The following is a 71,130-nucleotide window of genomic DNA, read 5'->3' as shown; positions in this document are numbered from 1 at the left end:
CACTTGCTCCGTTTTGCTCCTCTTATTTATTTATTTATCGTGTTATTTGTTTATTTATTATTTATTCATCACTCTTATTATTCATTGTTTGTGCCTTGTTTTTATTTTGTGTTGTTTGCTTGTGTGTATGTCGTGTACTATGTCTTGTCACCGTGGGATAGTGGTAACGTAATTTAGATTTCTTTGCGTGTCTTGGCATGTGAAGAGGTTGACAATAAAGCAGACTTTGACTTTGACTTTGATCTGATACCAGTTCCGGTGATCAAGATTCAAGAGTTTTTTATTCCCCATGTTTGAGCGTGCCAAACAAGGAATTTGACTTCGGTAAATCACAGCCTCTGTTCAACATTTAGGTGACCAACAACACTCAGGACATGTGAAAAATGGCACATATTCTCAAACATCCCCTGATCTTAAACTCCCAAGAGGGCAAGGAAAAACTCAAAACTCCAGCTAGGGGAAATGAGAAACCTTGAGAAGAGACCACAGATGGGAGGGTCCCTCTTCCAGGATGACCAGGCTGCAATGGATGCAGAGAGGACACATAGTACAAACAGTGTAGACAATTCAAAAAAGGTGTGGAGAGCAGGATGTTATTGCACAGTAATGACTCTGAGACTCTAAGAGTGGTGTGAGTTCATCAGAGCAACAGCCTGGGGGAAGAAGCTGTCTCTGTGTCTGCTGGTTTTGGCGTACAGAGCTCTCTAACGCCGTTTGGAGGGGAGTAGTTCAAACAGACTGCAACCTGGGTGAGAAGGGTCTGTAGAGATGTTCCTTGCACGTTTCCTGATCCTGGACAGGTACAAGTCTTGGATAGATGGGAGGTTGATTCCAATTATCTTTTCTGCAGTCCTGATTGTCCGTTGCAGTCTGTGCTTGTCTTGTTTGGAGGCCTCTGCTGGGCCTTCTTCCGGACAGAGTCTATGTGGCCGGTCCATTTCAGGTCCCGCGAGATTGTGGTTCCCAGGAACTTGAAGGTGTCTGTGGAGAGAATAGTATTACTGCGGATAGTGAGGGGTAAAAGTGGTGAAGGGTCTTGCCTGAAGTCTTGAGCGGGTGCAGCTCCAGGTGGTTTTGGCTGCACCAGTGGACCAGCCGCTCCACCTCCTGTCTGTACGCAGTCTCATCACTGTCCTGGATCAGTCCGATGAGAGTGGTGTCGTCTGCATACTTCAGGAGCTTCACAGGAAAGTCACCTGGGGAGAAATCGTTGGTGTAGAGAGAGAAGAGCAGTGGGGAGAGGACGCACCCCTGAGGAGCTCCAGTATTGGTGGTCCGGGTGTCAGATGTGATGCCCCCCAGCCTCACGCGCTGTCTCCTGTTGGTCAGGAAGCTGGTGATCCACTGACAGGTGGAGGCAGGCACCGCAAGCTGGATGAGCTTCTGTTTGAGGGTGTCAGGAGCGATGGTGTTGAATGCTGTGATAAAGTTTGTTGTTCCGATAACTATAGACCAGCAACCCTTGCCGGTGTACTGTCTAAGGTTTTTGAAAGCGACAGAGTTGTGGAGACTATTTCCTCTACTGATAATCATTTTGGCCTCAAAGCTGAGCATGCCACAGACTTGTCCGTATATTCTGTAAAGAAAATTGTCAACCTGTAAAGAGATATTAATTGCTCTGTTTTAATCAGTTTAATTCAGGGGTCGGGAACCTTTTTTGGCGGACAGAGCCATAAATGCCCATTTGTTAAAAATAATTTCCCGTGAGAGCCATACCATTAAAAAAAAACGATAGGTTAAATATTTATTAATTAAATGCATGAATTTTAATTAAGACCAATGATTTTTTGAGTGTACTAATGTATTCTTTTTAATAACGTTTTTAACGTCGCCAAAAGAGCCATATCTGGCTCGCGAGCCATAGGTTCCCGACCCCTGGTTTAATTGGTGCCTCAAAGATTTAAACCAGGTTTATTATTTTAATTCTAAACAACTTAATGAGTGTACCTAAATGTATTGTGAGAATTCTGTCCTACTGGTATGCCAACTAGTAAATGCAAGATGAATAGGGTCACTGCGTCTCTGCCCCATTTGGGGTCAGGAATAGGGCCAGACAAGTTGGAACCCTCTCCCCATTTATTTTCAATCTGTATATTGATGACCGTTCTATCAGCCTCAACACCGGTAATGCTGGATGTATGATTGGCAATACTTTGGTGAATCATATTACATATGCGGATGACCTTGCGGTCTTCAGTCCCTGAAGTGCTGGTCCCCAGCAGCTTCTCAATGTCTACTCTGAGTATGGTCTTGTCCATGACATGAAATTCAATACTAATAAGGGATCTGTAGAAAAAAAGAGGACAAATGTCTGTTTCCTACATTCGTTTTACAAGAAATGACTTGAGATTTGTGTGTTAGGGTTAGGGTTAAAAGTAAATGCAGTCACTTTGACCCACTAGCATTTTGGGTGTACCTAAAAGACAAACCCCATAGGGGGGTTAATGATTCTGTCCCCCAAATGAAGCAGAAGTTGAGCGTTTCTTGAAGTTGTTTACTGCTGTCGCTGCGGTTTGCCTCTTTCAGGCCGTGAGACGCATATGAGGAAGACGGTCCACTAGGTTAGGTCCTTTTCATAGCACCGGGATGGGAACAACGCTGTCTGTGGAAGATGAGCTGGAGCAAACGCCAGAGGTGCTGTCAACAGTCAGTGGTAGGAAACCTCATTGCTTCATTGCATAGCAAATGTCTGATGAGATAACTTCTACGAGGTGTCTCTAACATCCAGCTAACTTTTTTGTTTAAGCTTGCACATTTCTTTTCTACATTGCGGGCTGGTAAGATCCATTCCATTAGTTGACATTCGTTATCAAGGCACATGATTTCTTTTAAAGTGTGGGGAAAAAAAGTGTCTCCTTCAATATCGCATCTATGACATGCTTTTGTCAAACCAACCGAATCTGGAATATCATCACATTTTATTCATCCTCTTACCTATTAAGCTGTTTTAGGGGCAGTCTGATGTAAGTAATCTTATCTCACTCACCCTATGCTCTGCCGGGTCAATGGTGAGCGCAGGTTTCACTCGAATGACCAGTTGACTGAATCTTGCTGGCATGCTGCTGCCTTCCTTAGGCGACGAGTGGTGGCTTGGCAGGGTGTGGGGAAAAAAACCAAGTGTGCCACATGTCTGCCAAACACAAATCCCCTTGCATCCCCATCCGTCTGTCTACAACTTAGCCAAGCAAGTGTGTCTTGGTTATCAGAAGCTAATGCTGCTGCGACTGTTAGCTAAATATAATCTGTACTAAGATCTATTTACCGTAATTTTCGGACTATAAGTCGCACCGGAGTATAAGTCGCACCAGCCATAAAATGCCCAAAAAAGTGAAAAAAAACCATATATATGTATATAAATCGCTCCTGAGTATAAGTCGCCCCCCCACCCAAACTATGAAAAAAACCGCGACTTATAGTCCGAAAATTACGGTACCTTTTGCCATGCTTCTCTTTTGCTCGGTGACTACGGCCAGCCGGTGTGCAAGTAGTTATGCCACATCGTTTTTTTAGGGTCACCAGATTTGGGTTTCTGAGTGAAATGGAACGGAGTGGCAATTCTATTGACAAAGGACTGTACATGTATTATGTTTGAGGCAGTCCAACAAAATCCCAAACGATTTTAAAATTCCCCCCGGACATTTTATTAGGGCTCAAAAGTAAGATATGTCCGAAAAAAAGAGGACGTCTAGTCACCCTATTGTTTCAGCTGTTCAGTGGAAGTGCTGAAAGGGTGGCTTGGGCAAATTTTAGGAAATAGGCTGGTAAATAAAGAATGTTGTAATAATTGATGGGTGGGCAGACGCACAATCCTCAAAACAAGTTTTCTTTTGTTCTTTCTTTTGCTTTTATTTCTTTCCTGCTTACTGTCTTATTTTATTTCTCTTTCTTTGTGTCTTTGTTTCTTTCTTTTTTGATGCTTTCTTTTTTGTTTCATTCTTGTTTTCGTTCTTTCGTTTCTTTCTTTCTTTCTTTCTTTCTTTCTTTCTTTCTTTCTTTCTTTCTTTCTTTCTTTGCAGGTAAGTTTAATTTGACTTTCTTTAAACTTTTGAATGGACTTTTTAGACTCTTTCAGTGCTTCAGTATTTTTTTGCAAAACTGGCAGTTCACAAACAAGGTGCTGAACAACCAAATTCACAGCATGCGTTTGATACATACCTGGTGCAGTTACAGTTGGCATTAAAATCTCGTCTTCATCATGCTGTTTGCATTTTGACCTCACAAGACCAAGACAACTTCTGACAATTGACCAACATTACGAAACAGGATCTTCTCAGAGGGAAGTGGCTACTGGGGTCAGACTGTCACATTGTCATCAGCTGTTGCAAAAAAGAGACTAGAATGAATAAATACAAATGAAGGTTCAAAGACCTCAACTACTCTGTGTGTGTGTGTGTGTGTGTGTGTGTGTGTGTGTGTGTGTGTGTGTGTGTGTGTGTGTGTGTGTGTGTGTGTGTGTGTGTGTGTGTGTGTGTGTGTGTGTGTGTGTGTGTGTGTGTGTGTGTGTGTGTGTGTGTGTGTGTGTGTGTGTGTGTGTGTGTGTGTGTGTGTGTGTGTGTGTGTGTGTTTGTGTTATTTTGTTTTTCACAAATTTGTACAATTGGTCAGTTCACACGTCGGTCTGTTATTTTTACAAATTATTAACCAAATATTGAAGATGGCTTGCTGTGTTCGACAAACCAATCAGTCTTAAAGGCTCAAGAATCATGCGGCTTTTTTGTCTTGAAAAGTGATGGTTTGGTAGATGTCAGGACTCTGCCCGACACCGGTGATATGAAACCAAACTACGCAATGAATTGACTTTTACACTTCACTTACATATGTGTATACTGTAAATATACATAATTAAGCTAGCGTCGCTTATTCAGTTTGCTTTTGCGTGTATTTGCATCTCACTGGGTGAAAAACATGGGAACAAATGTCTTGCCAACCACTTCTGACAGTTGAGGAACAACGAGGTGCTCGACTCCTCAAACATGCCACCTTTAATGATTTCCTTTCATAAAAACAATGCTATTCATTGACGATTATACAAGGCCTTTCCACTGATTGGTCAGTAGACTGGGAAAGCGGATAGTAGCAGCAAAACAAAACATACCTGCTGAGAATTTTTAAAGGCAGAAATCAGTGAGTGGAATCTGAATGTTGAATTGTTGGTTCAGTAAAGTCTATTTCTCAAACTAAATTGCTGCTGTTATGAAGCTGCTTAAAAATTAAGATTTAAGCGTTAAACCTCCTACACTGACTGACATGCTGGCCACTCTTCTTCCTTTCTCATCGTGGAGTGTTTTGTGCTTCACTTGGTTGCTCAATTATGAGCATCTGAAGTCAATCTATTGCTCAGACATGCGCTCATGTTTGTAAAAGACAATATAAGAAGTCATACGCTTTTGATTTAACAAAATAAATTATAGTAATGATAATTCTAATGATAATCACATTATTAATACTTCCATGATAGAGTTAGTATGTTTTATTACCTTGGCGAACACAAGTAGTGTCAGTAAACATACACACAGGAATCGAGTGGAACTAGGCGGTAATTTGCCTTTTTTTGAAGGCGCCAGTTAATTTTGAGTCAAACCCAGAAGGGCGTGTTGTAAATAAGTGGACACTCAAGCTTGCTTTGCAAATTCATTCAGCACATTAAGTTGAAAGGAGAGGGGGATGTCAGAGGACAACCTCCTCCCCTCTCTTCCTCTGATAAAGCAGCCCAGACATTAAGAAAAATAAACATGCGCAAACAGCAAGCGGTGGGGTCGTATTGGGCCGGCTGAGTCGTATTCATACAACATCAGTCGGCTCGGATCATGTCTCTGGTGGACTTGATTCAAGAAGTTCAAACTTTGTTGAGTCAACTGTTTCATCATTTGTCTTTTGGCACCCCCCCTCGATGTGCATCAAATATCAGTGGCGGCCATCGTCCCACCTCAGGTCAGTGTTGTCTTTAGCATGTACTGTTCATACTGTACAGTAATATACATAAATGAACACCTACAAATTAGGCTTCTTACAGTATGTAATACTTTCTTACTGACTGCAGTAGTAGTACGTGGCAGCTTGACCCTAGTAACTGATTAGCTTTTGCATGTGGGTAACTTCTAACAGACTTTATGCCTCCATACGCCCGCGTGCAGATTTGTGGCTCCACTGACTTGCCACCACAGGTTGAGCAATGAACTGACTAAGAGAAGAACAAGGTCAGCAAATTATCAATCCAGCCGCACGAGCAAGTGTGTTTGTACTTTGTCATGGCTGCCTGTCTTTGCTGTCGAGGAGTAGGTAAAAAAAAGAACCTTAAGTATTCACAGATAGACAACACAGGTGAGCGTTGACTTACATTTGTTTTTGGTAGTTTATGACTTCAACAGAAGCAGAATTGTGTTTACGTCGGAACGTTTATCACACCTAATCCATTTTCACTCAAAAAACATGAAAGGTCAGAGGACTTGCCTTGTTTTGTGAACATTTTGTATTTGAGCATTTCTAAGCAAACTGTGTGAGCCCCTTGGGGCACTGGTATGTGTGTTTTGAAGGCGCAGACGGCTGATTCTGTACCAGTAGTATTAGTTAGAGAGCCAACTTTGTGGAGCTATGCTAATACTAATACTTAACATTTGCTTGACAGTGGTCCCTGAAAGATTGTTCAATTTCTGTGAGTTGAGTGCAGGATTACATGGAAATAATGAATGCTTGTCATTGGCTGTGCAACGAGCAATTCAGATTGTGTGTCTGTGGTGTGTGTGTGTCTGTGTGTGTCTTTGTCAGACCGATACCTATCTGCAGAGCAGCAGAAGGGAGGGGCAGAAAAAGGAGGAGTGATCATGTGAGTTGACAGGTGTACTTGTGTATGGAGAGGGAGAGACATCCAGATGAATCAAATAAAATGAGAAGTGCAGGATAAGGTTGGTGGTACTTGTTTCTTTACCTGTGGAGATGGAGAATAAACAGGAGAAGGGTTGGAAGGAGCATGAAGGTGAGCGCTTTGTCTGCATCTCACTGCCAGAGATGGAGCGCTACTACAGATACACCCAGTGCTGTCAACAGCTGCATTGTAAGTGTGTGTGTTTACCTTTTGTCTTATTTCGCCTACTTCATCTGTTACCTTAATGTGCTTGGCATGCATGCAAGCATAGAAGAAGCATTGACTAAGTGAACAATATTGGCGAAGTTATGAGCTACTTTCTTGGAATTACTGACATAATCCGTCACCCGGTGGTTTGAGAAGCTTTACTTGTCCGGTTTTAAAGGTATTTAGGATGTGCTTATTGAATTTGAAAAAGAATTGCCAAAGTGCGGGCACCCTTCAAAACTCTGTCGGCCCTTTTGAGTGCTACTCCTCAATGGGAGACATTGCTGTGGCCTTTAAAGTGAACAATTTTGTTTTGTGAAGGTGTTGCTTCTGTGCCACAGATTACTTTACATAATTTTACAGCCAGGGAGGAGAACAGCTGGTTCGGCGAAAGTTCCATATCCTTATTTATTCAAGGTGGTTCGCAATGACATTTGCATAAATAGCGTGCGTGTGTGCACGCACGTGACGATTGATGAGTATATTTTTGGAACTTATTGCCTGCTACGGCTACTCTGATCCATTTTCTTTGGTCTTTATTTAGAGCCAATCCGTTTATTTTTAGTAGCTGAAAGGAAAAGAAGAAGACTACGGCAGTAGTGCTACTCTACTACTGTTGCCTTTCAGACAGTTGTCATTACATATCTCCCTCTTACTGATTATTGCATTTACCCTAATTAGTTTGGTATTAATTTGAATTGAAGCAACATGTAGTAAATCAACCTAAAGATAACGGCTTCTGACTCATTTTAGTGGTGCACTGGCATCTCTGTTGCTGCTATACTGTATAGTGCGCTGGCTGGCCAGAGCAATGCAGGCTTAAATGCCGAATTCCAATTTAGTCCGTCCGTCCGACTGTCCATCCATCCATTTTCTGAACCGTTTATTTTCATGGGGGTGTGGGTGTGCTGGAGCCTATCTCAGCGGTCTCTGGGTGGTAGGCAGGGGAGACCCTGAACTGGTTGCCAGCCAATCACAGGGCATACAGAGACAAATAACCGTCCGCACTCACAATCACACTTAGGGACAATTTTCAATTTTTACGATCACAAAATCTCATTATGTTCACCACTCTTCTTTGCTTAATCCTCAGTGTGTGCCAATAAACAACAAAAACAATTTGAAAAACAATGTTGCTTTATTAAACGTGCTCGACCTCAGGGGAGAAACAAGGAGGAGCTCGGGCACCGGGGAGCAGCAAACTTAAGCGATTACAAAACAGTGCCGAACTCAATGCCAATGAATTAACAGCAACGTGTTTCCATGGCAGTGTTTACTGTATCCAATTCCCACCTAGATTAAAAATGATTGATTCTGTCAAAACATGGAAAACATGTTATGGAGCAGCCAGACTGAAAAGGTGAGAGGAAAACGGGTGGTATACTTTTCTTTCCCTAGTACAGTGGTTCTTAACCTTGGCACTGAACCCCACCAGTTTCATATGCGCATTCACCCTTTTTAGTGAAAAATAAAAAAAATTTTTTTTCAAATTCAAGACGTTGATGTTTTTTTAACTACTGCACAAAATGAGCCGTGCATGAACATTACCTTGTTCAAAGAACAACAGTGCATGAACTCACGACAAATTACATTCAGTGGAGCCTCGGTTTCCGAACACAAGAAGGCTGTTCGAGAAGTGAATCGTTCGAATTCCGAATCATATTTTCCTAATACAAATAATGAAAAAAAAAAAAATCCGTTCCAAGCAAAAAAAAAAAAAAGAGCCTTTTTTAAGCATTTTTTCATTTGCGCATTTTTGTCCAATCGCGCAACTACAGCGCACCGCCGAACGCGCAACCGTAGCAACTGCACTGCGCTGGTCGCGTTATTGTGAAAGAGCCGTCGCTGAAATTTAGAAAATATTTTTAAAGTCCTAATGTACTTTCCAAAATTTAAATGGACCTCAGTGCGCAGGGAGCTTAATTTGGTCCGATCGCGCAACCGCAGCGCGCCGGGCCACTGTCGCATTGCTTTAGGAGCGTCTTTGAGTTTTAGGATGGCTTTACTGCTCCCACTTGCTTCCTTTGGAGGCATGATTAGAGTTGATGCAATCCTCAGAGTAACGAGAACGTAATAACGAACGGAGTCAGTTGGCATGCGGGTCCTCTCGGCTCATCCCGCGAGGTTCGACAACCGAATTTCGTCCGACATCCGAAGCAAAAAAATCTCGAATTTTTTGTTCGAATACCGATTTGTTCGAGAACCGGGACGTTCGAAAACCGAGGCTACACTGTACCTGCAAATCAGTGTAACTTATGCTGTTGCCTTTGTGAGAGTTCAGACATAAGTCATCACAAATTTACACGACAAATCAGGTGTGTTTGGCCCTCCGCAGTGGAGGCTCTACCGAACGCTTGAGCCCGACCCACCGAACCCCTAGGGTTCGATCAAACCCAGGTTAAGAACCACTGCCCTAGTATAAGTGCAAAATGTGAAGACAGAGCTTGTCACTTAAAGAACAACTGTTTTTGTGGTGTCTCTGTAAGTGTCAAAAGGGATGTTAATTTTCATTAGTAAACACATGGTTGAACTCTAAAAATAAATCAAATGCCAAGGAGTTGGATTCAAGACCGAGGCAATAACAACAAAAGACGTGTCAAATCCGGACTTAATGTACTACAACCCTGGTTAGAACTTAGAACATTAAATGATATGTGTTCAACATTTTATTGCCCATGTGTTAAACCTTTCTCTTTCTTTGCCTCTTTGTATTTGCCACAATGGCTTGAAAGTCAATAACATTTCTTATACACATGCCGTTGAAGAAAAATCAATTGTCCTTATTCTTTAAATCTCAAATAGTACAAACTAATTCTTTTACACATGCAGTCACCTGGTTAAATTAAAATTGCAACAGGATATTTTAATTGCTTGGGATTTGCACAAACAAAACGTGTTGATCAGCTGCTCATAACAAATCAGCATGTGTTCATTTCTAGTGTGTGTGTGTGTGCGTGTGTGGGGGGGATACTTCCTCTTTAATCGAAAAGAAAATCACAAGATTTATCACACTGTTAGTCATTATTTCAGTTATCTAATCTGATGTGGTTTTATTATGTTCCGTAAGGTGCAAAAGGCTTTGACGATCTTCAAGTGCTTAGTTTTAATTATTTCCCCCCCCCTACATTAGACATTTTGAAATAACAGTCAACACTAATATCAAGCGAGCGCCTCTGTAAGGTTTCTCCCTTTACCACACCACACCATTCCAAAATGTTTTGTGTGTCAGTTTGGCAGGTGATTAAGGGAAAACACAGCAGCAAACCAAGGAACGCAAAACTTAACCTGCTCTGTCCGGTTCTGCACTTGGCAGATGTAAAAAGCAAGTGAGTGATGAATGTGCCATGAGTGTATATCCTACTGTCACTTCTTTCTTCCTGAGTCGCCTCTCAATTGGCGTCTTCCTGTTTACTCTCCATCTACCAGCAACGGAAAGAGTCGATAGTGCAACAAATAAATACATTTTGTCTCGTCTGCTACCCACCCAACACACACATATGCACATACGCACACGTACACGCAGACGTCTCATTTACATCCTGTGGATGCATATGTGTGTGCACCTGCCTACTTTTGTTTAAGCAATGATTGCACACTTTCTGTAAATCCTATAAACTTCATTTCACTTCTCAAATATCACTGTGTTTGTCTGCTATATGGTATACTTAACTGAAAGTGCTGATCCGAACAACCAAGGATTTATAAAGAAAAATCTTGAAAATGATCAAGGGTGCCCAAACTTTTGCATACGACTATGTGTATATATGTATATATGTGTGTATACGTATATGTATAGAAAATGGATGGACGTATATATGCATGTGTATATATACATATGTGTGTCTATATGTACTATATATGTATGTATGTATATACGTATGTGTATATATGTATATACGTGTGTGTGTGTGTGTGTGTGTGTGTGTCTAGGTGGGTAGGTAGGTATATATATATGTATGTATATATGTATATATATATGTATATATCTATATGTGTGTGTGTGTGTGTGTGTGTGTGTGTGTGGTGTGTGTGTGTGTGTGTGTGTGTGTGTGTGTGTGTGTGTGTGTGTGTGTGTGTGTGTGTGTGTGTGTGTGTGTGTGTGTGTGTGTGTGTGTGTATGTATATGTATGTATCTATATATGTATGTATATATGTACATGTATGTGTGTGTGTGTGTGTGTGTGTGTGTGTGTGTGTGTGTGTGTGTGTGTTTTTGTGTATATGTGTGTGTGTGTTTTTGTGTATACGTGTGTATATGTATGTGTGTGTATATGTATGTGTGTGTATATGTATATAAATGTGTATACGTGTATATATATATATATATATATACTATATACGTATATATATATATATATATATATATATATATATATATATATACACATGTATATATTTCCTGAAGGATCATATAAATTGGTTCAAAGAAAGTTATTTTGAGCATTGTTACATAATTCAAGCAATGATAATCACTTTAATTAATTGATGTCTTAAGTTCCGCCCCCCTTTAGTTTTCAAATGAGTTTTCTTACCACGTAATTTTGGCACATAATGGTTCCCCCTGCTGTCTTTTTTTTTTTTTTTTTTACATCATGTGTATGTATGTACGACTTATGTCTGTGCTTGGTGCCCACTGAGTGTGACAGAAGCAGTTACAGACTTGTGTGGAGCTTGTCAAGCATTAGAGATATCCTTTGTGCAGAAACAGTGTGAAATGTGAAACTGGGGGTGGAACTTCTAAAGCTCCGCCTACCATGGGGAGACTATGTATTCAAGTGTGTGCGTGCATGTGTGAGTGTGTTCACCACTGTGTGGTGACAGGTCAGTGAGCTGCCTCAGTCCTCAGCTGTGCAGAAATGGACTGCCAATGCCGGAACTTCCACTGGGATGTTCTCTGACAACATGCGGCTGTGTGTGAGCGTATTCTAGTATGTGTACGCGAGCGTGCGTTTGTGTGTACATGCATCGGAGAGAGGGTCAAAGAGGTAACAGCAATCATGGCTGTCAACCGAGTGTCTCAACTGTGCTTTGAGATCACCAGGCTTTGGCTGCAGCTGAAGATGATGACAGGTAGAGTGACTTCTCAAGCGTTCATTTGTTGTTTGTTGTTTTGCAGCTTCTTTTGGTCCTATTAAGTGCACCACTGTAACATCAGTGTTCTATGATGTGGTTTGTTGGATTGTGTTTGTGTAAGGCTTTTTGATGGTTTTAGTTGTGCTTCTGATAAAAGTGCGTGTTTCCCTGGAATAACTAGCAAAGGAATGAATATTAGCAACAATATTGAATGTGTCCACAAATAGTATAGAGTGTCATAGTCACCATTTCTTTAATATTTTGCAGGGGAAAAACACTTGTGGCTAGAGTTAAACCAAGCTGATTAATTGAAATGAATGTTTCATTGCATAAATGTAGAACATTTCTCGAGATGATATTACAGGCTATAATGTTGATGCAGTGGTATGGAAGCAGGCTAGTCTAGTAATCTAGTTGCCCGGACTCAAACCATGACTCTTTGGTTCCAAATCGTAATGTAGAGGTTTGACTGTACTTGCTGAAGTTGTTGAGAGGAACATCTTCCTACTTAAACACCTTATACAGATTATTTGTAGGGAAATGGTTTGGATAGGGCCACAAATGATGTCATGTTGTTCCATGAGACATTGTCATCTTCTTGAATCAGCTGATCACTGTTCACTCTTCCCTTAAGGCCCAAGGATGTTCTGTATGACATGAATGAAAGATCATGGCTTGACTTTGTCATCATCATCGATTGTGTCTGATGAAAGCAAGATGCTTCTCCTTCTGAAAGCATCACTCACTGTTCATCTGCCTTACATAATGCAAGCCATGCATTTTGTCCTGAGGTTAGATGCGCATATTGGAGGAGTGTGTGCGCTTGTGTGTGTGTGTGTGCGTGTGTGTGTGCGCGCGTGTGCGCGCGTGCGTGTCTTATACTGTGTGCAGATTTTTTTTTGTCCTATTAACCTAGAGTGCTTCCAATTGTTCTCTTGGGGAAAAGGTTAGAGCACACTCCACTTTCTGTGTTTGGATGTCAAGTTCTCGTGTGTGTGTGTGTGTGGGGGGGGGGGTTGCTGTGCAGGCAGGTGGCCTAACCCTCACTCACACATAAAGACAGTTAAGGTACCACTTAGTTTAGCCTAGTCAAGATTATAAACTGCTAAACTGGCATGATCTTGAACACTAAGCGCACTTCCACCTAGTGGAGACTTCATTGAGGATTGTAGCGATTAGATGCGGACATCAATGAATTTACATGAATTTGAAAGTAAATAGAAAAGAATATAAATTTACGTTTACCTTCCGGTGCCACATACCGTAATGATATTATCTCGCATTATAATAGTAAGAACACACAGCCCAAAAAACACTTTGTGTCCGGTTTGGTAGCAGCATTAGGCTAGCAGGACTACATTTCCCATGATTCTTAGACATGGAAGCAGGAACAAGTTCTTGTTTAGGAGTGCGGTAAAAAATAAACGTCTGCTATGTGGATGAGAACAAAATAGGAAGGAATTTGAATTAAAGATGACAAATTGAAAACAATTCAAGCATAAAGTGCATCAGATAGCTCTGATTTTTTAGAGTCAGAATGAATTTCACATTCAGGTAGTGACCTTTCAGCCAACGGATCGCCTTCCCTCCCTCAGGCAATAGTTGACCTTTTGATTGGGACCCAGTTAACTTGAGCACTACTCCACATGGTGTCAGCTGCATGTGGAAGGTAATATTTGGATTTCCTTTTTTTAATGACTACAGAACAGCCCTGTGTACCAATAGTCAGCTCTTGTCCAGTTCCTTCTCAGTTGGCATATTTGGCTTTCGACTTAGTTAAGCGCAAAGGCAGTTAACATTCAGTTTTCGCATTGTTATAACCATCATTTTCTTCGAAGTGCACGCTTGTACATGAAAATATACATTCAAAGGCCAGTATACTTAAAAAGGTCTAAGCCAAATTGTCAGTTAAAAGCGTTTGTGTTCTATTTTTTAAATTTTTTCCCTCCTCCTTAATGGTTTGACGAGAAGTACTTCTACCAACAGCAGCCAAATTATTTAACTCAACCAAAATCGAAATTGCAGCTTGATACGCTGCGTGTTTTTTTGTTCTTTTGTGACCAGCCTTTTTGGATGCAGTTTTCCTTGATCCCTAATTCTATCTTTGGGATGAGGACCGGACAACACATACACATTCCAGATCACTGGGTGACCTAATTTTTTTGTCAAGCATTTTGTGCGTGCATGTGTTCATGTATCAGTGACAGATGGCATTTTGGTAAAGCCTCACTATAATGCCCGATAATATAGCTCTGCTTCACTTATGACACGCACGCACGCACGCACGCACAAATACACACACACACACACACACACACACACACACACACACACACACACACACACAAGCTGCACAGTGGCGGGTAAATCCTGGCATCTCTTCATGCACGCACGTGTGTGTTGAACTACAACTGTCCATTTCTCTGTTGGAACTCGATGAGCCAACCCCGGTGGTGTGTGCACATCATCCACACTAACTTATATGCATTTGTTTGTTTGCATTGCCCTCAAGCAGGGTTTTTTGCTCGTCTGTGCATGCGAGCACAGTGCTCGACACACTCCTGCTTCCTGGGACTTTGAACTTTGACTGTCCATAAGTGGTTGGAGCCATTAACAGCTGGCTGCTATGTTTGAATTAGCAGTGTGTGTTTAGCAAAAATAAATGCTGCGGGTAACAGAGAGTTGGGTGTGTGTCCCTGTGGTTTGATGCTGTAATTAAAAGTATTAACTGGGCCTTTATTGTCGGATACAGCAAATTGATCTTGAATAAATGATTAGGTTGCAAAAAGATTTACAACTGTATAAAAATCACAAAAAAAACTATGGTGTCAAGTAGCCTATGTTTTAGTTCTAATCACTGCCAAAACATGGATTTTAGTGTTTTTTCTGTCAGTTGAGGGTAGATGCTTGTCGAGCGTTGGAAAGTTTGATAGTGTTGTTGAGCCATACGTAGTGGGAACACATCACAAGTGTGTTGGAAAGTTTTATGGTGTTGTTGAGCCATACATAGTGGGAACACATCACAAGTGTGGACAAGCAGTGGGCCAACACATTAAATATGTAGGTATGTGTAAAGAAATCCCTTCCTGGGTCACCCAGTTGAGACAAGCACCTCCGTGCTCTCCTCCTCCGCTTCACTTTCTCAGCCGTAATACCACACAGTCTCCGGCAAAACAACAACAAAAAAGAAAAACAATTAATGGCCCGACATTCTCCACATCCTTGTTGAATTAACAGGACATGATGGGTTATTTAGGTATGAGGATCAATTTCCTTTTTACGCATGCCTATTTCTTGCTACTAAGTCTATGAAAAAGCATGAAAGGAGGAAGGGGTGTCCGGTTGGGGGGGAAGGGTGTGAATAAGGTGAAGGACATTCTTTCCTCACTATTTGTGTGTGCCCCACTTCCACTGTGAATGTGTGTTCTCTAAAGGGTTTAACTCACAGCAGAGCAGTCGCAGTTTGTCATTCATTGGGCTGAAAGCAGACAGTTCAGCAGTAGTTAAAAAAGACGCCAGCATGTCTGACATCTTTCCTCGCACGGATCAACCTTTACGTCTGAATTCTTTCTGCAGAATACTGTATTTGACCTGTATTGGTGTTGGTTCCCTCAAAATATTTTAAGTAACTTCAGAGAGCCAAGTAAGCTGTCCCAAAAAAAACAAGTCACCTTAAACAGTGCATGTAAAAGTCAAACTGAAAGTCATAACCAGCAAAAATTCATATGCGCACTTGGTACATGTGTGAGACAAGACATGTGTGGTTGCCCACCACACTGGGAGCATGTCGGACAGACTCGCTAGCAGCTGCTATGAGCTAACATGTAGCCAACAAACAAATGCATGCATGCAAAGCTTGTGTTGGAATAAAAAAAAAAAAAAATCTTCATAAGTTGCTCTTCGTTGTGGAAATTTGTTTCACTCCCATGTAGTAGCAGATAATTATAACAGAATGGTTGTTTTTGGTCAAATTAGAGGCTTCTGGGCTTTGCTGGAATGCTTGAGGTCTAACTCTGCCGAGTGGCCCTGCGGCTATGCCACGTCTCCATTTTACCATTGTCCATACGTTTTGCTGCATGTTTTTCCTTCTGTTTCTCCTTTGCATTCTAAAGGGTTTCAGCACGCTATAATTTATTTTCTAAAAAAGAGACAGGTAGTACCTCTGTTTTGCCCCATTGACTTGAAAATTGCAGGTTTTTCAGCCCTCTACACAATCAGAAATGTACAAGAGTTATTATTTGTGTCCCTCAAGGTGCAATCCGCCCTAGTATACCCTTTGGGTTGATTACTGAACTCGTGGGAAGTATGTTCCATGTTGACATCAGGGGGCCGGGAGATGTGGGATTACAGAGTGGTTTGCTGAGTACACTATAATTCCACACTGTGCAGGGTTAGGTTGCAAATTTGAGTCCTTGGCTGGATGACACTGTGGATTGAGTGACACAATTCAGATTTTGAAACTGTTTTCTGTTTGTTTTAATGTTTAGAGTAATTACAGTAAACACATTGAATATCCGTACTTTCATATTTGAATCCCTGCAGTGTGTTTGAAAAACTATGATAAAAGTGTGAGTTCAACCTGACAGCCTTCTGCACAGAGAAAGCAAAAGCTAGGTGTGTTATTCATTCTCACAAAGCTCATAAAAAATAGACAACAAATTAGTGAAATCCCAATTAATCACGCCATTTATTTAAAATGCATAATACAGCAGTTCTAATGCCTGACATGCATGTTGAAGCCTTCAATCGATAAAAACAAGTGTATAAATGTCTCTTCCCAGATAAAATTTTGCAGACAGACGATTTTCCTCTGTGTGCTGCACAAATTGGCACCGAACTCCAGAAGCAGTTTGCCGCCCTGCCAGGTTTGTCTGTTTTCTTGGTCTTCTACACTGCACAATCATATTGTCTCATCCAGACAAAGGTCTTCCTCTTGCACAATGTTTCAAACCTTTGCACTCAAGACGTGCACAAATACCACACAATGACACTGTGCATTGGGTTGCCATGACGATAATGGCTGCATCGTGACGCTATGTGAATAATTAATCACTGTGATTATCTGCTTTGCAACTTGAGCGACCGGGAAAAGAAGAATCCGTCTGTGTGTTTGTCTTTTCTTGATTTTGCCTTTTCCTTTATGCGCACTAGTGATACTGTAGGTATAGGTGATAGAAGAATGAATTGTGTCACAATCAAGTCTAATGATAACCTTTAGTTGCGTACAGAGAAAAGCTGGGGTCTTTTATCGTACGTTTGCTCTCGCCTCTCCAACTGCTGAATGCTCAACTTTCTGTCCAGCAAAAGTTCATTGTGAATGCAAGTGTTACTGAGTCCACCTCTGCCCGCAGGAGGCCGCGGGACTGATGGCAGCCCTATCATCATCTTCCCAGAATTCCCAACTTTCAGCGGACTGGAAGAGGACGAAATCAAAAATGTGCTTAACTACCTCACTACTGTGCCCAGGTCAGGTTCATATTTTGTCCGCCGTTAATACTCTTTGTCACCAGCAGAGGACAGCACAAACTCACAGTGCTGCCTGACGGATGACATCACTCATGATTTAAAAATAGATCCTAGCGCTAGCATAAGAAAGGAGAAAATAGACATGAAAGAATTTTGCGTAAGAAGCGTAAAACAACAACGTAGTATAAATGCATATACACCTATGTGTTTGTGTGTTTCATGGCACACTTTCTATGTATGTTTTTTTTTTTTTTTTCTTGCGGCTGTCGTTTTTTTTATATCCTGCACCCCTCTCCGAGTCCCCTCCCTTTTTTTCACTTGCTCTTTGCACCCAACTGCCGATCTGGCTCCTCTCTCGAGCACCGATTGGCTGTGGGAGAACGGTAAGATGCAGAGCGTGTCTCTAATTGGCTGAGATGGGATGCTGGTGATGGAGGAGGATTTGGAGGGGGGGGGGTCTCTTTAAGGATGAGAGCAGTCCCCTCTCTTCATCTGCTGGCAGCAAACGGATGATCAGTGATGCAGGACAAAATGGAATAACGAAAATTAAAGGAATATATACGGATGATAACATTGGGATATTGAAGTTATATGATTTTTTTTAAAGACTGCAATTAGATGGATTATTGTAATTCATCTAGCTGGTTTGAATTTTTATCATTGTTGGGATAGATTGAAGATTTGCTGCTGCTGCTGCTGCTACATTCGCTAGGTAGCATTTCGCTAACATCTCTGTCTGTATGTGCTCATTTCAAATTCATCAGGCACCCTACAAGAAAACAATAATATTCACATTTCATGTTCGCATTGTGTGCTGTGTTTTGTTTTCCCTTGTTTTGTGCATGAGGGGTGGGAGCAGAAATGCCAAGGTCCGGCCAGACTTTTACATGCACACACACATGCATGCACTCGTGCACACACTGACAAATGCATTATCTTAATGAGATTTCTGCATATGGCACTGTCCCTGCAACTGATAGGAGATATTGTTGGATACACAAAAAGGCAGAGCCAAGGTTGCCAAGGTTATTTGGGTGCTCTCACTCACTGCAATCCTGCTGATTGCAAACATTGCTGATAGCAAGTTATTAAAACCACTGCTCTTAAAGCCTTGACTCCCAACACACACACGCACACACACGCACACGCATGCACGAACACGCACACGCGCGCGCATGCACGAACACAAAGCCAAAATAAAATGACCATATAAAATATTTAGAATCTTGTGTACTTGTAAAAGGACTCTCTTTTATACAAAATGAAGGAAGAAACAAATAACCAATCATCATGCTCTTCTCTCTTGTAGCATTGCCGCATCAGGAATAGGATTCATTCTAGTCATTGACAGGCGACTGGACCGATGGGCTGCTGTAAGGGCTACCCTGCTTCGAATCGCAGTAAGACACTATATACAAGTCATGTTCATGTGCTGTGTGTGTGAAGCCATAGGGCAGGCCTACACATGCTGTTTCCTCTGTCAGTCTCAGCATGTGTTAGCTGAGAAATAGTCAGCAGTCTTTGCTCTTCTCACTTGTCTCTTGTATCTGCGTGCATTCCTTTAGCCTGCTAGCCTACTTCATCTGCAGATCCCCAACCTTCAGTGGGCACTAGAATAGAGAACCAATAGGGAGATGTATGTGTTAGCTATCGTTAAGCAGCACCCACCCCTCAAGAGATGCATCTTTAGCATAGCACATCCGATACATCTGTTGTCAATATGTTTATCCTGTGCAACACTCTTGAGCTTGTTAGGTGTGTGCATAATGTATGCTAATATATGCTAATTGAACACCAGGCTCATCAGGCCCTCTTGTTCTCCAGGAAACACAGTCTGCACATAGGAGGATTTTTACTGGTCTATTATGTTTGTGTATAAAATAGTAATCCGTTTACTTTTTTGTAAAATTTCATCAGTGTCCTGACGATGTCTTTAAGTGTGTGTGTGTGTGTGTGTGTGTGTGTGTGGGTTGGTGGGTGCGCGCGTATGCGCTTGCCTGTTTGACCAATTAGCCAAGAGCAAGGCGACCTATTGCTAAGTGAAGGTCTCTAGTTGTCCCATGAGAACCTCTGCTCCTCAAGGTCACCTGCTGCTATCCAGCTGGAAGTAAAAAATGAGGAGAGCCCAGTGTTGATATATAGATATAGGCAACAGCGTGAAAACGCTAATGACTTCTTTCTGCCATGTTGCTTGTGTCACAATATGCCAATTTTTTGTTCAAACCAAAGATGATGAAGCTCAAGGAAAATGCTTGCCATTGAAGTCCATGTCTTGAGAGTGGACATGGTCCCTGCAATCTGTTCCATGTGTGCTCTGGTGAGGCCACTCCAGGACAGTCACAGTAGATCTGAAGCCACTCCTTTCATATTTGAACAATGTGTTTCGGGTCATTGTCCTGCTGAAATATGAACCGTAACCCCATGAGCATTCTGGGCCTTGTTTTCATGCTGGGTGTCTATATATTGCAAAATGATCTCCCAGTTCTTACTGCTGAAAAACATCCCCATAGCACAATGCTGCCACCGCCATCCTTCACTAGGATAGGTGTACTATAGACCAGATTATGAGCTGTAACATGACATCTGACATCACCATCAAAGAGCACAAAGAGTTCAATCTTTGTCTCATCAAACCATTTCATTTTGTGAGGGTCCGTCATGTGCCTTTGGCCAAACTTCTGGTGGGCTCCCATGTGCCTGTTACTCAAGAGTGTTTCGGTTTGGCCACTGTCCCACACAAGATTCATTGGTGGATTGGTCCAGAGATGGTGTAATGCTGGAACTCCATCAGGTTCTTGGCCACCCTCTGACTAAATACCTTCAGTTTGGATGAACAGCAAGTGTTAAGAATTCTCCATGTTATTTATGTCATTCAGCCGTGCTTTGATTTGCGGTAGGGTGCTTTATTTTGAAGGCCGTTTTCAGGCGATACCACTTCCTGTTTCACGTTCGTGCACATACATGTCGGTTACAGTGGTACAGCAGACATTGACGATAAACTGCTTGTTGCTTACCTAAATAATCTTTCGTTCAACTCCACTGCATAACTGCATGGCCTTGTACTGGAGTGCATCATTCTAAATTAAACCAACAAATTTTCCTTGATGTCCAGCGTGCTTTCTGACAGAAGCCCTGTAGTGGTCAATCACGTTAAAGTCCAGCATTAGAGGTCGCTATCCTCAACAGCGAGCTCTAACAAGAGTCCCGGAAGTCTTGAATGGCTTGCATTTATCAAAGACTGTGCGGATTGGAATCTTCAAAGCAACAGGAACTTTTCTGTTCCCTTTACCACATCTGTCCCTGACTCCTGGTAAAAGATCTAACAGCCTCCACATTTCAGGAAGGTTTTTCCACAAGGTTTTGCAGGGCACAAGTTGGACACGCTGACACAGGCATGTGTAGAGCAGTACTGTACAGGTGTGGTGAACTACAGAAATGGTTGAAATCGACTTTTGAGCATACAAACACTAGCCATGAGCACATGAAAACATTCCAAGGCGAACCTTGTGGCCAGGGGAGAGGATGAAGGGAACTGACAGGAGAAGACAGGAAAGTCTGAGTCAGACAGGAATCACAACTGAAGATCAATTCATGGAAAGGAAAAAATGAATTTACAATATGTTGACTGTTCTAGTTCATCTGAAAACTGATAGATGTGGTTGCGTTCGGGGCTGTTAAGAACTTCCACTAGTTCATATAACCATATCTTGTTTTGTTACGTCAGAACAAAAAATGGTCTTCCCCACTATCACTATAAAGCTGAAAGCACAGATTTGTCCAAAAGGTCTTGGTAAGATAAAGAATTTTGAAATCATTAGGTGAAAAGGAACAATCAAAGGATGCCTGATTGGGAAGTACATCAATATTAAAGATGGAAGTGTGTGTCATGTATTTTGGGCAGCTCAGAAATTGCAGCCCCCTTTGTCACAAAGGCTAGCTTGTGGATTAGCTCGTGGCTATACTGCTCCCTGGAGAGCGACAAGCACATTGTTTGGAAGACGGGACTAGATCTTGTCCCTGGATGAATATAAATCAGCCTGGCCTGTAGAGAATGCTATTCTAAATCTTTTCATTTATTTATAAGCACCTTTGATCTGGTAATCTGATTGTTTGTCTTGTGAGTTGTGCACATCATTTGACTGTGAAAGTGTGTATCTAGGGATGTACTTTATGGGTCTTCATTAGCATGTTGTGGCACACACTTTGCATTGTCATGCTAATGCGACAAGGCCACTCAGTATTTATTACTTTGAAGCAATTCAACTTGCCTAAACAGTATTGTGAACTGTGCGTTAGGGTTATTGTAACGCTCAGTTCATCTTCGCAAAATGACAAACTAATATTTTTTGTTTTTTTTGTGTGTCTCCGTTATCCCCCACTCTGTACCCCCTTTTTCCCATGGAGATTGGTTTCCATGGCAACTTCATGCATTTCATGACTATGAATGTGTTTGTGTTGGTCATCTTTTTGACTCAGTTGCAGCCACGTGTGCTCCTGTGCTAGCACACGAGTGCTATTCTCGGCAATGTGTCGTAGATTTATGTCTTTTCTTTTTCAAGGAAGCAATAGTACCACAGAAAGCACTCAAGCCCAATGGCCACTCTGTGTCTACTTTACTCCAGACAAATGCTCGTATTATTTCCAATGTTGTCTGATTACATGTGTATTTTCAACAAACGTTTACTGTATTTTATTTACATATGGTTATATATTATACATATGATTATAAGCCTCACGGGGAAAAATTAGGGGAATTTTTTTTTTAATGTAAATAAGCCGCACCACACTAAAAGCCGTATGTGCACGCGAGTTATTTACAAAGAAAGATGGTACACCGAAATCCTTTTTAAAGTTTTGATAACATACCTTAATATTTCTTTCCAAACACTGCCTGTGACGCGGCAGTAATACTGCAGCAACACTGAAGTAACAGCACTAATAGGGCTGGATTAAAAAAAACATAGCGGTAAAAGTCACTGAGACGCAGCAGTAACACAGCAGCAACACGGTAGCGCAGCACTAACAGGGCTGGTTGAAAAAAAAAATACTAGTAAAAGAGAGCCGTCGTCTTCATCTTCCTCCTGTGCACTGAAACCATCGAAGTCTTCCTCCTCAGTGTCTGATTGGAATAGCGTCAGATCTACAGTGGGGCAAAAAAGTATTTAGTCAGGTTCTCCCACTTGAAAGATGACAGATGGCTGTAATTTTCATCATAGGTACACTTCAACTATGAGAGACCAAATAAAAATAAAAATACAGAAAATCACTATGTCTGAAGTTTGACATTCCATATGACATTCTCCCAGTCCTCTTCTGGATCATCCAAATGCTCTCTAGCAAACTTCAGACGGGCCTGGACATGTACTGGCTTAAGCAGGGGGACACGTCTGGCACTGCAGGATTTGAGTCCCTGGTGACGTAGTGTGTTACTGATGGTAGTCTTTGTTACTTTGGTCCCAGCTCTCTGCAGGTCATTCACTAGGTCCCGCCGAGTTTTTCTGGGATTTTTGTTCACCGTTCTTGTTATCATTTTGACCCCACGGGTTGAGATCTTGCGTGGAGCCCCAGATCGAGGCCATTATTGACCAAATATTATTTTCCACCATAATTTGCAAATAAATTCTTTAAAAATCAGACAACGTGATTTTCTGGATCTTTTTTTTAATTTTGTCTCTCATAGTTGAAGTGTACCTATGATGAAAATTACAGCCATCTGTCACCTTTCAAGTGGGAGAACTTGCACAATTGGTGGCTGACTAAATACTTTTTTGCCACACTGTAGTTTGCCACACACTTTCTCAGTCTCTTTCGCTGTTGCTTTTATGCATTTCTTCTAGCATTTTCCATGATGAGGGTCTTTTCATGCTAATTTTATTCTTAAAAACATATTAAGCAGACTCATTGATGCCCTTTTGTTGTAACTATTGAATTATTATTTTTTTCCATTTTGTTTTGTCCAAATGATTTATCTTAAATAGAATTTTACATTGCAATGTGTCCAACGGTAGAATCTGGGTCGGTTACTGCACGAATTAATGTTGCAAAATAGCGAGGAATATTCTTTGTGGCAGACGCTGGATTAGTTAGCTCGCATGCTTCTTTTTGAGAGCTAGTTGTTCTGTTCATTATAACTCATTGAATTCTTTTGTTATTTTGACGCTGATTTGGTTGTTACAAACATCAACCATGCATCTATGATAGAAGTCACGTCTCATTTTATGATCTGCGCTTTAACAAAGAGACTATTGCTGTAAAAGCACTATGTATCAATATCTATGCCGACGGCCGCTTGCTTAAATTGTTAGTGTTAATTTTACGTTAAAATAACTTTAATCTCCATGATCGCTCGTCATACAACTTTAAATCCATTTTTTTGTGTGTGTGTGTGCGTGTGCGCGTGCGTTCCTGCGAGCGTATGCATATATGTATATACATTTTTATATATATGTGTATACGTTTATACATCCATCCATTTTCTGTACCACTTGTCCCCTCCTGTCATGGGCCTGTCCCAGCAGTCATCGGGCAGTAGTGAACTGGTTGCCAGCCAATCGCATGGCACACAGAGATGAACAACCATCCATACTCGCACTAACACCTATGGGCAATTTGGAGTGCTCAATCGGCCTACAAAGCATGTTTTTGGAATGTGGGAGGAAATCGGAGCTCCGGGTAAAACTCATGCAGGCACAGGGAGAACACGCAAACTCCACACAGGGAGGTGGAATCGAACCCGCACCCTCCTAACTGTGAGGCAGACGTGCTAACTGCATCTGGATTTTATTAAACAAAAAATTATGATGAGGTTGGATCGCCTCAATACGTATTGTTGTTGAACTCATAAAATGCAATTACTTTGAACAGGTTCACTTAAATAGTAGATACATAAGAAAATAATCATATAATGTAATGTAATTGTGATGAATTTTACATTGTGAGACCTAATAATAATAACAATGCTCCTCCAGGGATCCTTCCCAGCGACTGTAAACTTGGTTCTGGTGTTGCGTCCCACTACTTTGCTGCAGCGGGCACTGTCAGACTTCCTCTTCAAGTTCAACAAGGATGAGTTCAAAATGAAGGTGGGGTTTTCCTTCCTGTAATTGTCATTTCCGTGACTTCCCTCATATTAATTGGGTCAATTTCTTTCTACTGCTTGACTCACATGCCCCCCCCCCCCCCCCCCCCTCTTGTTCCAAAATCCATTACGTGTCATCACAGGTGGTCATGCTGAGTTCGGTGACCGAGCTCCATGCCTATATCGACCCAGGACAACTAACCACAGAATTGGGGGGCGCACAAGAATACTGCCATGAAAGCTGGATTTCACACCGCACTGTAAGCACGCACGCATACACACACACACACACACACACACACACACACACACACACACACACACACACACACACTCATCAGGATTACATCTTTTATGAAACACACCTTATCGTTTTTAGGGACCGATCGTGTCTGTGTTTCTGCATTTCCGATGCAGGCAATTGAAGCATTTGCACTGATGGTGAAAACGACGGCTCACACTCTACAGAACTTTGGCACCGAGCTTGCAGAAACCGAATTGCCCAATGATGCTGAGGCCACCACCAGTCTGCTGCACTCACATTCTCTCAAAAAAGACAACATGAAGGTCTCTTTCTTGCTCTGTCATGGGGAGGAAAGCTTGTCTCATACTTGGGGCAAGCACTTATTCAAGATTTTGGATCATTTGGTTACTAATTGTGATCATCAAATACGTAGATACATATATGTTTTGGGGGCTTTTTCATTTGTTTTCTGTTGTGTATGTTGTATAATTTTAAGAACTAAAAACAGAGAAAGAACTATGGGTTGACGAGCCAAGATTAAATGAGAGCTAGTGCAATAATCCAGAACCAAAAAGCAGTTTGGGCCAAAAATACTCAAGAAACATGAATTATTTGCCTAAATGTACACCATGCTGGTCGGAACTTTCCCAAAGGTGAATTTCCGATGTTTATACATGACTGTCTCGGAAAATTAGAATATTGTGATAAAGTTCTTTATTTTCTGTAATGCAATTAAAAGAAACAAAAATGTCATACATTCTGGATTCATTACAAATCAACTGAAATATTGCAAGCCTCACTATTAAAGAGACCTTTTGTCAAATGGTCACGTGATTGATATATTAAGAGGAAATGACTCATTTTGTATCATTTGTATTTTCCAGGAGGACCTACGGGTGTCGCAGTCACAAGGCGCCCGTCTCTTGGATTATATTAATGAGCCTTTTCAGACTGATACAGAATACCTTATGACCCATGATGAACTGGAAAACTTAGCCACTGTACAGCGGTAAGGGCTTGTGCACTAGGAATGCAAGTTGGATTGTCTGCAACATGTTCCTCTTTCTACTCTCAGACTCTTGGGTCAACTGGACGAGACAGAAACGGCATTTGACGATTTCTGGGAACGCCACCGTTCCAAGCTGGAACAATGTTTGCAACTTCGACGATTTGAGCAGCACTTCCGTGAAGTGAGTTGAGCAAAATTCAAGCCCATGCATGCTTGGCAAGGAAATATTCTCTAAAACTATGCTTTATTGTTGTGATGTCACTCACAGGTGCGCTCCCAACTTGATGCAACGTCGGAACGGTTATGCGGTTTCTCAGAGGTCAGCGTAAATCCCTCCCATGCTGAGCACGTCCTCCGTGAGCTCAGTAGTCATGAAGAAAAGGCCTGTGTAAGGGCACACTCACACGCACACAAACACACACACACACACACACACACACACACACACACACACACACACACTGGACTGGTAACTAGTCAATTGCAGGATACATACAGTAGTGTACAGCCAAACTATTCAATGAACCTAACAAATATGTTTTTGACATGTGAGAGTCAGACGGAGTGCCTGGAGCTATCCTAGAACATGCTAATGCGATGCTCCAACAGGATGTTCTGGATTACGCATTGTCGCTTGCCAGCGAAGGCGACGGACTGATCGAGAACGCTCACTATGCGGAGGACTCCATACGGCCCAAGTGCTGTGAACTGAGGGCAGTATGTGAGGTGATCAGTTCGACTCTGAGGGACAAGAAGAGCTTTCTTCTAACGGCGATGGAACTCCACCATGCCTTGGAGAAGGTGTTCGTCTTTATGGCATACAAGCTGTATTTCTATGCAAACATAGTGTTTAACAGGTTTGTTTTATCAGGCCTCCCGTTGGTGCGAAGAGGGAATTTATCTGCTGGCGAGCCAGCCAGTGGACCGATGTCAGTCTCAAGATGGAGCTGAGGCTGCTCTCCGAGAATTAGAACGCTACCTGGAAACTGCACCGCTGCACACCCTCATCGACTGCAGCGCTATCTGCTGCCAGTATGAAGCGGTGCTCACCACTCAGCTCAGGGTCGGTCAATTATATACTTGGTGTTATTCCAAGAATGCGGTGACACTAAAAAAAAATGACGAACTTGGAAAGAAATCAGAATAAAAAAAATCTTTATTGTGATCATTGTAACGCATTTTGATGTCTTCCATCAGGACCAGGTAGAGAGAGTTTTCCAGAAGCAAGGTTCTGTCCAGGAGATGTTTGAGAAGAGACGCGTCAGTCTGAAAAAGCTTGCTGCCAAACAGACACGACCAGTTCAGCCGGTGGCTCCAAGACCGGAAGTCAAATCTCCACAGGGATCTCCCAGTATGTTTTCAAGCAAATGTGATCAAAGACACGGATCAATTTTGTTAACACCTTCAAACCTTTCTGTGTGTCAGATCAACAGAGAAAAGAGAGGAGATACTCGGCAGATAATGCCCTCTGCAGAAAGGTAAATGCTGTTGTCCTATCAAGACTCAACGTTACATGTTGGAAACTTTTGACACGCAACTAAGAAAGTATATTTGTCCAGGTGGAGTCTCCCATACCCAACGGTGGCACCAGACATGCCTCCCTCTCCGAGGAAGACGAAAACTTGGCAGTGCTGCGACGGTGAGGGCCTTCGCACTTTCGTTTATAACGACAGGTGACTAAAAAAAAAAAAAAATCATATTTGTGTGCCTGTATTTTCTAGTCACGTGATGAATGAACTGCTGGAGACTGAGAGAGCATATGTGGAGGAGCTCCTGTGCGTTTTAGAGGTAAGTTTACTTATGGTCTGCTTTGTTACTGGTGCGCCTTCACCACAGTCTTCGCACGTTTACTGATGACACACACACACACACACACACACACACACACACACACACACACACACACACACACACACACACACACAGTCTTTGAATGACGGCGGTCATGTCGCTCCAGGGCTACGCGGCAGAAATGGACAATCCCTCCATGGCGCACCTCATTCCTAGTATGCTGCTGAGCAAGAAGGACATCCTGTTTGGGAACATGTCAGAAATCTACCAGTTTCACAAGCGGTATGTTCTATTCTAGAGAAAAGGACTGGTATTCGTGTATTTTGTGTATATATATATATATATATATATATATATACATATATATGTATCAACGTTTGAGTCCTTTGTTGTATATATACATATATATATATATATATATACACAAAATATATATATATATACTATATATCTTAACCTTGACTAAATTTAACTTTCAGGACATTTTTGAAAGAACTTGAGGCTTACACAAACTGTCCTGAACTTGTGGGCCACTGCTTTTTAGAACGAGTAAGCGCTTTATGTTTCAACAAGAAGGTTGATTCAATGATCGTTGTTGAGGAAAAACAAACTGGCTGTTTTCTCTTCTCAGATGAAGGACCTACAGATCTACGAAGCTTACTGCCAGAATAAACCTCGCTCTGAGAGTTTATGGCGGCAGTGCTCGGATTGTGCCTTCTTCCAGGTTCTTTCAGTTATTGAAACCAAAGTCTGATGTTGTCATTTTACTTGCTTACTGTAATGTACAGTACACTAGACATGAAGTTCTATCTTTAAAAAAAGGGGCACTTAGGAAAATGTCCTCTAGGTGGTGCTAGTGTCCATCTTTGTCTGTGGATCCATTTTCACAATGATGAATCAGAACATTCTAACGTTCTATAACAGGGACAAATAAATAATTGATTTTGGCACAGTTTTACGATTTATTTTCTTTTTTTGTTTCATCAGGAGTGTCAGAAGAAGTTGGAACATAAGCTTGGATTGGACTCCTACCTCCTTAAACCTGTCCAGAGAATCACCAAATACCAGCTGTTGCTAAAGGTACGCTGCATTCAAGTGGACGTGATGGCGTGGAGTCAATGTGTGAGGACAGAGAAGACTGGCTTTTTTTCCCCGTTTTACCTTTCAGGAATTGTTAAAATACAGTAAAGGTTGTGATGGCTGTGATGACCTTCAGGAAGCTCTCTCCTCCATTTTGGGCATCCTGAAAGCTGTCAATGACTCCATGCACCTCATTGCCATCACAGGATACGAGGTCCGATTGCACTTGTTTTTGTATCTACAGTTTTTCTTATTCTGCCTTTGACTTTCTGTGCCGTGAATCTTTTTGCTTTTTGCCCACAGGGTAACCTGTCAGAGCTGGGTCGCTTGCTGATGCAAGGCTCCTTTAGCGTGTGGACGGAGCACAAGAAAGGACATGCCAAGGTCAAGGACCTAGCCAGGTTCAAGCCCATGCAGCGGCATCTGTTCTTGCATGAGAAGGCCCTGCTCTTCTGCAAGAAGAGGGAAGAGAACGGCGAGGGATATGAAAAAGCTCCATCTTACAGCTTCAAACACTCTCTCAACGTGAGGCACTGCCATCTTTGCTACACGATACCACATATTCAATGTTGTAAAACTCCTGCTGTGATTTGCCCCATCAGATGAGTGCAGTGGGAATTACAGAGAGTGCTAAAGGAGACAGCAAGAAGTTTGAGGTTTGGTGCAATTCACGAGAGGAAGTTTTTATTGTCCAGGTATGCTTTATTGCTCTAGTAAGATCTGGAAACCCTTGTTACTTAACTTGCAGTCAATGCGCATATATGTGTGGGGGGCGTGCATGCATACAATTTTATTATGTGTTATTCACAACAATAATACATTTTACATGAGAAAAAGTAAAAGTTTCAATCAAACTTTTTTTAAAATGATGCAAACAGATGGATGATCACTTTATGACCATACATGTTTCACTCGGCTCTTATGTTTTATTTTTGTTTAGGCTCCAACATCTGAGATCAAAACATTGTGGGTGAATGAGATTCGCAAAGTTCTCACCCAACAGCTCAAAGCCTGCAGAGGTAATCATCAACACTTCAGCCAATGGCAAAAGCTGTCTGTTTGTAACCTTTTGGTTGAAACATTTGTAGATGCCAGACAGCAGAAGAGCGATTCCCCAAACCACACCGCCAACTGCTCCATCTCCCTCAGGTTGCTCTTTTGGGCAGTTCTCTTCATGACAAACCATTAGACCTTTATATATTGCGGTGGTGACTGTTTTGTTGTCTAAACGCAGTCCTTTTCGGAGCAGCAGTCAAAAGAACCAGAAAAAGCAGGAGGAAAAGAAGGCAGAGGCCATCCCCGTGTCCGACAGCAACTCTATGCTCGCCAAACACAAAGGTGAATACGCTTTCAAGCGTCAAGGTCCCACTTTAAAGATGCTTTATAATCTGCCACTGATCCTGTTATCCTGCTCTTCTCTTCACCACCCTCATCTGTCATCTTTTGGGCACTTTTTTGTGCCTTTACGACTGGTGTCGTACGACTCTTCTTGTTTCCCACATATCAACTCATTGCTTCTAGATGAGACGGTGACAAGTCCAACCGCGGACAGGTCCTCAGTGGCTAAAAAGCGTTTTACTTTGCAGGGCTTCAGCAATCTCAAGAGTCCAAAAGGTAACATGATCAATCTTGACAGGACTATTTATAGAAGTGCTGCGGAAGCTGTAAAAATTCAGTTTTATTTATATAGTGCCAAATCACAACAGAAGTTGTCTTGGCACCTTTCACATAGAGCAATTCTAAGACCACACACTTCACTTATTCAAACGGAACCTCACATGAGCAAGCATTAAGCAGCAAACGCAAGGAAAAAATAAATCCCTTTTAAGAAGGAAGCTCAAGCAAAACCGAGGCTCAGTTTGGGGCGCTTGTCTGCCTCCATCACTTGAGAGACAGAGGCGCAAATTTTTGGGCTGCACCTTTCCAAGCACGGCCGCTTCCTACTATTAGGAGGGGAGAGAGGCGTCCTCATCCATCCGTCCTATTCATGATATAATCGTCCCTCTGTCTCCGTCCACTATTTTCACTTGACAGGCCTTCCGTCACCAGTCCGCCCCTCGCCCATTGCCAGTCAGTGTCCCAGTCCAAAAGATGAGAAACCCAAATGGATTGAAATGGAGGATTGTATATCTACACCATACGGTGCCTGCCAAAGTGCTTTACAAAGCCTCACTTTCACTTATTTTGCAACCTTAAAACGCCCCCAAAAATGGCTCACTTTAACCAGGATCCCTCACTAACCAAGCGTAGAATCAAATCCAAGCTAGTTATTGTGTTGTCGTACAAATTGTTAACTGGGGGGCATCCTAAATCTGAGCAGACGTCATCTCTTGAGGCAAATGCTTTTCTTTCTCTTTAACGTTCACATTTGTTCTGAACATGTGGATTGCACACCCAAAACAAAACGGAAACGAAACCCCTATCTTTGGAAGACTTCCATGTTAGTGTGCCGAAACGGTCGGTCGGTCGGACGGGCTGAGAGTTTAGCTGGCACTTGACCCGATAGGGACGATTACACAGACCAAAAACCACTTCCGTCTGTCTTCAATCCGTCATTTTGTTTTCGACTTGTCCCTCTTCCTTCGTCCGCAAAATGGGCGACTCTCCGAAATGGACCATTCTGGCCCTGGCCCACCTCATGAAGTTAGTCTCATTGGGAGATCAGAACTGAGAAACAGGAACATGCAGTATTGCTGCCATCTAGCATTTCAACTAGAAATCGCGCTGAGGCAGAAAGCAAACGATAAATCAGCAACAAGAAAAATGCAATAACAATATCTGTTATGGTGTTAAATCTATTTTGTTTTCAAGGGTTCTGTCTGGATCGGATTCAGATGGATATCGGTTTGACATTACACTTTCTGACCATCCGTATACAGTACACTTGTTCGAATCTGTTCTGATTTGACACGTATGCTAGAATAAAAAAGAAATTTGGTTCCCGATATTTACAATGTTATTTGTATGTGGAACACACGCGTGCATTTGAAAGAAAGAAGATTATGTTGATTTTTGCAATTCGCTGGCCGGCCCGGTCCATATCCATCGCAAATGGCGTGGCTTGACTGTATCATGAAAATGACAAAACCCACATTGAAATTTAAAAACAAACAATAGATGTATTGAATCTTCAAAGATAACTTAAATGACCTATTTGGCAGCGTAGTTACTTAGTCATGCTTTGCTCATATGTGATGTGAACACTGTCTCCTAGCGGTCATGGTGCAGAATTGCACGAGTCTGTGGAGCTCTTAAGAAAAGCGTATGAATCTTGTTTGCCTCTATGTCTGCTCTCCCCCCTCCTCCCCCTCTCTTAACTCTCCTTGCCCGTGTGGCCAGGCTCGGGCATGAGCCCAGAGCAAATTGCCAAGCGCCACTTGGTCAAGAGTGACCCGACTCCATTTGGGTTCAAAGGTATACGTAATGTTGTCTTCATTATTCAACAGGGTGTCAGTCTACCTACCATTTCTCATCTGTCTTTCCATTCTTCAACCATCCCAACCTCTTCTTGCTTTGTGTGTTATTAACACAGTCCAGTGGTGACAGGCTGGGCTGATGAAATGAATATCCATTCATTAATACTAGAGGGACCGATCCTGAGCATTACAGTTGACATTGTCATTGGTGGAACTACGTAGTATTATCCACAAGTCGTAATCATCCTCATCCGGTCTTCTGTTATTTGTGGAGTTTGTCCCTTTTCCACAGAGAATGTCTCTCAATGATTGCTGGCTTTTGTCCTTATCCAGCCTCTCCCATCAGTCTGAGCAAAGTCAAATGGGCCAGCGCCTCTAGTCTGTTACAGAACAAGCGGCGAGGTACAGCGCAACCATTGTGGGCTTTTGCTGTAGTTTGCTGTGCTTGTTCTTTGGGTTGGCTTGGTAAATGGTGGTCCAGATTTTGGACTCTTGTGTGGATCATACAGTTTTTTGGTTCCAAGAGGCATACTGCTGGCTTCTGGCAAATGCTCCACACACATCTGTGTGCCATTCTGTCATTTCTTTCAATTTATCCCCCCCCATACACACCTCTAATGCTCATGTCTTCTTACAGGCTGGACCAAAGTGTCGCTCTCGGTGGATGCCTCTGAAGAGAATGATGGATACTCCAGTGGTGAGGAGCCATTGAACTCTGACACGGAGGAAGATGCAGGACAGAAGCTGGTGAGAGTTGCAAAAATTATTTGCCCAACAGGGGAACCTCTGATGCTCATAGAGCCCTTTTGTGTTTCACTAAAGATTTTGGTTGTACTGTACTTCAAATGTTATGGCCTCCGGGGTTTTGTAATTGAGAGGTTCCACTGTATGAAATGGACAAAGACTTGCTTATTAGCATTTGAGTCAAGTAATGCTCAAAGTGGTTTGGCTTTTAGATTCCAGGAAAGTACACGGCAGTGGCAGACTCTGAGAAGGCAGGACCTCAGGAGCTGTCAGTCAAGAGCGGAGACATGGTGCAGCTCATCAGAGAGGGAGAGGACGGCCAGTGGTAAAAGTCTTGTTATGCTCGCAGAGTAGAGTTTTATTTTTTTGTCACACCGTCACAGCAAATGCGCTCTTGTACAGGTTTGTGAGGAACCTTCGCAGCAGCAAGGAGGGCTGGATGGCCCATGCAAACCTACTCGGTCTAATTTCTGACTCCAAGTCATCTCAGTCAATCAGCAGCTCAGGTCAGGCTCAGCAATGAGTTTGCACATTTCATTGTGCGTTCTGAGTTCAAGTTTAATTTGTCCCACAGATGACAGTGTCTCTGGAAACCTGAGCACTTCCTCCAGCTGCAGTGAGACCTACACCAGCTTCTCAGACATCAAACCTTGACCTATCCAGTACCACAGGCAACCAAGTGCTGCGACATCAACGATCGTCACCAGTGTTTTAGCTGAGTGTTATATGCTCATTACAGTCTCTATCTGTTCAATTATGTAGCATTGACGTGGACACGTCTCAAGAATGTCTGCGCTGGATATTTAAAACGTACTGCTGGCAGTGAGTCACGGCGAACACAATTCTCCTGAGAATAGCAGAGGTGGCATTTAGTGTTCCATGTCGATCAGCACTGTGAAAACTGCCAATGAGCTGCAACTAGCATCTACTGACTTGCAGCTCAAGGGCACGAAGAGTCCGCAAAACGTATCCGAATAGGCTTCTCTGATACATTTGCAGCTGTTCCTATCAATATTAAATGCTACGCTGCTGGAATCACCAGCACCATCTGGTGGTCAGACACTTGTCTACTTTCCACAAAGTAATCTGAGAGGATGTGGACATTGTTCCTTGGAGAGAGCTCGCCGGGCTCACCTCTCAGCTGCTCTGGATTAACCTCTGAGGCAGCACAGGGCTGGCAGGTGTGACTACATTCCAGCCCGGCTTGGACTAAAGTCTTATGTGTGCACGTTCTTGCACATCTACATGCAAATTTGCTTTTCAGAACAAATCGTACATGCTTGGTATCGGATTTAAATGTATAGCTTCATTAGGAACACTCAAGGAATTGTTTCAAATACTGCTTATCCATCTCCGGTTTGCACTACTTAGCAAAATAACAGGCTTTCTCCCATTGTGCTGCTCCCAGCCCAACTCAGGCATGTGATCGTCGTCACTTCTCTTAAAGCAACGAGACCCAGACCGGCTCAGCTTGTTTCTCCCATCAGCCTGACAAACATCTTATTTCTTTACTACAGTCCTGTCATGTAACAGACAGGAAGGTGCAAACAATATGAGATCTACATACTACATACAAACACGGTTGGTTCTGAGGAGCTTGGTTACGATGCACCTCAACTTGCGACAACCATTGTGAGAAAGGAAACTTTGCTAGTCTCAACAATGAAAATCCCTCCTACCTTGTTTGACAACCATTTTTTCCTCCAACCCGCGACATTTATTGTACTCGCACGTTTGTTTACCATCCATGTTATGTGAGGCACCCAAATCCAATGCAGCTCACTGGCAGTAAAAGCAGCCCCACCTGTTTATTGCTTGGAATCAGGTCTATCTGTCTTGTGACAAGCCCATGTGACAGTTATCAGCGTTTTTGATAATGTAGTCTCCCTGTTTTTGCTGAGAATCACTTGAAGCGATTTTTTTTCCTCAGTCCAATGTAATTGTCCACTACAGGATGCATGTCTTCTCTGTATATGGACTTGTTGACGTCTCACATGCTAATCTGTGGCTGTCACTGTATGTTGGTAGTTCTAATGCAGAAATGTCGCTCTTGTACTGTCTTCTGACAAATACCTCACCTCAATTGCTAGGCGTGAATAGTCGAGAATATTTTTGTGAGTGTCTCCCCCAGGAAAACATATTACCAGCCATTGTTGTACATTTGGGGTGTTTATTTTCTGCCCTCATATGAATGCTGACACACGCACTAGTTGTTAGTGTTTGATCACAGTCGGGCAATTTGTACTGTCAACATGGAGGCCGAAGAGATTTTGTTTATATTTTGTACTTTCTTTTTACACAGCACATTGCAGCCCCCACAATCTTTATTTTCCTACTGTATAGCTACGGACTATGGCATTGATATAAAGCTATTATCTCTGTATATTTGTAAATATGTAATTGTGTATTGTATGTAAAATCAGAAGCAGCTTTAATAAAGTCAGATGGTTTCCTCTTTTACATTTATTTTGTTACTGGAGAATCACCATTGATGCCAGTTAACCATAATTACCACAATAACATCCATCCATCCATCCATCCATCCTTTTTTTTAAATGTATTTCTTATTTTTATTTGGTTTGTGGTTGAGCTGGAAACTACCTCAACTGGCTTTGCATGAAATGCAGGGTACAGGACTGGCATTCACTTTAACATTGATTTTTGCACCTCAGGACAGTTTAGTGCCTTCACTTAACTTAGAAATGCGTTTGGAATGTGGGAGAAAGCTGGGCAACATGCAAACTCCAAACAGGAAGGCTGGAGCCTGGATCCAAACCCCTACCGCTGGCCACAACATGCTGTATGACCACAGTCAACATTTGCTTAATGACTAAAAAAAGATTAACAGAATGTACAGAATAACTACGATATCTGTGTTCGCGTGTATTGAACTATCACCATAGAACAGGCATTACATTAAATGGAACAGACATTAAATCAACTTAAAGTACAGTACTCTCTACATGCGAAACCTAATCATCTTGATAGCGTATACAGGTCCACATGGAAGATACGAATTAAGAAAGCTTGCAAAAATGGAAAATAAATCAATTATCTTGAAACTGTATTTCTTATGTGTAACCAGGACAATAAAAGTCTGCACAAGTGCAGAAAAGGTGTACTGTTGAACTTAAGTGCATGAGACCTATACGGTTGGAAAGCTACTGCTGCCATGCGAAATCTAACCAAAAGTGGCGCACAGTAAAAGCATTTTGTATCATTACATTATAATAGCATAGCAAATCATCCTTGTAGGTTTTTTTTTTTTTAATTTTACCCAGAAAATGTTCGAGTTTTCAACGGGTTTCCATTTTTGTTCTTTTCTTTCCAATACTTCAGCAATAGGTTAGCGTTTGGACTGAAAATTAATTTTTATATGAAAAGCTTTAAACCGGTTTACACCGGAAGTCGCGTGGTTTGCCCTTGCTAGCTCGACAAAGGGCTGGAACGTAACCAGATGGAATTTTGCGCTCCTTTCTTCACTGATTCCTCTCGTTTTAAATTGTTTGGCACACTTTTTAACTGGCGGCCCAGTGGACTAACAGCCCTGGTGTGAAAACCGAAGTCCACCAGAGCGGCTGTGAAGCGGGACCGAAGCGTTGTAAACGCTCAAAGATACAGATTATTTGCACTGTAAGTATCCTTTCGAGAATAGCTGCTTGTAAACGTAATTGGTATGCTTTATGGCCCTTGGTCGTCTTGTGTAATGTCACTCGGGGTCAACTCGTGGATTTGTTCCGAACCTTTTCATCAGCTGTTTGTGGTACATGGAGACAACTGTGATTAGCTTTGGAAATCCGTCCGACAGAAAGCGACTTGAGCCGCAGGGCGAGAGGGGTGTAGCCTTGTCAAATCATGTTGTCTGGCACTCTATGTATATGCGGTCTGCTTCCCAAATGTCTCACAAGCACGATTCTGTTGAGACGCCGTTGGCACATCTAAATATCAATTAGTTGATGTGCGACGGCTGTTTATTTTGTTTTGCTCGTTTCCACCCTGCTCTTACTTTAGACGTCAGTTGTCAGGTTAACCACCATGACATAAAACAGCTTCCGGCCATTTTCAATGTGAAACCCGGAAGTTGTAATCATGGCTTCGGTTTTAGAGAGAAGACAAGAGGGAATGTCGAACATAAATGAAAAACATAAATGAAACATTTGCATGTTGAGCCCTTTTTGATGGTTTCCTTTTTCAAAAACGTCTTCATTAAGTATTGATCCATTGTTTGTTTTGTTACTGCATTTCTTTCAGAATAAGAATATGACAATATAATGAACAATTGGTTTAATTTTCTTGAATCAACAGTTTTTATTTCTTAAATTCACATTGTTTATAGCAGAAAACTTTTTTTTTTTGTCTAGAAGCAACGCCAAATGTGCTGTATTGTAATTTTGAGAACATTTACTGTGCAGACCTCAAAGGTCCAATTCAAAACTCCGGATTCAATTGTGAAAACAAACAAATAACATTACTGATTATTATCATACTATTAATGTACATTTAATCTCGGAAAATTATTACCATTCAATTTAGCTTTGCTAAGGGGCTGTTTTTTATTTGTTAACTAGATTTCTACACATAAAAGAAAAACCGACATCTTTACATGAAAATACAAAGTTTTAATGAAAAGAAGCAGAGTGAATAATGAATATGATACTTTCTGACCCTTTTAACTGGAAATATTTACCGTACCACATTTGAATAACACAATAAGCAATACTCCATGACGAATTTTACGCTTTTACACTTGCCATTGCTGTGAGGACCAACAGATTCAATTCATAACATGATATGAATTTCAGGCTATCGCTGAGCCCCCAATCTCTGAAGCCGTTGAAACTTGTTTATAACTTTGACGACACAGTTAACACCATAAAATTTCCATTGTTCCCGTCGCCAGTGACTACATGTCAGCAACTTACCTGCATGCCTTGGCCAATGACTACATGTCAGCAGCTTACCTACTTGCTTTTCTGCATTACCATGGTCAGAATTGCAATAAAATGTGGGTACAACTAGTGTGAAATAATTGATCGAACCAGTTGATGTTATGCTCATTACCAATAAAAAAAAGATCCCATGCTTGACATGCAGCTTTTTAGCCATTATACAATAAAAAATATGAAAAATGTTTACATTATGTTTTGCAACGAACAAATTGAATTTGTGGGTAAGCATACTGAGGCACTCCGCCTGCAAGGATACAGAGTTAGTGTCGTAGGTGGTGAATGGCATCTTGTGGAAGCAATGGGTTATCAAGCAGAACCTTTTTTATAATGACAACGTATCATGAATTACGGACAGAATTGCACTCGATTAAACGGTATTTTGTTGTATTGACATCATTCTGCCAGCTTAGCATTTTAAGAATAGAATGAGGTCTTAATTGAATGGCTGTGTTACGTCATGAACAGGAAGTGGCCGCGACGGCTATTTTTCGTCACTCAAATACATTCACACACAAACGACAGCACAAACCTCAGTCAAAGTTCTTTATTTTATCTCTGCAACAGGTCAGCAATGTTGTAGCAATGTAATCTGGCGATTGGTTGTAAAGGGAAGGAAAGAATCACTCTCAAAGTGAGTCAGTGTTTGTTCATGTAATTGGACCAGACCTTTGGAAAACCACCCATAGATCTTTTCTGTTACATGAAGCTATGACCTGGCTGAATGAAGCTCCTCCCCTGACTGCAACATAGTCTGTTGGCACTAAGGTGCTGCAAGATGATGGCACCAAAGACAAAACTTTCATTTTTGCTTGGACACAAAACAGTAGTTGTTTTGAGGATACGTTCCAAAATAACTGGCACACAGGTGAAATCACAACCGCACTGGGGAGCACTGTTACATACATGTCCCACTATGCTCTGATTCTATGGCAATGCTGTTGACAGACAAGTGCATGGGATGCTCTTCATGGACCTCAAACTTTGTATTCTCTCCAACAGAACAACATTAAGCTCAAGCCTTTCATCAATCACTCACCTGTGTGTGATTCAGCGTGTCTCTTGTCCTCACATGAAAAGCATGTTGACCAGTCTGACACATTAAGGCCGCAATGGTAGTGTAACAAGCTTCCACGATCCCCCTGTCTGTGAAGGCAGCCGTGTGTCAGAAGCTTAGCTCCGTTGCGCAGGCGGTTCTGGAATGTCTCTTGCAGGTGCTAAAGGACTGCACAGTCGCCCTGACAACCTGCATACAAACGGCTGAGTTATCTTTGGCCGGCTGTTATCATCTTGGCTGACGTTGCAGTTGATCACCATGTAAGCTGATGTGGAATGGAGGAATGGAAGGTCACAAGATCCACCTTACACTATGGAAACTGAGACTGGCGGACTGGTTTGTGGGAAATCTTCTGGAAAGAAAATATGCCTTAAAAATAAAACTTTTCAGTCTATCCTCGTATATGACATCGCCAAGAATTCCTTCATTCATGTTGGACCCAGCAAGCAACATTTAAAAATCACGAATGGCAACGTTGTGCTGCACAAGAAGGCACACTCGGTTATCGCTATCATCATACTTGACTGTAGTAGCGACTTCTTGTCTTCACAATTCCATAATGTTGTCCAGAGCGTGACATCGACTAGACGCTGTTACACATGGATGTCACTAAACCTAAAATAAATTGTAAAAAAAACCCTCAAAATTCTTAAGAAAACACTGACAAATATTCCTTATGTGTTTTCTCTGGAAGACGGGGGGGAACTGTAAAGGGGATTCTTTTTTTTCCCTTGGGTAACTACTTTGCGTGTGTGTGTGCGTGCGTGTGTGTGCGCGCGCGTGTGTGTGTGCACGCGTGTGTGCGCGCGCGTGCGTGCATCTAGTGGTGTTTAAATTTCTAATGATAGTATATACTATCATTAGAAATTACTGTATATACCGTTTGTATGTTGCAGAATTTTGTTTTTCGTGGGTGATTCTTATTGTAGATTTATTTGCAGAAATGCCATTGGTGTATCAAAATAATCTTATCTCATCAAATTGTATCATTACCAAAAGGCAAAATATTGCTTTGCCTCAAATCTTTACGCCTTATTTCATGAGGATTGTTAAAAAATGTATTATTACATCCTTATTGATTACCTCATGATAGAATAAATTCTGACAACAGCAAGAACTGTTGACAGTTTGTGTATCAATGCATTGTTGTGCATCCCTGGTGTTCTACTACTATTTGTCTCTAAACTGCATTCCGTACAACAGCTACTTTGAAAAGCATACACATAAGTTAAGCACTTGTTTGTACCCTTACATGTAAGCAAAATTGTACAAATATGGTCCCTTTTGGGTGGGGACAACTCATGCCATCTCCACTCGTATCTCAAGGCACCGCTATATGTATTTAGTACAAGTTTAAAATGAGCTTTTTCTTGAAATTAACTTACACGCACACCTCTTAGGACTTGAGGCGAGTGTGCAGACATCATGCCTCTGTTTGGTAAATCCCACAAGACTCCGGTGGAACTCGTCAAGACCCTCAAGGAGTACTTGGCTGTGCTGGTTAAACAGGACAAGAAAACAGAAAAGGTAGGTGCAGGCAATTGTGAGCCGATTTGATGCCCCACCCTTACAACTGGCTGTCCAGGTTGAAGTTCCATTTGGCCACCTCCCCCTGCTCTGTTCTGCAGGCATCTGAGGAGGTGTCCAAGTGTCTGGTGTCCATGAAGGAGATTCTATACGGGAGCAATGATAAGGAGCCGCACACAGAGACGGTGGCCCAGTTGGCTCAGGAGCTCTACAACAGCGGCCTACTGATCACGCTGGTAGAAAACCTGCAGGTCATTGACTTTGAGGTGAGAAAAGGATACAGGATGCAGTTAGAGTTAGAATGCCTTTATTTGTCATATAACAAAATACAAGATTCAAGAGTTTTTTATTCGCCATGTTTGAGCGTGCCAAACAAGGAATTTGACTTCGGTAAATCACACTCTCTGTTCAACATTTAGGTGACTAACAACACTCAGGACATGTGAAAAATGGCAAATATTCTCAAACATCCCCTGATCTTAAACTCCCAAAAGGGCAAGGAAAAACTCAAAACTCCAGCTAGGGGAAATGAGAAACCTTGAGAAGAGACCACAGATGGGAAGGTCCCTCTTTCAGGATGACCAGGCTGCAATGGATGCAGAGAGGACACATAGTACAAACAGTGTAGACAAATTCAAAAAAGGTGTGGAGAGCAGGATGTTATTGCACAGTAATGACTCTGAGACTCTAAGAGTGGTGTGAGTTCATCAGAGCAACAGCTTCTTACGGCTTCTTTGGTGCGTAGTAGAAGGGAATAAAGTGTCAAACATAAAATTAGATAGCATAGATCAGGGGTGTCAAACTCCTTTTTGTCGCGGGCCGCATTGTAGTCATAGTTTCCCTCGGAAGGCCATTATGACTGTCAACGTCTTCGATATGCATACAATATAGGCAACACAACAAACTGATGATTCATCAGTTAGTTCATCAGTGATGAATAACTAGGTTTGAAATCAGAGATGAGTAAAAACTGTTCAAATTGTTTAAAAAGATAAATGATAATAAAAATTGCTAGCAATATCTCTATTTTTAAAAATAGATGCTTGCTTGAGTCTGATTTGATGCATACGCTTTCAGGGCAAGAAGGACGTGTGTCAAATCTTTAACAACATCTTAAGGAGGCAGATCGGAACCAGGAGCCCCACTGTGGAGTACTTCTGCTCCCATCAAGAAGTTCTCTTTATTCTGTTGAAAGGGTAACTATCTCTCTTTCTCACACACACACATGCGCACGCAGCCTGGGTCTTCAATGGCCTTCAGTGACTCATGTCCACATTGGTTTTAAAGGTACGAGGCACCCCAGGTGGCTCTCAACTGTGGGATCATGCTGAGGGAGTGCATCCGCCACGAGCCGCTTGCCAAGGCTGTTCTGTATTCGGATCATTTCCACACGTTCTTCGGCTATGTGGAGATGTCCACCTTCGACATCGCCTCTGACGCCTTTGCCACCTTCAAGGTACCCCTGGCCTTTCCTAAAGTCAATTCAGTGGCTTGTTTATACCTAACCTAGGCCAAACGTCAAAGTTACCGTGTTGTTATAGGATCTCCTGACAAGGCACAAAGTACTTGTAGCGAAGTATCTCGACGAGAACTACGATGCGGTGAGTGATTGTGCACCAGCGCCGTCCGACGGATGGAGACTGTTTTGGGGCTAAATATGACCTGCGTTGAACTTTTGTGTCACTGCAGGTGTTTACAAATTACGAGAAGCTTCTGCACTCTGAGAACTACGTCACCAAGAGGCAGTCGCTCAAGGTTTGTAAACTCACGGGTGGTCGGTCAACCCAGTCTTCCTAGTGGCTGCGGGTCATCGTGTGACACATGGGCCTCCCCTGCAGCTTCTGGGCGAGCTATTGCTAGACCGACACAACTTTACGGTGATGACGCGCTACATCAGCAAGCCGGAAAATCTCAAGATGATGATGAACCTGCTAAGAGACAAGAGTGCCAACATCCAGTTTGAGGCCTTCCATGTCTTTAAGGTAAAATTAAGACCACAATACACTAAGTATAGATATATTTGTCGAGAAGCGGCCCTTTAAAGCCAGGCACGCCTGTAGCAATTGTTAATATCTTATATTTTGAACATGTGAGAGAACCCACTCTCGATAATGAAAAATGTGTTCATACTGCCCCTATAGTGTCTGGTGTACTCGAGAAGCCCCACACAACACACCACATGTATGTTGGCTCTCGAGACAAATAGTTCCTTCAATGCTGACTGGTGAAGAGCATCACAGTGCCTTAGGGCATCTGGAAAATGCAATTGTTAGAAGATGAAGAATTGGATGAAGTCGGGCTAACTCTTTGCCATTGAAATGTTTGTCATTTTGAATGGGGCGTAATACTTGCGTATACAAACATTGAGCTCAATTATTTGCCCTCTTGTGTGTCTGACAGCAGATTTGCTTTTGAATCATGTATCTTTATGTATATTGCATCATAGAGACTGTGGAAATATTGAACATGTTTGAAGTTTCAGTTTTATTTCACCCTCTATTGTTATAAATAGCTGAGTTCCCATTACCGTCTGAATTGCGCAAAATGCAAACTATGCAATAGAAAACTGCTAATGGAAACCTTGATCTGTTGAAAAACCTCTAAAATATCGTAAAAAAATGTATGCTTTCATGAGATGTGTCAGACATACATGTCAGCAAATACGTATAGTGCAAAAGAAGGTTCTCTCCCATGTCCCAAAAACACGCATGGTAGGCCAATTGAGCACTCTAAATTGCCCTCAGGTGTGAGTGTGAATGGTTGTTTGTCTCTGTGTGCCCTGTGATTGGCTGGCTACCAGTTCAGGGTGTCACCCGCCTACTGCCCGATGACTGCTGGGATAGGCTCTGGCACCCCCGCGACCCCTGTGTTTGGAGTATAACTGAATAATAACAACACATATATAGATAAACTGTTTAAAAATATATTTTTTTTACTCAAAATAGTCGCAGATTATAAGGCGCCGGTTCTTAATGACTAATAGTCAGTAAAGAACAATGCTTATGGGTAGTTAGTTGTTGGTGCTCTTCTGGGCTAGAAGATTCTTACAAACAGACATCCTGTCTTCAATTATATTTGAGAACCGGGGTCATTAGCGAATCAGAACTCAGAACAACTCTTAACCTATGCGCTAGAAAAATGGACGCAATGACGGAAACGTGGTGAAAATAACATTAAAGGTTATAGTTTGGTACATCTTGAAAAATGCGGGACTGATGATGACGAATAGGTGCCCAAGCCGCTGATGTATGACGGACTGGCAACATTTAGTTCCGTAAATCGCCCACCTCTGCCTTATGGTCAACAGACATGGGTAGCTGGTCACCCATGCCCACTCTTTCCCTGCCCACTAGTTAGCCAGGAAGCCTGGATTTATGCTACATGTGGCACAACTGGACATGTAACATTTATACACGGCGTAGTGTTGTTTGGGATTATTTTTTCGACCACTTTTGTTTTAACCACAGGGCCGTTGGACTTCTGAGGTTCCATTGGAACCTGGAACCGTTCCATATGTCCATCAAAACTTGCGTGTTCAAAGTTGACTGTGCATATGTGCTCGTCCTCAGGTGTTTGTGGCCAATCCAAACAAGACGCAGCCCATCGTTGACATCCTCCTCAAGAACCAGACCAAATTGATTGACTTCCTGAGCAATTTCCAGAAGGACCGCACGGACGACGAGCAGTTCAACGACGAGAAAACCTACCTTATCAAACAGATCAGGGATCTTAAGAAACCAGCATCCTAGAGAAGCCCCTCTGCCCTCTAGTTCAACTGTTTATCAATAGGAACCTGTAGGGGGGAAAAAAATGCTATTTAAAAAAAAAAAAAAAAAAAAAGATTTGTATTTTTGCTTCACTAAAAATGTGTGCAAGAATAGTTCACTCACCTTTTGTATAATTTTTTTCAATCATTAGTATGTAGCAGTGCCACCACTTACTTGGTTGGCAGCATCTGATTAGTTGAGTGGGCAACATCAGCAGTTAAAATACCTCTGATGGCCCTGTGTTTGCTGGAGAGAACATGCACCATTTGCGTGTTGACATATTTTTCAAGTTTACCAAGTTCTTTTTGAATGATATGGCTGGACAACATTAGTCACCCCTCAACACTTAGTTGGTCAAACAAACAAGTTTGGTTACTGAGGTGACACCAAACTAAACAAATGCCCCGTGCAAAGGATATGTGTAAAATCCTGCGGGCACCATCCTTTAAACGCACGTCAAATGTTGCCAACAGTGATCATTCTTGATTTTCCTTTAATTGGGCGATCGCTGATTCTATTCAAGGCACCCCATAGCACTTTCTGTATTTGTAATTGTAAGTCTGGGCTAATCAAATACTCTTGTATTCTTTTATACAACGGTGCAGAGACCGAGTGAAAAGCTGTCTTTTGTTTCGGTCCGATTCAGATGTTGAGTGGAAGATTCAGAAGTGCCATTTTAGTTTGCGGTGTTTTTATATTTTGTTAACTTGTATCTTTAAAGGAGGAGCTTAATTGTTAAAATAATCTGCTCCGGACAGGATTTTTAATGTGATTATTCATGAGCCGGTATACATCTGCAAAGTAGGGCGGCATGGTGACACACTGGTTAGCACATCCACTTCACAGTTCAGAGGTGCAGGGTATAATTCCAGTTCTGGCCTTCCTGTGTGGAATTTGCATTTTATCGCCGGGGCAGCGTGAGTTTTCTCCGGGTACTCCGGATTCCCCCCACATCCAAATAATTAAATAACGAGATGCCTATTGAGCACTCCAAATTGTCCGTAAGTGCGATCGTGAGTGTGAATGCTTGTTTGTCGATGTGTGCGTGGTAATTGGCTGGCGACCAGTTCAAGGTGTCTCCTGCCTACCACCCAAAGACGGTTGGGATAGGAACACCCGCAACCCACGAAGGCGTAAGAGGTTCGGAAGATCAAAGAATGAAAAAAAAAAAAAAAATCTGCAAAGTTTTGTTCATGCCCAATATCTTGATAACTGGAGTGGAAAATGTGACAAGCAACATAGACAACAAAATGCTCAAAATCATTAAGCATGAAACAGTAGGTTCAGAAACAAGAAATTGCATCACACGACACTTAAGCTTTAATGAAACTAGTTTATTTCCTAGTGCAAGTTTCACCAAGTCCCGCATTCTAGATCTTGATGATAGCTTTTCACCTTGGACAACAGAGCTTAGTGTGTACTATACTGAGAACGAATAAAAGGATTGAAACACAGTCTTTTGCATACCTTTTATTTATCACGAACATTAGGCAGGCAGCCTCAAGTCATTCAATACAGACAAAGGCATCATGACCAAAGCATCATTGTCAGACAGGTAAAAGTAATTCTCAAGTTGTTTCTCATCTGTCAAGTTGGTTATCAACTGCCCAATTGTTGGTTTTCCCCACTTCTTTGCCCAGATCTTTATATATATATAGATGTGTGTATGTGTGTATATATATACAGTGCCTTGCGAAAGTATTCGGCCCCCTTGAACTTTTCAACATTTCGCCACATTTCAGGCTTCAAACATAAAGATAGAAAATTTTAATTTTTTGTCAAGAATCAACAACAAGTGGGACACAATCGTGAAGTGGAACGAAATTTATTGGATAATTTAAACTTTTTTAACAAATAAAAAACTGAAAAGTGGGGTGTGCAATATTATTCGGCCCCTTTACTTTCAGTGCAGCAAACTCACTCCAGAAGTTCAGTGAGGATCTTTGAATGATCCAATGTTGTCCTAAATGACTGACGATGATAAATAGAATGCTCCTGTGTGTAATCAAGTCTCCGTATAAATGCACCTGCTCTTTGATAGTCTCAGGGTTCTGTTTAAAGCGCAGAGAGAACCATGAAGACAAAGGAACACACCAGGCAGGTCCGCGATACTGTTGTGGAGAAGTTTAAAGCCGGATTTGGATACAAAAAGATTTCCCAAGCTTTAAACATCTCAAGGAGCACTGTGCAAGCAATTATATTGAAATGGAAGGAGTATCAGACCACTGCAAATCTACCAAGACCCGGCCGTCCCTCCAAACTTTCATCTCAAACAAGGAGAAGACTGATCAGAGATGCAGCCAAGAGGCCCATGATCACTCTGGATGAACTGCAGATAACTACAGCTGAGGTGGGAGAGTCTGTCCATAGGACAACAATCAGTCGTGCACTGCACAAATCTGGCCTTTATGGAAGAGTGGCAAGAAGACAGCCATTTCTCAAAGATATCCATAAAAAGTCTCGTTTAAAGTTTGCCACAAGCCACCTGGGAGACACACCAAACATGTGGAAGAAGGTGCTCTGGTCAGATGAAACCAAAATCGAACTTTTTGGCCACAATGCAAAACGATATGTTTGGCGTAAAAGCAACACAGCTCATCACCCTGAACACACCATCCCCACTGTCAAACATGGTGGTGGCAGCATCATGGTTTGGGCCTGCTTTTCTTCAGCAGGGACAGGGAAGATGGCTAAAATTGATGGGAAGATGGATGGAGCCAAATACAGGACCATTCTGGAAGAAAACCTGTTGGAGTCTGCAAAAGACCTGAGCCTGGGATGGAGATTGATCTTCCAACAGGACAATGATCCAAAACATAAAGCCAAATCTACAATGGAATGGTTCACAAATAGACGTATCCAGGTGTTAGAATGGCCAAGTCAAAGTCCAGACCTGAATCCAATCGAGAATCTGTGGAAAGAGCTGAAGACTGCTGTTCACAAACGCTCTCCATCCAACCTCACTGAGCTCGAGCTGTTTTGCAAGGAAGAATGGGCAAGAATTCCAGTCTCTCGATGTGCAAAACTGATAGAGACATACCCCAAGCGACTTGCAGCTGTAATTGCAGCAAAAGGTGGCGCTACAAAGTATTAGCGCAAGGGGGGCCGAATAATATTGCACGCCCCACTTTTCAGTTTTTTATTTGTTAAAAAAGTTTAAATTATCCAATAAATTTCGTTCCACTTCACGATTGTGTCCCACTTGTTGTTGATTCTTGACAGAAAATTAAAATTTTATATCTTTATGTTTGAAGCCTGAAATGTGGCGAAATGTTGAAAAGTTCAAGGGGGCCGAATACTTTCGCAAGGCACTGTATATGTATACCGTTTTTTCCCATGTATAATGCGCAAAATTTAACTAATTTATTGTCCTAAAATCTGGGGTGCGCATTATACATGTCAGGTTTAAATCGCTGACTGAACAACTATTAAGAGAAGAGCATCAGCAAACAAACCACAAGTGAGACAGAATATCAAGTCTTTTCTCGCGAGGAGTGCAGTACAGATAGTTTACAACAATCTCACAACACTCAATATCTGTGTACACTCCCGCTCTTTTTATTTGGATTTGCCCTGCCCACAATTATGAGACGAAAGCCCCTAAAGGAAGGGGGGGGGAGCACGTGGGCTTTGCCTCGTAAGCAAAATAATAAGAACGTGATAAAAAGGAGTTTGAGTTGAGAAGAGAAAGTCCTTGAGCTCTAGCAAGGGAGGTTTTACGACCTTGTGTAGGATGAGACAAGCTAGGTTATTAATTACTGGATACGCACAAACATAATCTAACGATCAAGATAGCTTGGAAAACCCAGACTTTGATGGTCACTTGTAGGTTCATCTGAAGTGCAAGACAGCAATGAGGCATGTTGTCTAACAAAGTGGTCTTTGTTAAGAAGGAACTGTCTCGGTAGATGTCTTCTTTTTGCTGAGTTGTCAGCTGCGTCCTGTCTGACCTCTCTCCTGGCCCAGCCGTACCTTTTCTCTTCTGTGGTACATCATAAAAACAGCAAGGCCAAACAGCAAGCATATATTGCAGTAATATTGCGGTAAAGCATTGATTAGAGAACGCATGATAACATATATATACATTTTTCTAACAATACATGGGTCCAATTTTTTATTTTTTTTTTGACAGGTCCGCTATATAAAGAGCGAGAGTTCAGTTCTCTACCTAAATGCGTATTACAGGTAATATTTTATTTCACAACACTTTGCCTTGTTCCTTTCTTCTCTGCTGTTCACTTCAAACACGCTCCATACGAACACAATGCTCTCGTATCAGACGCTTGCTCGATCACCTGCTCGTTTGCTGTCACAATGTACCCTACACAAATCCGAAACATTTGTTGCGGCTCCGAGTCACGACGAGGGGCAAGTTTTGGTTTCCAAGGGTGTTTTTATTCCTCTTCAACTTCTCTCCCATACAGAGCCGCCTTTTTCACATGTCCGCACGTCACTTTCCTCTCTTTTCATTTTAACCTAACTGATCGCGGTGGTGCCTTTCTGGGCAGTCGGAGAAATCAACGCCAACAAAAAAAATACATCCAGCCTAGTTAAGAAATCACCAGAAAGATCACCATGACAATTGTGAATAATAAATAAATAATTATATATATTATATATATTATTATTATAATAATAAATAATTGTGATAAATAACTGGAACATCACTCAAATATTGGTGATCCCGTTGAGAGTCTCACATATTTCTTCGCTATCGAGTTTGCTCCTGCATGCGCAGTGATACTGACCGGCAGAATAACATCCGGTTGTTCCCAAAGATGATATTTTTTCTGAAATAATTTTACGTTTACGGACTTAAGTAACCCGGCCGGGTCATACCAAAGACTATAAAAATGGGACCCATTGCCTCCCTGCTTGGCACTCAGCATTAAGGGTTGGAATTGGGGGGTTAGATCACCAAATGATTCCCGAGCGCGGCGCCGCTGCTGCTCACTGCTGCTCACTGCTCCCCTCTCCCCCAGGGGATGGATCAAAATCACACGGGGATGGGTCAAATGCAGAGGACAAATTTCACCACACCCAGATGCGTGTGTGACGATCATTGGGAAGAAAAAAAAATAATAATAATTTGGGTGCGTATTATACATGGGTACAGGCTTTTTCCCAGCATCAACATGCCATTTTTAGGGTGCGTATTATACATGGGGGCGCATTATACATGGAAAAAACGGTGTATATATATATATATATATATATATATATATATATATATATATATATATATATATATATATATCAAAGTCAAAGTCAGCTTTATTGTCAATCCCTTCATATGTCAAGACACACAAAGAAACCGAAATTCCGTTTCCTCCATCCCACGGTGACGAGACATACAAGTAGGCGACACAAAACAAAAACAAGAAGGCACAAACCATAAATAATAAATAATAAATAAAATAAAATAAAATGAGCGATGAATAAAAACAGACCAATAACCCATTGAATATGAGGGGCAAAACCGAGCCAGTGAGCATACAGCAAGAACAGGACGCTACGCTGAAAGGGGGAGCGAGTTCAGGATCCTAACAGCCTGGAGTACGAAGCTGTTGGAAAGTCTGGTGGTGCGGGAGCGCAGGCTCCTGTACCGCCTCCCAGAGGGCAGAAGTTCAAACAAAGAGTGAGCGGGGTGACTCACATCACTCACAATCTTGGTCGCCTTGCGGGTGAGATGGGAGGTGTAAATGTCCTTCAAGGAGGGGAGAGAAGCACCAATAGTCTTACTAGCCGTTTTCACAATGCGCTGCAGGGCCTTCAAGTCTTGGTCAGTGCAGCTGCCACCCCAGACAGCAATACAGCTGGAGAGGACGCTCTCAATGGTGCCGCGGTAAAAAGTAGTCATGACGGCCGGAGGAGTCCCCGCTCGCCTGAGTTTCCGAAGACTATATTATATAAGACTAGATATATATATACATATATACATATATATATATATATATATATATATATATATATATATATATATATATATATATATATATATATATATATATATATACACATATATATATATATACATACACATATACATACACATATACATATGTATATCATATCGATACAAAGGACCACGATACGATTATTGCCGATATCTTAAAGCCTGCTGTGATTCATTCACGATACATCACGATATAGTGCTCCACGATCGATATATTATTATTTTTTTTAAATAAAAAATATAGAACAATATCCTGATTTATAACAATTCATACGCAAAATCAACAAGGTACTGCAAACTCTTTATTTAGGAAATTACAAGAGTATTGTAGTATACAAAGTGCTTATTTTAACACTGAACTTTATCGAATTCCTATATTTTTTCTCATATAAGTAAAGAAAAATGAATATTCTTTCTTTTTTTGTAATACCATTAACTTTAAAGTGCATTACTGAACTATTTATTTACAATAATTTTAATTGTCCGTTGAGCCATCTTTTCTTTGGAATCCAAAGTGCTTCCAAACGAATGACTTGAAGCCCAAAGGGGAGCGAATTTCCTCGTCTTCTTGGACACTAGCCATAGCACCAGCCCAGGAGCCGCGTAGTTGTCGGCTCCCCTTTCACGTGCCTGCTCTGCTCACAACACAGAGGTCGTAAGGAAAAGTCGTTGGAGCCACCTGGTGGTTAAAGCGTATGTAAAGGCACCTTTAACATGCTCTAAAAACCACTCAGAATGCTCGATTATATTCACCTGTATCCAAATAATATTATAGAATCTGAAATAAAATTGCATTCGTGAGCCAAACGCAGTCAATTTGTGTGTATTTCTCGATCTTCCCCGGCCCTGTCATGAACCTCTCCATTCTGGATCACGTGGTACCGTGACGTAGATGATAGGACCCCCCCCCCCCCCCCCCTCATTGTTTACCGATTGATCGCGCGGAGAACCACACACTTTCCTGGTGTTTTGTCTCCAATACGTCACATATATACGGAAGAGGATTAGGGCCAGTGAAGAAAAAGAAAAACGAGGGGTGACAGGATTTTGACTTTTTTTTCTCAGAATTCTGAGTCAGAATTCTGACTTTATTCTCAGAATTCTGAGAATAAAGTCAGAATTCCGACTTTAAAGTCAGAATTCCCCACTTTACTTCAAAACTTCTCAAGCCAGACGCAGTCCCTACAGTCCAACCTGTGCCCACAGAAGAACAATTGATTGCCATGTATGTAACAATCAAACATCATGGTGTTTTTGGTATTTTTTTTACCTGTCATGATTCATAAATCAGAGGCATTTACATGGCACTTTTGAATGGGACACAATAATTGAACACTGACCTGTGGCAAAACCATGAAAGTATGTTTACTGTCAAAATATTTTACATTATAATAACTTTTCTGGTCATGATATTACAATATAAAATACAGTCATTCATGAAAATCAGTCAAATGCAAAATGTAAACAAGGACCATGTGAAAATTAGGTCAATGCAATCTCCGGTTAGAATATCTTATTTTTTTTCCATTTTGCGCGTAGGTATTAACAAGTAGAATAGTTTTAAATTATTCACAATTATTTAGGCAGTTAGTTATGGGATATTTTGTTACGAACCAGTCAATATTTCCAAGCCGATCCGCATTTTCCTGACCATGGTCCTGCCCACGACCACGATGATCGCCATTTTCGGTTTGATTTCTCCCGCTGGGGTACTTCTCACCGGTTCAAATTGGTACCCTTGTACCCCAGGAAAGAAATCATACTCTTCTTCATTTTCATCTGAAGGTGAAGAATCATCTGAGGGAGATTCGTCAGACGACATCGCTTCCGCTGCTGTATCCGCCATTAGGTTTACATGGGCGAAGTAACTCGGCAACAAACCGTTGATTTTTCATCGATTACTCCTGTTGGATTTGGTCCACAATTTAGGGAGCGCTATCTGCGCCTCACGGCAAAAGCCATTGCCAATCACCTGTTATCCAATTTACTCACTGCGTGCTCGTTTAATTTCTTCAGATTTAGGAAAATGCAAAGACACTGAAGCAGAAATTAGACTTACACAGGTTGGTTGAGTTCAATCACAATTCTTGTTAAGAAAGCTCTGTTTTCAGGAAAGTACAATACAGCGCTGGGCCTTTCAAGAGCAGAAAGTCTCCATTCAGAAAAGGCAACGTTCAAGGTTCTTTGGTCAGCTTATATTCAGTTGCACATGCCGGTGTGGGGCGAGTTTGATGGGTGATGAGTCGTTGGGGTGGGGCGAGTTCGCAGTAGAGTTTGATTCAATGGGAGTGGGTGCGGGTTATGGACGATTCGGTGTGTGTGTGTGGGGGCTGTTGTCTTCCATCCCGTCTTTCGGCCTTGGTGATCATCTTTGGCCGAGTCCTTGGCTGTCTCCCTCTGGCACCAGCTGGTTTTTATCTCCAAGTGACCTTCCTGTAAACATTCTCCTCCATCCTTGCACATATACTGTCGTACCTCGTTCTTTCAATTTTGTCATTTTGTACGAATTTATGTGAGCTTTTTGGCTGTCACATCATTAATCTATTACTGTTCCCTGACTATGCAAAGTTAGTTCTTTTGATACTCCATGTCTTTGCTCACATCATTATATTCTTAGTTTAATCATGCTTCCCACCATCTTTTCTTTGTTAGGCAAAATATTTCCCTCTGTGCAGAGCGTTCAGTAGTAATCGAAAAGCTGGCGTCCCGCATTAGGCGACATATGACGTTTAATCAAAACACAAGATATAATCAAGTACTGAACGGTCAAGACGACTCTGGCCGTGTCCATGATTTAGAGAAAAAACATCAGGCATGCATTACACAGTTCCTTAAGGGTCATTAAGCTATTTAGGCAACATATCAAAAGACATTTATTTTGCAGTGCACAGAAATACATATTGAATTGTGAAGTTGTAGCAACCTCTGTTATTATCTTATATCAAAGAATGTCTAGTTATGTCTTCTTTATTGGTTGACTCCATGAATATACTTGTCTGCTTATATACTTTATCCAAAGAGATGTGAGCGTATCTGTTATTGTGGCTAGGCGGGTTTTGTGTCTTTTGACCCTATTCCTTCACTCCTCAATTGCAATTTTATTCACAAATTAACAACAACTTCCTAAAATACAAGTCAATCTTTATCAAATAAATTTTGGGACCCCATAGTGTCTTTACATGCCCTTTAAGGGAGTGTAAGCCCTCAACACAAATGTCCTGTTTTTGCTGTCATTCAGTCACCATTGGAAGGATTTATGCAGTAATTGTGGGTAAATGTTGATAAAACATCAGGTTTACCGTACACTAAATATTGGGATTTATAATGGGAGTCAATCTGACCAAATGTGTATTGTATATGCGTTTTAGTATTAAGGCGACGACTGTTGCTTCTTAGAGACGAAATCACTACTGAAAGACACGAAGAAAGGCTGCTTAGAATTAATACGCAGCTGCAGACAGGTTGCATACTTTAACTAGCTAGCAAAGCGCTGCTTGCTAATGACGTGTCCGAAGTCACATTAGTTATCCCGCCACAAATAACGACATTGGGAATAAAACTCGATGCGACAATAAATTATTACTTTGATCTCTTCTTTTCCTCAATTCTTTGTCTCTTTTTGATGATTGTATGAAGAGGACAAGCGCTGCTCTGTTTGTATTTCCCACAGAAACGTCATCAGCGGTACTTCTTCGATTTCCGATTAGGGGGAATGGTTGTCAGCTGGATGAACAAGAGCGGCTTCTTCTGGTCAAAGTCGTCTTCACCGTCGTTTAAAAAAACAAAACAAAAAAACACTAATCTGCTCTAAACTGTGCATTCCAGCGTGGTGAAAGTTATTATTCACACGGATGGTGGGATAAAAGAAAGCATCCGTCATGTTTTTCGCCCATTATCATATTGCTGGGACGCAATGAATTGTTCCGACCAATCAGGATGTTTTGCGCACACGCCACAGGATGAGCTTGCTTTCGTTTTTCATTTTCCGGAAGAGTTGAATACGAAAACACTAGAAACAAATAAGTTGCGTTCGGTCTTTTCATCTGATTACTTGTTCACTTTAAGGCTAATATATTTTTATTATTATTTGGGGAGAGCCGCAAACGGATATGTCAATGTTGGTGAAGGTGAGTAAGGTCCTCTCAGGGGACACATATGGCAACGTGTTGATTTTGGGAGATTACCTGTGCCATTGTGTGTATTTATGGACATGTGAATTTTGTTTTAGGGAGAGCGTCAAAAAAGACGTGCTCCTACTTTAATGCTTGAAACACAAATCAGTGGGCATCACCTCCCACCAGACAAGATACCAAAAGTCAGCACTCCTTCACAAGATGACCTATGGCATCTTCCTGGACAGCTACGTTAGTTATTTTTACTTTACTTTACTTTACTTTACTTTACTTACATGCCTATTTCAGAATTGTGAGAACGTTTTCTGTCTCTTCCAACACCTCCTCTACATGAAAAAAACCCATGCACAAATTACAGATACAGACACTTGTATACATTATAATATCCTAAAACAAAACGAAGCTATAGTAAAAAATATTCCCGAATAGACTTAGACTCAACTTTATTCATTCCTTGGGATTGTTCCCTGAGGAAACCCGGACAAATCAAATCATTCCATAATGATTTTCTTATCTATTTTGTTATGACAGCACAAAAAAAGACAAATGGTCAGTTTTTCATAGACAAGAAGTCAAGCACCTGTTTTGAATCGACTCTTTTGTACATCTTATGCTTCCAGGAATAAATCCATCTTTGTGGGATAGGGAGGACGTTTCCCTCTGGCTTCACTGGGCTCACAAGGAGTACTCACTCCGGCGACCTGAGAAGGCTCACTTTGAGATGAATGGCCGGGCCCTGTGCCTGCTCACCAAGGAGGACTTCAGACACCGCTGCCCTAGCTCAGGTATAGCTGTACCCAGGAACTCCAGGCAGGACTGACATCTCTTACATCATCTTGGTTGTCTGTAGGTGACGTTCTGTATGAGATCCTGCAGTGTGTGATAAAGCAACGGAGGACTGTTGTATGTCAACCCCCAAAGAGGTCTCACATCCAAAGCACAGACAGGCCTCAGATGCAAGTCCCAAAAATTGAAGAGTCCCTGTCTCCCTCCTCAGACAACACGCGAGGTCAGACATACATTTTATTTACCTCCAAAATCACACGTAGTATCAATACGGTCCAATCATGACAACAAAATGTCCCCTTTGATAATTCGAAAGGTTTGTTAAGTACTTCTTGAGCAAGCAGAAAAAAACAATCGGTGTTTTAAAATGGTTTGTTGTGCACTTTTGCTAAAACCTTCAGTCATACCATTAACACGCAAAACCCAAGCTTGTTATTGTAGCAAGGATTAGTGTCTGAAGGAAAATGGTTGCTGTTTGATTATTAACAAGTAAAACTGTCAGGATGGCAAACTGTCTAAACTGTTGTCTTTATAACTCACCATAAACCTCCGCGTCCGTACACACTCACGTGTTGACTTTTACACATTCACTATCAATGGTCTGTAAAAAAGGGGAAAAAAAAAGAAAATGTGGTTTCTATTGTAGGTAGTGGAATTGGCCTATGGTTTTGAAACCATTATTGTTGCAACTTTACAAGACAGAATTGACTTCAGAGCTAATAGTGCTGCACCCTTTTTCACCCCCCCAAAACACAAAAACTGCTCATCGTTATTCAACACACTTTTGTTTTCGGTTTTACTCTCCATCTGCTCACATTTCTCACTCACTCAGCACTTTCACAGTTTCAATTTCAGCAGCGCTTATGACATGTTTGTGACTCTTGTCCTGCTCTGTTTCTGTAGCTCCACAAAAACAAGATGAACCTGAAACACTTATGGAGGAACCTCTCGATTTGACCTGCCAAGAGAAACCTCAACAACAAACGCACACACCCGACGGCCGCTTGCCAGGTAAAGCTTAACTTCCTCATACGAAAACATGTTTTAAATCGGGTACTTTAAAGATTGTCATCATTTTATTCCATCAAGGCAAAATTATAGTCTCTTTGGAAAGGATGAAAGGACAGCATTGTACAGTACGTGGGGGATGGGTGGGTCGTCGTAAGACACCACCATGTTTGGTTTCACTTGTTTTCAGTTTAGCTGTGAAAGAAAGATTTGTTCTCACTTGTGTATGTTTCGTTTTCAGAAAGTCATTGATGTATTGGATGCAATGAAAATTTTTACTCTTAGCTATGTGCATATATACAGGCCTGTTGTAATTTTAAAAATAGCATTCTAAATACAAAATTAGTTATATATTTTTTAATTACAGTGGGTTTATATTCATAGGAAATGTTCGAGAGTGAAGTCGTGTTTAAAACCGCATAATATTACTGTTTATCATCTTAATATATATATATATATATATATATATATATATATATATATATATATATATTTTTTTTTTTAGGAATAAAACCTCTACTTAAATTTTATGAACACAGAACTACTATGCCACTATAATTAAAAAAAAATAAAAGTCAACACAATTGTTTTACACCAGTGGTTCCCAAAGTGGGCGGTACCGCCCCCCTGGGGGCGGTGGAAAGATCTGGGGGGGCGGTGAGGAAGAAAGGGGCGGTAGGGGGGCGGCAGTCGATTTGTACACAACACGCCGCTCTGGCCCAGTCAGATCCGACAGCATAGACTACAAAAGCAAAAGCTCAGGTTTGTAATTTCAAGCTTGTAATGTTCAGAATTTTATCTTATAATAAAAACCGCATTCTGGCGGTCAACATCATCTTGAGTTCAAGTCAACATGAAATTGGGGACTCGCCAGAACGCGCCGTGTTGTGTTGTGTTGAGCTGGTTAGGGCAGTGGTCCCCAACCACCGGGCCGCGGACCGGTACCGGTCCGTGGGTCACTTGGTACCGGGCCGCCAAGCCGCACAGAATTTTTTTTTTTATCGACGATCAATTAATTCAGGTCAAGACACTCGTCCCGGTCACGTGACATGTTTCCCCAGTCGAGCCCGTAAAGCTAATATGTGGCGACAGGCTAACTAACCAGGCAGTGAAGCATTCAAAACTGCTTCAACACATGGAGACCAACACATGGTGTCATTGTCTCCTACGTCTAGATGGGACCGGCTCGTTTCTGAGAAACAAACTCAGGGCTCCCACTAATTCAACGTAATGGTAATGATATTATAAATGTATTATTTATTTATTTATTTATATAAATGTATTATTTATTTATATAAATGCCGGTCCTGGGGGGGGGGGGGGGGGGGGGGGGTCGCTAGGAATTCACTGGAGAGCCAAAGGGGGCGCCAGCCTGCAAAAGTTTGGGAACCACTGGTCTAGATGGGACCGGCTCGTTTCTGAGAAACAAACTCAGGGCTCCCACTAATTCAACGTAATGGTAATGATATTATAAATGTATTATTTATTTATTTATTTATATAAATGTATTATTTATTTATATAAATGCCGGTCCTGGGGGGGGGGGGGGGCGCTAGGAATTCACTGGAGAGCCAAAGGGGGCGCCAGCATGCAAAAGTTTGGGAACCACTGTTTTACACCATTATGTTCTATGCACTACTACTAGTCTAAACAGTCTTCAGATTAATATTGCTTTTGTGGAAAATAAATTAAACCACAAAATCCACCTTTTTTGTTCCATCCCAGAAGACGCCAATTTTGCCGCTTGGTTAAAAATGACAACACAGTTGCTCAGGGCTCAGGTAACAGCCAACCACGTGTCAGCTTGCGAATGTCACATGACCAAACAGAAAACAGATGATAATCGTAATATGTACGTTGGTGTACGTTGGTATCTAACCTGTTCCGCTGAAGTTCACTTTTAAGTCATAAACTCAATACAGAAACAATACAAATTTAAGTAAATAAATAAATAAATACCCTGTCCAAACTGTTTTGCCTGCAGTGATGATACTTGCTCATATTTAATTGACTTTTTTTTTTTTTAATCCCTTTGTATGAACAGAATGCAGGTTTCTGTGGGATTATGTCTACAACCTGCTGTGTGATGACCAATATCAAGAATACATCCGATGGGAAGATCGTGGCAGCCAGGTGTTCAGGGTGGTGGATCCCAACGGCCTCGCACGTCTGTGGGGACATCACAAGGTTAGCACCAAGTTCTGTGCCAATCAAATATTGACACACTGCCGCCCGCACTAATGATGACACATGTCCTCTATAGAATCGAGACAATATGACCTATGAAAAAATGTCTCGTGCTTTAAGACACTATTACAAACTCAACATCATCAAAAAGGAGCAAGGACAAAAACTCCTCTTCAGGTCTCATTTTACTTCTATTTGTCACAATTCTTTGCCATCTTTCTTTTATTTGAGTCTCATTGTTCATTATCGTCTTATTTTTGTCACTCATCAGGTTTCTGAAAACACCACAAGACATCAGCAAAGAGCTGGATGACCCTCTGGAGTCTCCAGCATACTCTCCCCTTCAGGACAAGAACGTTTCAGACAGTAGTCCTTTATCTGATTCTGAACGGAACAAGGAACATTTTGAGGTTTCCCCTTATCGTACCTCTCCCGAATGCTCGCCATCTGCCCCACCGCTGAGATGAAACAAGTGTTGTGCAACAAGAATCATCTTGGTTCTAACTAAGATTGTCAATCATTGACTTGTTTACTTTATGCTTCCTCTTCTATGACCTTTATTGTGAATCAATACTTTTATTTTAATCACACCAAACACTATTGAGAAAAATAACTATCTATTTTATTGAATGTCTTCAATTTTTAATTATATTGTACGAGAAGTATATTGAATGTTTGTTGTGTGATACATTTTATACACTACATAAATCCTGTTCATCAATAATACTCATTTTAATCATTAATTGCAATCCCTGTTTTGTTTAAAATAATTATTATAATTTGAACAGCACCAACAGTGTATCTACATTATTTTGGTACATTTCTCAAGCCTATCACAATAGCTTATTCATTTTGTTATTATATATATATTTTTTAGTTAAGCTACTTGTTGCTATGTATCTACTTAGACGCACATTGCAGCAAAAAACAAAACTCTGCGTGACTACTCTTATGATACTTGTTTTGGTTTAGATTTGCATTTCATGCAATTTCATGTTTTTTTTGTTTTTTTGTGTGTTTCGTGTCTTGTCCTGTCTCGTCCAACCGGTTTTAGCTCCCTCAGCCACTTAGGTCTTCTCCAGGTGTTCCTGATTGTCACTGTCAGTTTCCTTGTATTTAGTTGCCTGCCTCCTTTCACTCTCTGTTAAATTATTTGCCTCCTTTGTTGTCCTCTTATGGTGAGTTCTGTTTGTTGTTGTTGTTTCTTTGAATAAATATTTGGGGAGCTTTCATGAATTTAGCTGTTTTTCTGGTTACAAAGTGCCTTGCTCTCGTGATGTGTTGATAGTACCTTGACGATTGTATTGGCATTTGACACTGAACTGCGTTGGTCACTCAAGTGTGACCTCTGCTGTAGATCTATAATAATTGCAGGTAAACAAAAAGAAAAGAAAATTCTCTAAAAATGCTCTAAAATTAGCCTGTGAAATAATATTGAATCTTTACTAATATAAGACGACTATATGGAGAAAAGTTGACAAATAAAATGAAAAATAGAAAGTTAAAATATCTTAACTAGCATTTAAACAATGGCCAAAGAGGAAAATCACCAAAAGGTTTGGTATCAAAAGATCAGAATGTTTCCAGATTTGTCAAACGTTTTTAGAACGTTGCATTGGTGGATTTAAAGTAAACATCCAAAATACAGGTGAAGCTATCATAAAAAAAAAAAAAAAAATAGTTTGTGTTTAAAGTGGTTTATTATTATTATATTTTTTCATTTGTGTATCACCCAGTGCAACTAGAACACAACAACAAGCCACATTGCCAAGGGGTCTTTTGCTCTGGCAAAGAAGTAAACATGTTTTGGTATATTTGTACACCTTCCTTTGACTCAAACACAAGCATTTCCTCTCACATTATCACATGGAAAGTGGTTTTAAAAAAACCCAATCAAACTGGAGCAGACGGACACTATGAGTGTTGTATGCTCTCATCACATGTGCTTGACTAACATGCTATGGCTAATTGAGATCTTTTTAAAAGGTTTCATTATAAAACCTTCTCTTACTTGTCACTGGATATCACCTCTGAGCGAATTCAGTTTTTTTGTGTTGGGGGCCACTGAAATTGAGTTCTTGTCCTGACAGCCTTACCATGGTTCTCGAGGAGTCCTGCGTTCATTTTGGTGAAGCTCCTTCATCCATTTCCTTCTCTGGATCAGGCTTTCTGGCCACCTACCAGATAGGGGTTGCCCAATGTTTTGTACATAACGCACCATGGCTTCTTCGCAAGGCACCGTTTATTCTCGGTGCGTCTGCGGGGTCTTTGGTAGCTGCTGCTGTTGCTTGTGAAGTAAACCTGAGTAAGTATCTTTCTCACTTTTTAGCAATCTGCTATTTTTGTGTTTGGAAGTAATTTCTGATTATTTCTCCCCCCCCCCCCCCCTTAACCTCATGCTCAGTTACCATGCAAAATGAGATGCTAAACTTCTCCAAAGCGATGAAGGCCTTTACATTTGGACCATTCAACCCCTCTGTTGAAATTCTCAACTGGTTAAAGTTTGTTTTGAACAAATATCTTCCTTCTGATGCGCATCTCCTTGCAAACGGACGTCTCGCCGTGGCCGCGACCCGTCTGGATGATGGCAAACCCACGATTATAACAAAATACCGGTCCAAAGATGATGTCGTGCAGGTGAGGCAGATGAGTTGATTCTTAGCAATTAAAGAATTTTTATCTAAGCATTTTTAATTCAAATTTTCAGGCTCTGCTTTGTAGCTGCTTTGTTCCAGGATATTGCGGTATGCTTCCGCCATCCCTCAACGGCGTGGTGAGTATTTTTCAGCATTGAGGAAACACATGTGGCGTCTCCCTCTCTGATATCTGTCGTCCCATCTTGTAGCACTACATGGATGGCGGTTTCAGTCAGATGCAGCCAGTTCTGGAGCTACCCAGTCGCACTTTAACAGTGTCTCCTTTCTCCGGGGAGACGGACATATGTCCAGGAGACCAACCCAGCATGCTGGACATGGTGGTGACTGGGGTGACCTTGAAGGGCAATTTGGCCAATGGGCTCAGGTTCTGGAATGCGCTCTACCCAATAAAGCCAGAGGTGAGGTTTTTTGTTAAATATTTCTTTTAATTATTATTATTTTATTATTATTATTATCATTGTGCGTGTGCGTGCGTGTGCGCGCGCGCGCGTCATCTTGGTTGATTTCAATGCCCCTTGGATGTAATATGTGTGTGTATGTATATATGTGTGTGTATGTATATATGTGTGTATATATATATGTATATATATATCCATCCATCCATTTTCTGTACCGCTGTATCCCCACGGGGGTCGCGGGCTTGCTGGAGCCTATCGTTGCCAGCCAATCGCAGGGCACACAGAGACGAACAACCATCCGCACACGCACTCACACCTAGGGGCAATTTGGAGCGCTCAATCAGCCTACCAAGCATGTTTTTGGGGATGTGGGAGGAAACCGGAGGGCCCGGAGAAAACCCACGCGGACACGGGGAGAACATGCAAACTCCACACAGGGAGGGCCGGAGGTGGAATCGAACCCGCACCCTCCGTACTGTGAGGCGGACGTGCTAGCCAGTGCTCCGCCGTATATATATATATATATATATATATATATATACGGCATATATATATTATTAGTCGAGTGCACGACTAATAATCGACAACTCTTAAGCTCTTACTTGAGGTTAGGTTCATTAAAACATATATATATATATAATTTTTTTTTTTGCTGAATCAAGTTATCCATTCAATGCCCCGAGCAGATTCCTTGCTGCCTGTGTGTTTCTTTTACTTTGGACTTTATATTTCAACTCAGCCAGTAGCTCAGTTAACTGGCAATTCCTTTAATAATAGTGTGTTCTTTATTCAGATTGTGGAGCAAGCTTACCACAATGGCTACAAAGACGCCTTTCATTTTCTTCTCAACAACGGTTGGTCAACTACACCTTGAAGGAAAGCACACACCAAACGAAGCTTTTATTTAATGTAAATGTTATCCTTTTTTGTCCCATTGTATGCAGAGCTTGTGCCAAACGTGAAAATGATGACAATTCAAGAACTCAAGAGCACGCTCAACTGTCGCACTAAAATGCTGACATTCCAAGAGACCACTCCAGAGGAAGAAGAGGATGATGATGAAATGGAAACAACAGTATTGTGTTTTCATCAAGGCAACCAAAACACGCAGACAAACACTTGGACTGAACTTCAGTCCACAATTGGCAAGCTGACAGTTGTGGATCTTCCTTTCACTTTTGAAACGGCAAAAAACAGTGTGCATTTCTCTTCCTTAGTTAGCACTTTGCTAAAATCCATTTAAGAGCCCTTCAGTCAAATGTGAGCGTTTGCGTTCCAGTTCTGACCGGCAATGTGACGATGTATGGGAGCATGATGGGACCTTCTGGATTCTTGACCTACTTGGTGCTACCTATGATGCTGTTGTTCCAGACTCTGCTTGAGACCAAAGAAATGTAAGGATCTTGCGGTACTGCAATTTTGTGAACTTGAGTGTAATGCCTGAGGGCTGACATGTGAATGCTATCTTAAAATGGCTCTTGCATCATGTGATATTTTAACTGCAAAATGTATCGGTAAGAGCTTTGTGCTTTGACGCCACTTGATACACTTGAATTATCCGCCCCGCCCATGCTGTCCCACATAGAGTCGAGTCAGTGTCCCGAGGGACTCCAGGATTGATTTTTTGGACTTGGTGTAGCCTGAGACAGTTCGCAGTTTTCTTTTTTGATATACTGCTCTCTACCTTCATGAAGAACGTAAAGAACAGGTTTGACATCTTTTTTTAATTATTACAAAGGACATTTAAGGTTTTTGCTTTTCAAGTGAGTGTGGACTGATCCTTCCTTCCTTCCTTCCTTCCTTCCTTCCTTCCTTCCTTCCTTCCTTCCTTCTGCTATGCTTTACCATCTAGGCTGTTGCCCATCATGCTGAAGTTGCAGTTGTTGGAAGAAGCTCAAAATGAGGTTCCGCTGAAGCACACCTTCCCTCCAAGTCACAAAGAGTCATCTTATCCTGCTCTCTCTGAAAATATCACGTTTGCGAGTTCGCGGCCCATACCTCCATTACGAGGCTTGTAAAATGGAGATTTTTTTTTTAACAAAACCCCGCATGTTTGAAAATCTGTGCTTGACATGGAAAGAGTAATGACGCAGGCCGTTGTGTGCGTATTCTCAACCAGCAGCCTAGTGTTTGAGTTTACAGTTCAGTGAAGGAAAGCAGGCCTTATTTAAGCAAATTATGCAGAAAATCTTTGTCACTGTAGTCTCTGTAGTAGGAAGTCTCTTTTCTGCTCATCACCAGCTTTCCAACCTCGTAAATGCTCCTCATGTCTGTGTGTGTGTGTCTCATAGTTTTGCCAAGCCATGTGGAGATGTAAGACTGAATGCATTAAATTTGGAAAATTTGCACAACAAACGTGCTGCCACTAAATAAAAATAAATCAATGCTGACCTCACAAGCTAAAGCATCAGAGATGGAAAATTCCTTTCAGAAATGTATTCTTAAGATTCTTGTCATGAAATTGAACTTGAGTATGTTATGGCTTATTTGGCACAAAAAACATTTGCTTCCTGGTTTTACAATTAGGAGAACTGTGTCTAGAAAATGAACTGTTTGTGCATCTTGTCATCCCATGAGCTGTTGTTTCTTTTAGCTTCTTACACTTATTAGTCACCAATAAAGCAATGGCAATGTTTTTCTAGAATGATTTCCTGTATAAAATTATTTTTGATGAAGTTTCATGAGATAACCACTGAGTGGAGTATTGAGCACAAAGGAAGCACCCACATTAAAAGCCTATGAAATACATATACAGTAAATGTGTATTAAAAAAAATATTTGATGATAATGTATACACTTTTTTCAAAACCTTGACGGGTGGACTTAAAGCATACATTATAAAAATGAAAATTATTTGTTTTTGTACCCCATTGTTTTTTTGCAAACATCATAACCCGACTGTGTGGTCGTTGACCTGCGGATATTCTGTAAGGATTTCCTGTCCAACTAGTCACCTTTTAAGCCCTGTCTGAATGGATGAATGACTGTGTTGGCATTGGTCGGCAACCAACTGTTTGAGATCTGGTCTCATGTCACACAGATGGTCTATTACCTGCTGCTGGATCCTCTTATATAATGTGTGGGCGGATCATACGGATAACACACACATCTGCTGCTCTTCTATGCAAGCCATTGATCCAGCCATTCAGCCGGAAAGCAGTTGCTTTTGGAAAAATAGAGGAGAGAGAGCGAGAGAGAGCGAAAGAGAGAGAGAGAGAGCGTGAGAGAGTTGAGTTGTAAGTTGAGTGTATTTTTATTGCTCAATCTATGCACACGTATTGTGAATGGAAAAAAGATTTTAAAAAACACAATCATATCCATATCCACATAATGTGACTGGAAAAAATGATAAAAAAAAAGAAATAAGGTGGCACTAAATTCATTCATAATCATCCTTCAGGGACACAGCCACTAGAGTATGCTATTAAAAAAAAAAACTACCCCATAAATAATATAAGGAAGTCTGGGCTTCCTTGCTCAAGCTGCTGCCCTTGTGACCTGAGGCTAGATAAACCCATGATAATGGATGGATTGTGTGATTTTACAATATGGCCACCTCAGTACGGCAACACACACCATTAGTAACATGCTGGAGCAGAAACATGTTTATGATATCTATCAATCAATCAATCAATCAATCAATCAATCAATCAATCAATCAATCAATCAATCAATCTTTTATTTGCTAAGTTTGAGCATGCCAAACAAGGAATTTGACTCCGGTAGATCTCGGCCTCTGTATATTGAATTAATCAATCAATATTGTGATAATACTGAATTAAGATGTACTATGCTACTTTGTCGGCCCAAAAGACACCTTAAAATCAGATGGGGTTTTTTCTTGCTCTTCACCCAAAGCTACATTTCTGTTCTCATACATGCAAGCTTGTGTTTGTGTAAACTTTATCCTCTGATTCCACTTGAGAGGCATTAACGCCATGTTATGTGCCTGATGTTGTGTAAAGCCTTACTTATACCATTAGCTCACTTCATGTATGGCAGGAGATGTGCAACATTATACATCCAAGTGCTTCTTTGCATGTGAGGATTTGTGTGGCTAGCTTGGTGAGCATCAACAAGTTTTAACCTGATGGAAAATTTGGCAACAGTTTCTCTTTTGGCTGAATTGTTTGATCAATTCAAAGTTTACGTTTGATTTTGGTTTCATTCATGAAGTAAGTGACCTTGGACTGCAGAAAGTGAATTAATACGAAAAAAAAAGGAAAATGTAGTCAAAACTGTGCCGCTTTAGGAGTCTCAGAATTTATGTGACCTCCCCTGACTGTTTATCCATCTTGAAGTTGGGTAATCTGTGAGGTCCGATGGGGATAATTCTCATTAATCCTGTTCACGCAATCACCAGAGTGAAACAGATGTCAGATTTTACTTGGGCACCATTAACATTTTCATGATTAAGTGTTGTTTTTTTGTTTTTATTTTTTGGGATGTGTATGGATCTTTTCGATTTGATTCAGGATGCTGTGAGGTTGAAAAATAAAAGTAAGTTGACATTCCCCCTTCTGGTCCCCCTTGACATCATCATCTTCATCATCATCAATCCAAAATCGTAATAAAAAAAAAAATTAGGTGATACCAATAGTAAATCATCATGGCAGATGTCCTCCTCACGTGGCAACCTTTTCCAGTTATGAGTCCACGGTCTTTTGTTGTTTTCACGTTAGTAGCATATCATTCCTGGAGTGGTGGGCCGTCAGGGCCTGCATGCCCTTCTCTGCTGGCCTAAAAATATCTAAACCACAGACTGATGTTAATTATATTTTGTCCATGAATCTTCTTTTTGTTTCGGCTTTTCCCCTCAGGGGTCGCCACAGCGAACCATCTGTTTCCATCTCACCCTATCTTGTGAATCCTCTTCTCTCACCCCAACTAACATCATGTCCTCTTTCACTCCATCCGTAAATCTCCTCTTTGGTCTTCCTCTTGACCTCCTGCCTGGTGGTTCCATCCCGAGCATCCTTCTTCCAACATATTCACTATCCCTCCTCTGAACATGTCCGAACCTTCCCAGTCTGGCCTCTCTAGCTTTATATCCGAAACACCTAACATGCGCTGTCCCTCTGATGCACTCGTTCCTGATCTTATCTAAGCGCGTCACTCCCAAAGAGAACCTCAGCGTCTTCATCTCTGCCACCTCCAGCTCTGCCTTCTGTTTTTTCCCCAGTGCCACTGTCTCTAAACCATACAGCATCGCCGGTCTCACCACTATCTTGTACGTGCATCTTTCCCTTCATTTTTGCTGATACTGTTTTATCACACATCACCCCAGACACCTTTCTCCACCCGTTCCACCCTGCTTGGATTTGCCTCTTCACCTCTTTTCCGCACTCTCCGTTGCTCTGGACTGTTGACCCTAAGAACTTAAAATCTTCTACCTTCTGGAGCTCAACTCCCTGTAGCCTCACCATTCCTCTTGGATCCCTCTCATTTACACACATGTATTCTGTCTTCTTTCAGCTAATCCTCATTCCCCTCCTTTCCAGGGCATACCTCCACCTCTCTAGATTTCCTTCCACCTGCTCCCTACTCTCACTACAGATCACAATGTCATCCGCGAGCATAATGGTCCGTGGAGATTCCTGTCTGACCTCATCTGTCAGCCTGTCCATCACCATAGAAAATAAGAAGGGGCTCAGAGCTGATCCTTGATGCAGGCCCACCTCCACCTTGAACTCCTCTGTCATTGAGTGAGACTACAGCACATCTCACTCCTGTCCTGCAACTTTCATACATATCCTGTACCACTCTCACATACTTCTCTGCCACTCCAGATTTCTTCAAACAATACCACAGTTCCTCTCTGGGCACCCTGTCATATGCTTTCTCCAGATCTACAAAGACACAATGCAGCTCCTTCTGACCCTCTCTGTACTTCTCCATCAGAATCATCAAAGCAAACTGCATCTGTAGTACTCTTTCTGGATATGAAACCATACTGCTGCTCGCAGATACTTCTGGTCTTAGTCGAGCTTCCACCACTCTTTCCCATAACTTCATTGTGTGTCTCATTAACTTTATTCCTCTGTAGTTGCCACAACTCTGCGCATCCCCCTTGTTCTTATAGATTGGTATCAACACACTTCTCCTCCATTCCTCCGGCATCCTCTCATTCTCTAGGATGTCATTGAACTGTCTGGTCAAAAACCTTACAGACACCTCTCCAAGACACTTCCATACCTCCACAGGTATACCATCCGGCCCAACTGCCTTTCCACTCTTCATCCTCGTCAGTGCCCTCCTTACTTCACCCCTACTGATCATCACAACATCCTGGTTCACAGTGGCCACCTCTTCCACGCTTCACTCACTCTCGTTTTCCTCATTCATCAACTCTTCAAAGTACTCTTTCCATCTTCCTATCACACTTCCATTATCTGTCAAAACATTTCCATCTCTATCTTTAATCATCCTAACCTGCTGCACATCCTTCCCATCTCTGTCTCTCTGTCTCGCCATCCTGTATAAATCCTTCTCTCGCTCCTCACCGTCCAACCTGGCATACAGGTCGTCGTATGCTCTTTGTTTGGCCTTTGCCATTTCTGCTTTCGCCTCACGCTGTATTTCCGTGTATCCCTGTTTACTCTCTTCAGTCTGTCCCACTTCCTCTTAGCTAACCTCTTGCCACGTATGCACTCCTGCACTTCCTCGTTCCACCACCAAGTCTCCTTATCGACTTTCTGTCCAGAAGACACGCCAAGTACTCTCCTGCCTCCCTGATCACCTTAGCTGTCGTCCTCCAGTCATTTGGAAGTGACTCCTGCCCACCCAGAGCCTGTCTCAACTCCTCCCTGAAAGTTACACTACACGCCTCCATTTTTAGTTTCCGCCACTTCGTCCTCTGTTGCGCCTTTGTTGTCTTCATCTTCCTCTTCCTCACCACCAGGGTCATGCTACACACCACCAATCTATGCTGTCTAGCTACACTTTCACCTGCCACCACTTTGCAGTCTCTGATATCCTTCAGATTATATCGTCTACACAACATATAATCCACCTCTGTGCTCCTACCTCCGCTCTTGTATGTCCCCAAATGTTCCTGCCTCTTCTGAAAGAAAGTATTCACTACAGCCATATTCATTCTTTTTACAAAGTCAACCATCATCTGTCCTTCTGCGTTCCTATCCTGGATACCACTTCCTCATCACCTGTGTTGCCTGCACCAACATGTCTGTTCAAGTCTGTACCAATCACTACCCTCTCATCTCTGGGGATACTCTGCATCACCTCATTCAGCTCACTCCAGAATTTCTTCTTCTCTTCTAATTCACATCCTTCATGTGGGGCATAACCACTGACAACATTGAGCATCACACCTTGGATTTCCAGCTTCAAACTCATTACTCTGACATTCTTTTCACCTCCAGAACATTCCTCGCAAACTCCTCTTTCAGAATAACTCCTACTCCATTTATCTTCCCATCCACACCATGGTAGAACAGCGTGAATCCTGCTCCTACGCTTCTGGCCTTGCTACCTTTCCACCTGGTCTCCTGAACACAGTATGTCCACCTTCCTCCTTTGCATCATGTCCATGAACTCTCTAGCTTTTCCTGTCACAGTCCCAACATTCAAAGTCCCAACTCTCAGTCCTAGACTCGTGCCTTTCCTGTTTTCTACCTGCCTACTGGCACGCCTTCCTCCTCCTTTTTCGACCTACAGTAGTCAAATTTCCACCAATGCCCTGTAGGTTAACAGCACTGATGGCGGCCGTTGTTAACCTGGGCCTCGACCGATCCGGTATGGAATTAACAGACTGAGTTCGCATCATGTGTAATTTTGGCAGATTTATACGCCGGATGCCCCTCCTGACGCAACCCTCTGCATTTACCCGGGCTTGGGACCGGCACAGGAAAGAAGACACTGGTTTGTACCCCCTTATGGCTGCATTATATTTTGTCCATGAATATTGTATTAAATAATTCCAAATGGTCTGTCCGCTTCCTTTCATTGCGAGCCCCCTGGTTGCGCTGCTTCCAGATGTGTATTTTCATATTTAAGCATTTAACCAATCACATTTCAGCCACTATTTGTTGCCAGGGTCAAAGAAATCTGCCTGGAGGCCTTCACAATCAGTTCTGCAGGCCCTGTAGCATAAAATAAATGTTGATCAAACTGTTGCTTCAGCGTATTCACACGCTTTGTTGTTAGTCACCTGAATTAGTGATGTGCATTCCAGTTCTTTTAGGTGAACTGAATCTTTAGAATCAGTTCACTCAAAAGATTCGTTCAAACGAATCGTTCAATGAATCCCCCATTCACGAGTGAGTGACAGACAGCATTGCCGCTATGCCATTGCCAGCCAACACACAATATGCCGACATTGATGTTTTAATTTTGTTTTTGTTGGCTTGTAGTTGTGGTGTTATTATATATCGAATGTGTTTGTGTTTGAATAAAAGGTTGAAAAAAAAACCCGTTATGCCGACATTTGTTAATTTTGGGGACACCAACTCATATAACAACGTAAAACACATATACATATTGTCATATAAAGCAGTTAACCAAATGTCTGATTTTTATGTTTTGATTGGCGAATATAAAGACACCAGACAAGTTATAACTTAAATGTTTATTAAAATAATAATAATAATAATAATAATAATAATAATAATAATTAAAGTACATCTCAAACCAGCAATCTAATGTGAAACTGCTGTCGATATATTGGATAACAATATTTAGGCATATTTATGTTATTTAAAACCTACTATAAGTAAATCGTAAATCTACATTCTGGTTTACATAGTTCACGCCAGGAGACGCAACACGTCCACTGACTGATCCGTTGATGCACAGGAAGGCAGTTCACTCATTGACTCGTTCGCGAACGGGAAAGCCAGGATTAGTTCCCTCACTGATCCGTTCTCGTGGTGAACTGGAATGATTCACTCAGTGAGTGATTCACTCAGTGAGTGATTCACTCAGTGAGTGATTCACTCACCGAGTGATTCGTTCACTCACAGATTCGTTCGTTGGTGAACGGGAAATGCAATTCACGACTCGTTCGTGAACGGGAAGTTACGTCACTGACTCGTAAAGTCCCTCCTCCATCTAACGCTCGCTGGCGCTGCTGATTGGTCTGCACGAGTGAGTGACAGACAGCATTGCTGCTAAAACCATTTACAGCCGACACACGTTAACCCGACATTGATGTTTTGTATTTGTTGGCTTGTAGTTGATGGTATTATTATACCGAATGTGTTTGTGTTTTAATAAAAAGCTGAAAAAAAACCGTTATGCCGACATTTGTTATTTTGGGGGGCACCAACTCATATAACAACGTAAAACACATATACATATTGTCATATAAAGCTGTTAACCAAATGTCTGATTTTTATCTTTTAATAGGCGAGTATAAAAACAAGGAATAAAAAACTAGATAAGTTTTAACATAAATGTTTATTAAAAATAATAATAATAATAAATTCACGACTCGTTCGTGAACATGAAGCTACGTCACTGACTCGTAAAGTCCCTCCATCTGAGATTGGTCTTCACGAGTGAGTGAGTGAGTGAGTGAGTGAGTGAGTGACAGACAGCATTGCTGCTATGCTATTGCCAGCCGACACACGTTATGCCGACATTGATATTTTAATTTTGTATTTGTTGGCTAGTAGTTGATGGTGTTATTATACCGAATGTGTTTATGTTTGTGTTTGAATAAAAGGTTGAAAAAAAAACCGTTATGCCGACATTTGTTAATTTTGGGGACACCGACTC

General features: G+C 41.6%; 4 protein-coding genes across 13 annotated transcripts; all 4 read left to right on the top strand.

Annotated features, from left to right (window-relative positions):
- Window positions 1-2,571: 2,571 nt before the first annotated feature.
- Window positions 2,572-35,430, top strand: mcf2la (mcf.2 cell line derived transforming sequence-like a). 9 transcript variants are annotated; one of them, XM_037277212.1, is made up of 33 exons: window positions 2,572-2,653; window positions 16,924-17,007; window positions 17,494-17,608; window positions 18,918-19,008; window positions 24,577-24,690; window positions 24,830-24,946; window positions 25,104-25,253; window positions 25,815-25,939; window positions 26,006-26,120; window positions 26,208-26,327; window positions 26,549-26,740; window positions 26,811-27,002; window positions 27,137-27,290; window positions 27,365-27,417; window positions 27,499-27,578; window positions 27,661-27,727; window positions 27,897-28,012; window positions 28,210-28,279; window positions 28,362-28,454; window positions 28,718-28,810; window positions 28,899-29,024; window positions 29,114-29,335; window positions 29,413-29,505; window positions 29,751-29,829; window positions 29,899-29,959; window positions 30,045-30,148; window positions 30,332-30,424; window positions 32,150-32,224; window positions 32,560-32,628; window positions 32,864-32,973; window positions 33,183-33,295; window positions 33,373-33,476; window positions 33,545-35,430. In XM_037277212.1, exons 1-33 carry the CDS (start codon window positions 2,587-2,589, stop codon window positions 33,622-33,624), a joined length of 3,537 nt encoding a protein of 1,178 aa, XP_037133107.1. In that variant the 5' UTR covers window positions 2,572-2,586; the 3' UTR covers window positions 33,625-35,430. The 9 variants fall into 9 exon arrangements, with proteins under 9 accessions (XP_037133107.1, XP_037133117.1, XP_037133149.1 ...); XM_037277200.1 differs by lacking the exon at window positions 2,572-2,653 and adding an exon at window positions 6,169-6,321; XM_037277232.1 differs by lacking the exon at window positions 2,572-2,653 and adding an exon at window positions 6,814-6,973.
- A 945-nt stretch (window positions 35,431-36,375) lies between these two features.
- Window positions 36,376-45,721, top strand: cab39l (calcium binding protein 39-like). Its single transcript, XM_037277276.1, has 9 exons — window positions 36,376-36,603; window positions 40,374-40,500; window positions 40,602-40,766; window positions 41,578-41,696; window positions 41,788-41,956; window positions 42,042-42,101; window positions 42,190-42,255; window positions 42,339-42,482; window positions 44,070-45,721. The coding sequence occupies exons 2-9, from the start codon at window positions 40,399-40,401 to the stop codon at window positions 44,247-44,249; spliced, it is 1,005 nt and encodes a 334-aa protein (XP_037133171.1). The 5' UTR covers window positions 36,376-36,603; window positions 40,374-40,398; the 3' UTR covers window positions 44,250-45,721.
- An 8,083-nt stretch (window positions 45,722-53,804) lies between these two features.
- Window positions 53,805-59,258, top strand: etv7 (ETS variant transcription factor 7). Of its 2 annotated transcripts, XM_037240300.1 has the most exons (8): window positions 54,202-54,350; window positions 54,452-54,587; window positions 54,977-55,141; window positions 55,207-55,365; window positions 56,046-56,153; window positions 58,195-58,337; window positions 58,414-58,514; window positions 58,609-59,258. In XM_037240300.1, exons 1-8 carry the CDS (start codon window positions 54,333-54,335, stop codon window positions 58,802-58,804), a joined length of 1,026 nt encoding a protein of 341 aa, XP_037096195.1. In that variant the 5' UTR covers window positions 54,202-54,332; the 3' UTR covers window positions 58,805-59,258. The 2 variants fall into 2 exon arrangements, with proteins under 2 accessions (XP_037096185.1, XP_037096195.1); XM_037240290.1 differs by lacking the exon at window positions 54,452-54,587 and having other exon boundaries at window positions 53,805-54,350.
- A 152-nt stretch (window positions 59,259-59,410) lies between these two features.
- On the top strand, window positions 59,411-64,017 carry LOC119115591 (patatin-like phospholipase domain-containing protein 2). The gene is made up of 10 exons (XM_037240276.1): window positions 59,411-59,515; window positions 60,428-60,642; window positions 60,742-60,974; window positions 61,045-61,110; window positions 61,183-61,392; window positions 62,186-62,246; window positions 62,337-62,588; window positions 62,672-62,786; window positions 62,978-63,100; window positions 63,245-64,017. The coding sequence occupies exons 2-10, from the start codon at window positions 60,435-60,437 to the stop codon at window positions 63,408-63,410; spliced, it is 1,434 nt and encodes a 477-aa protein (XP_037096171.1). The 5' UTR covers window positions 59,411-59,515; window positions 60,428-60,434; the 3' UTR covers window positions 63,411-64,017.
- The last annotated feature ends 7,113 nt before the right edge of the window (window positions 64,018-71,130 follow it).

This window comes from Syngnathus acus, chromosome 2, assembly GCF_901709675.1.
Source record: "Syngnathus acus chromosome 2, fSynAcu1.2, whole genome shotgun sequence".
Classification (NCBI taxonomy): domain Eukaryota; kingdom Metazoa; phylum Chordata; class Actinopteri; order Syngnathiformes; family Syngnathidae; genus Syngnathus; species Syngnathus acus.
This window is presented reverse-complemented; position numbering and strand designations above follow the sequence as displayed.

Coding starts and splice junctions, on each gene's coding strand:
- mcf2la (XM_037277200.1), top strand. CDS start 6,249: ATGGCTGCCTGTCTTTGCTGTCGAGGAGTAGGTAAAAAAAAGAACCTT. Junction 6,322..16,923: donor TTCACAGATAGACAACACAG/GTGAGCGTTGAC, acceptor GTCTCTTCCCAG/ATAAAATTTTGCAGACAGAC. Junction 32,629..32,863: donor GTTACAGAACAAGCGGCGAG/GTACAGCGCAAC, acceptor GTCTTCTTACAG/GCTGGACCAAAGTGTCGCTC.
- cab39l (XM_037277276.1), top strand. CDS start 40,399: ATGCCTCTGTTTGGTAAATCCCACAAGACTCCGGTGGAACTCGTCAAG. Junction 41,957..42,041: donor ACGCCTTTGCCACCTTCAAG/GTACCCCTGGCC, acceptor GTGTTGTTATAG/GATCTCCTGACAAGGCACAA. Junction 42,102..42,189: donor TCGACGAGAACTACGATGCG/GTGAGTGATTGT, acceptor GTGTCACTGCAG/GTGTTTACAAATTACGAGAA.
- etv7 (XM_037240290.1), top strand. CDS start 54,137: ATGAATTGTTCCGACCAATCAGGATGTTTTGCGCACACGCCACAGGAT. Junction 54,351..54,976: donor ATATGTCAATGTTGGTGAAG/GTGAGTAAGGTC, acceptor TTATGCTTCCAG/GAATAAATCCATCTTTGTGG. Junction 55,366..56,045: donor CTCCTCAGACAACACGCGAG/GTCAGACATACA, acceptor CTGTTTCTGTAG/CTCCACAAAAACAAGATGAA.
- LOC119115591 (XM_037240276.1), top strand. CDS start 60,435: ATGGTTCTCGAGGAGTCCTGCGTTCATTTTGGTGAAGCTCCTTCATCC. Junction 62,247..62,336: donor TCATTTTCTTCTCAACAACG/GTTGGTCAACTA, acceptor CATTGTATGCAG/AGCTTGTGCCAAACGTGAAA. Junction 62,787..62,977: donor CTGCTTGAGACCAAAGAAAT/GTAAGGATCTTG, acceptor TGTCCCACATAG/AGTCGAGTCAGTGTCCCGAG.